Below are 72,089 nucleotides of genomic sequence, written 5' to 3'. Positions count from 1 at the left end.
TCATGATATCAGCCACTGGAATATCTGGACGAAAAACGATTGTTTACAGGTCGCCGTTATATGGTTGGGATATTGCTGAGTGCTGCGTTAAACAACAAACAAACAGTCAGATAATTTCACCATTTCGATAAAGAGAAATGCGAAACCAAACGGGGTATATGTAGATTAGTAGGTGAGAAAACAATACAATGAGATACAAGTATCACATAACAACAAACGTAACTTAACAGACTCGACGTATGACATCTTAAATAGATGACCAGATAGCGTAATAACAGGAGTAGCTTGAATAATTCAGTTTTGTTTGTTTGTTTGTTGTTTAACGCCGCACTCAGCAATAGTCCAGCAATATGACGGCGGTCTGTAAATAATCGAGTCTGGACCAGACAATCCAGTCGCATTTTACGGCAAGCATAGTCGCCTTTAACGGCAAGCGCGTAATTCAGTACGAGTGTGTTCCCCTCCAAATTATCACTTAATAGACTCGACGTATGACATCTTAGGTTCGTTTCAAGGAGTTATTAGCGGTCCTTAGCGGTCCTTAGCGGTCCTTAACGGTAATCTGATCGTGATTGCTGTAAATATCGGTGATGAGTTCCACACACGATTTCACCAAAAGTAAGTTAAACAGTATTGAATTAATGTTTTATTTCTGAAATTAATTAAATAGATTACAAATACCAATCCAGATAGATACACTCATGAACAAACAGTCTTTACGACCAGATAGCGTAATAACAGGAGTAGCTTGCGTAATTCAGTTTGTTTGTTTGTTTGTTGTTTAACGCCGCACTCAGCAATATTCCAGCAATATGACGGCGGTCTGTAAATAATCGAGTCTGGACCAGACAATCCAGTCGCATTTTACGGCAAGCGTAGTCGCCTTTTACGGCAAGCGCGTAATTCAGTACGAATGTGTTCCTCTCCAAATTATCACTTGTCCACGGAGATAGATTGAAATATATAATTTTGATAGAAAGAAACAACTCCATCACGACAACTCGTAAATATTTCGCTATCTTGAAAGTAAATGTCGCGTGGTTGATCGCAAACGGTGATTCGTCAAACTGTTCCATGCGTCAAAAAGATCCGATGATATACCAAACTGCAGATTATTTTAATTTCAAAAATAAATAGTACAAGTGTTGAGGAAAATAACAAGATTTAGAAAATTTTGTTTCAATAAAAAAAGTTTCAGATTCCATAACTTTCGATGATTGGATTAATTCAACATTCTGCGGAGTCGTAACACTGGGTGTATTCTTTCTGCATCACCGGGAGACTACCGGTGAAGATGTGCGTACAGATGTTTGTTTGTTTGTTGTTTAACGCCGCATTCAGCAAAACTCCAGCGATTCGACGGGGGTCTGTAAATAATCGAGTCTGGACCAGACAATCCATTGATTGACATCATGAGCATCGATCCATGCACATGGGATCGATGACATGCGTCCATCAAGTCAACGAGCCTGACCACCAGATCCTGTTAGTCGCCTCTTACGAGAAGCGTAGTCGTCTTTTCGTACAGATGTTTGCTATTGCCGGATTATTTTAGGAGACGCGATAATCTTAACAGCTTTATTTTAAAACGCCTATCGTTACATGAAATACAATTGATTTTATAAATCAACTCGTCTTGCCACCCTTTATGGCAAAATTCCCATCAACATTCACCTCTTGTCAATTTTAAGTTCCAGTGAAATAATTTCTTTCTCGCCGCGCACACGGTTTCAACGGATGTTAACATTTAGAAGCCTGTCTCTCAAAAACACAAATGTATCCACATTTAAATCCCTTTTTTAAATTTTACTTGAATCTTGCTATTGCCATTAGTGCCATGTTAATTTGAAAACCCTTTTTTTATGTCAAACCGCGAAATATTTGCGAGGTAGATATTGACGGTATAACAGTTAGTGCTGGTCGATCGCGATCACATAGAACGTGGCCATACGTCATAACGCGATCCAATTTATTGTCCATATTCTTTTCACATTGCTCACAGTTGTACCATTCTCTCAAACAGTTATGAATAAACAAGAGGATCAGCAAACAGGTCAATTTGACTGTTCTCTCAAAAAATTATGAATAAACAAAACGATTAGCAAACAAGTGCAACCTTTATTGACATGTTGAAGGTAAGGTGTGCCTGAATTGAGACTGAATTGTCATTGAGACTGACAGATATAGATAGCATTATTATATACTGAGCCGCAAAAGAAACGTCACCCCAGGTAACATTGCATGAAAAGTTGTCATTTAAATATCTGGGTAATTTTTGTCAAAGTTTCTAAACATTTAACATTACCATATACAGGCTCCAGCAACGGTATCAGACCGACAACACTACAGATGACCGAGCACGTAGTGGAAGACCAAGGGTCACCATGGGGACACACCAGCGATACATTAGTGCGGACACCGTGCGTCGACGATTGACGAGCAGACACCTCAACTGTCACAGGCCACACCGAGGACCCATTCTGTCACCACGTCATCGCCGGGACCGTCTTCAGTGGGCAACACAGCACCAGCATTGGCGCCACCAGCAGTGGAGAAGAGTCCTCTTCTCAGACGAGAGCCGTTACTGTATCTCAACAGCAAATAGCAGAGAGAGAGAGAGAGAGAGAGAGAGAGAGATTATGGCGACGCCGTGGGTAACGTTATTCGGATGCTTGTGTTGTTGAGAGAGACTCGTGGGGTGGTCCGAGCATCATGGTGTGGGGTGGAATTGGTCTTGCACATAGGGTCGGCCTTGTGGTCTTCCAGAACATCGGTCCAATGGTGTCACAGCAGCTCGGTACATTCATCAAGTCTTGAGACCACACGCCATACCTCATTTGACACGTTGCCGCAACCACTAGTTTCAGCATAATAACGCCCGTGCCCACACTACGTGAGCAACAAGAGACTTCCTCCAGCAGAATGGCACCAGAACCATGCAGTGACCTGCCCTCAGTCCCGATTTAAATCCCATTGAGCATCTGTGGGACGAGATTCAAAGATGGCTGAATGACCAAGACCAACCAAGACCGACAACTGCTGCTGAACTTGAGTGTGGGCTCAAGTGCCCATGGCCTTCATCAACCGCCTCATCCATTCCATGTATAGACGTTGTACGGCAGTCATCAATGCACATACTGATACTGACGAGATACTGACTTGTGATGCCATTTTCTCAGAGACTAGTGTTGTGTTTCCCTTTAAGAACATTTGAACCTTTAATTTCAACCTTGATGATTAGTTTTGCCAAGTTTCATCTTTTTTATATGTCTCAAAGTATGTTTACAGTGTTTGGACAAATAAGGTTTCTCATATATCTATCCACGATGACGTTTCTTTTGCGGTTCAGTATAAATTACCTCAGATCTTCTCTTGATATATACTAGTCTATATGTCAAACAATAAACAGGAATATCAAACTGATGAGACGAGTAGTGTAATCACTGTTACGGCCGTTCACTGTTGTCTTGGCTGCCCAGACATTGCCCAGTGCTCACAGCATTGAAACTTGAAACAATGAATCTGTCATCCTTTTTTCACGCAACCGACGTAAGACATTCGAAAGTATTTCCGTAATTTCCGTATTTCTCGCAACAAAATCGTGCAATAGGTTGCTTGTGAGAGGTTGTTTTCCAATATGAATACATGTATACTGAACAACAAAAGTTCCTGGGACACTGAATAAGATTTAATGCAAAGTTATGTTTTTTACCAAATCTGAAACAATTTCGGTTTGCAACAGATAAAAGACTCATGTAAGTGTTCAAATGGTTTAATTTGCCATACTGACTTCAGAAAATGCGTGATTTCATTAAAAAAAACATGAACACGCCAAAATGTCAATTTACAAATCAATAGTGTGTGTGTCCACCTCTGGTTGCGATGCATGCAACACATTTTCGTCTCATGGAATGGACCAGGCGTCGCACAAAGTCCTGTGGGACATCTTCCATATCTGCTGGAGCATGTTTCGAAGTTCCTGGAGTGTCTGTGGAACACGTGGTTGACGTCGAAGACGCCGATCCATCTCATCCCACATGTGCTTGATTGGTGAGGGATCAGGGGAGCGAGCCGGCCAGGGGATGACATTCACGTTGTTTTGTTGAAGAGAATCCTGAACAAATCGAGCAATATGAGGACGGGCGTTGTCATGTTGAAAGGTAATGCCTGGGCCTTGACGACGCAAAAACGGTAGAACAACAGGGCCGATGATCTCGCCGCGGTAGCTGGCTGGAACGATTTCGTAGGTGTGTTGTTCGAATCCAGTTGTCTTGTCGATTATTGGTTACGCGTGGCCTGCCACTCTGAGGATGGTCTCTGACTGCATTCATCTGTTGCCAACGTTGCCATAAACACCAAATGGTGTTTCAGTTGACTCGATCCTGCTTCAAGCATACCAATGGCTCGAAGACGCTCATTTTCGGACAGGCGTGGCATTTCTTAATGTTGAATAATTGCTTAATTTTGTTGTTTTTCTGAGTGGTTATTGTCAGCACGATGCTAAACAATGCATATGGTATCCCGTTAAGGCACGTGTATTTATATCCATTCTTGGGTAGTGAAATGCATGGGGCTTGCATAAAAGTCAACTTTTGCATGGAATGCATGCTTTTCTGTAGCAGTTGCGTTTTTGTGACTTGATTCCATACATGTACTACAATATTGAAAAGCAAACTTTACTTGTTTGAAAAATACACTAAAATATTGGTGTCACAGGAACTTTTGTTTGTTTACAGTGTTTGGACAAATAAGGTTTCTCATATATCTATCCACGATGACGTTTCTTTTGCGGTTCAGTATAAATTACCTCAGATCTTCTCTTGATATATGCTAGTCTATATGTCAAACAATAAACTGGAATATCAAACTGATGAGACGAGTAGTGTAATTACTGTTACGGCCGTTCACTGTTGTCTTGGCTGCCCAGACATTGCCCAGTGCTCACAGCATTGAAACTTGAAACTTTGAATCTGTCATCCTTTTTCACGCAACCGACGTCTGATGTACCAAAACATCTCAATAGTATTCTGACAATCATGACATCTGTCCCAAACCTTCTGAAAGAAGGGATTGGGTGGTCAGACTCGCTGACTTGGCTGATGTATGTCATCGATCCCAATTGCGTGGATCGATGCTCATGATGTCAATCACTGGATTGTCTCGTCCAGACTCGATTATTTACAGACCGCCGTCATATAGCTGAAATATTCCTGAGTGCGGCGTTAAACAACAAACCAACCAACCGACCAATTCTAAAAGAATTCAACCTTTTCGCAGCCATGGAAAACCAGTGGCAATGATAGCCATGATGTCACTAATGGTTTTCAGTTTATTCAATGAAACGTTTGTACCACTGGACATTCAATCAGGGCACGTGGGTTTATCTTTTTGTTCGCTTTAAAAAATAAATAATGATTAAAAACTGTTATTACATATATATCCTCGTGCTACGGGTTTTCGAGCCCCTAAGAAGTATTTCTCATTACGTGTTTTATAATAATCCCAATGCGCTAAAATTTAGTTTTACCTTTGAGAACATTTATTTCTGTTAACACTATGATGGTAAAATTACCATGTCTGATTAATTTGATTGTGATAAGGCCGAGTCGATCAGGCGCCATCTTGTTATCGTCACATGATTTCGAGCCTCTCCATTATACAGTCAAGTTAAACATAGATGCACAACTTGATCCGTCACGTGACATTAGAGACAGGACGTTTGCAAACACCTTCAGTGCATGCGAATGTTCTGATGCAGTTTTATAAACAGATCAAGTTCGGTTAAAATTTGCATTGGTGAAAAAGTAAGTTCTGAGGTATGTTTTCTTTACTTATTGAATTTCTTACCTCGTGTAGTTTAATTCGCGACATCAGATGAGCGGCAAGTGGCGAACTCTCTCATCTCTTTAGTAGGCTTTGTAGCGTCTACCTTGGGTGTGTGTGTGTGTGTGGGGGGGGGGGGGGGGGGGGGGGGGGCGGTACCGGCGACATGATGTGTTGTAGGTTAAGTTAAAAATGGCGATGCTGATTACAATTCTACTCGTATTTAATGATTTAATAAAACCAAGTTTCAGAAAGTGTTCCATATCAACATTAAATTAGATTATATTAAATATTGTAAATACAAGATTGACTCCGAGGACGCCGTTTTAGCCTGATTATATTCGATAAACGATTTTTTGTTCTCTTCAGTCGCCAAAATCAAAATCTGCCTGAACATTTGAATATTATTTGATTTTTTTTTCGTACTATAATGTTGGATCCCAAATTCTTTACGATACTGACTGCCGCGGCTGTAATCGACATGTCCCGACCCGCCTCTTTAAGAGACCGGGCTTGTTGTTGAGTATTTTCGGTATAAGGGATTCATGATAACATTAAGCTATGTTTTCCAGGAAGTGTCAACGATCCGTTGGTGAAATCACCCAACAAATCATGCTGTTAGCACTGACCTTCCACAAGGAAGCGCGGTTCTCAAACGATCTATTGATCTTTACAGTCATTTCAATACATGGCGCGTCATGCCGCAGGCATTCTAAGGTGACGTGTACTGGTCTGAAGTCCATTTTCTACATTTCTTTTTTCAATTTATTCTCATAACTTTTTAAGCTGTTACATACCTTTTCACAGTTTACAAATATAAAACTGAAAGATTAATTATTGTCTGAAATATAAGAATTCGTTTTAAGAGGGCGGTCGGGTAGCCTAATGGTTAAAGCGTTCGCTCGTCACGCGGAAGACCCGGGATCGATTCCCGACATGGGTACAAAGTGTGAAGCCAATTTCTGGTGTCCCCCGGAGTGATATTGCTGGAACATTGTTAAAAGCGGCGTAAAACCATCCTCACTCACTCACTCACTCGTTTTACGGCAATTTCAACATAGCATTGTTTAGAAATGAGGTAACGCACAGCTGTTAGAATCAGCAGTTATGATGCGTGTACGGTCAAACGCATGCGTGTACGGTCAAACGCGAGTTCTTATATTCTTAATATTCAGCTGTGGTGCATAATTTTCTAAATTATCTTAAAAGGAATATCTTTTATATATATTAGAATATTTCACATATTTGAAAGACATGGAAACAATATCAACGGGTAAGTTATCGCCTACTTCTAAATATAACTCAGATTGTCAGATTTAAAACTTGGGTCGGATAATCTTAAAAACATATGTAAAAAATATATTACTTTAACAAATGAGCTTCATTTGTTCACATCGATCAGCTCACGATAGCATCCTCATCGGTCCAGGGGTCAAACGTGTTTGTTGTTTTTTTTGCTTTGTCGGTACATTTTCACTTCAAGTCTGGCTCGAGAACCAGTCTGGCAGCAAAAACACATCAACTTAATTAAGTTAAAACATTCGTAGAAGAAAACAATGACTGCGAGTGTATAACACAACACCATGTAAACTAACACGCCTCCGTAGCATTACTTCCGTGGCATTTACATATAGCCGTATCGGTCTTAGCCAAAACGTCCTTATATCTTCAAAAGATACCTTCTTGCATGGCGCATTTAACTTGATATCGGTATAGGCTTGAGCCCAGTTTAGGCTCCGGCGATTACGGACTGGTTTCCGTACGTTCTGATCTTGTTATCAACATATCTAGTTTCGCTTCACGTCTGCGTAAATCATTTTACAAACATGACTATCGGTTTATCCAAAAGTCTCTCATGTTCTTGTGGTTTCGATTACGTGGGATTTCCTTATATAACTGATGGATGTGAACCGGTTACAGCGAAGGATGATAACGAGTATCTATCGTTTTTTGTTGCGACAACGCCAACTGAAAAGGCAACTTAGGAATGGCTATCCACATCTTCCAGGTCATCTAGAAAGGACATGGGCGAGACACGACACCAGTCTGGTGCCCGTTTCCATTTACCAATACGTTATGAGTAATGCCCTTCTGAGCAGAGGATGCTGTCATTATTGAAGAACTGGCGTCAATATTTCTGTGTGTATGGAGGCATAAACATAAAAAACGGGTCTGGCAATCCGATTTTTTCGTTTTCAACTTCATAGACGTAACAATGTATTAAAGTCAATTCTTATAAATAAATACATCAACAATAATAACTTCACATATTGTTTATATATTACCAAAAAATATTTACATACACAAAAACTGTGCGGAACAATACGAAATTAGTACCGTCGTTCAGCGCAATAATCCAGCTCAAGCCCCGCCCATTCCATTTATAGCCACCGGTGAAGGTCCCGGTTAGAATAGGTCTTCAGCAACCCATGCTTGTCGTAGAGGTGTCTAACGGGATCGGGTGTCAGGTTCGCTGACTTGGTTGGTGCATGTCATCGTATCTCAGTTGCGTGGATCGATGCTCATGATATCAATTACTGAATTGTCTGGTCCAGACTCGTTTATTTAGACCGCCGTCATATAGCTGGAATATTGTTGAGTGCGGCCTTAAACAACAAACAAACATTAATAGCCAAAAAGGCAACAGTATTCCGTTTTGGGGGTGATTTAATTCTTTTTGTTTATGAAAACACGAACGCAAAAGAAATTGCTTGGTTAGGAAATCAAATACCACAGAATCACATGCAGATTATTTATATAATAATGATAACAGGTTTGAGAGATATCTTTTCTTGTGTTACGGACCCGTCGGTATTATACAGTTTGGGCGAGGTTTCTTTTAGTTGTCCGAACATTAACCCAAGAATAACGAAAATAGAATCTCATACGTAATGATAATGGTCGTAAACATTACAATGTTAAATATAGTACTATACCCAAAGTGCTATGGTTTATATAGATTATATGGTATTTATTCATGCATAGTTCCGCAAATTACAGCAAAGGGAGGCTACTCTAATTCTGTGCCCCAGAACCCAATCATTCATCCACGTGGCTGTTTATTCGAGATATGCCTGGCAAAGCCGTCGTAATGTTTACAAGACTGCACAACCACGTGATAAGATAAAGCAAAGGTATTTCAACAGGGTTGGAATAATTAAATAATATCATATACTAGTATACATTAGACACTAACATATGTCATTGTGTGAAGCCTCGTGATTCAGAGTCGAAACTATTTGAACATTAATATATGCAGATTATGAGGGCCAGATTTGCTCCAGGCTGTACTGAATGATAAGTCCATGGATGTCTCGTATTCCAATCCTTATAATAGGAACGTCTAGATAAGCGGACGTCGGTCTTTTACAGGGACAACCTGTTTTTAGTGTTTCTACAATCTAGGAATAATGATTTACACTATTAAGTATTGCCTTAGAGACTCGTGCAAGTCTAGATCGAAGGGTGTCGTGAGCTTCTTGGAATGTTCGTTCAGAGACAGGACATTCTTTTCAGGACAACAAGTATGTTCGGTGAACAGGACATCTTTTTTTGTGAAACGTGTAAAAATATTCCTGTAAAAATCCGATCGGCAATAAAATTATGTGCAAGGTATCGGCCGATGGTTAACTAAAGCAGTGTTAACTTTTAACATGATCGTGAAATGTGGGTGTTGTTGACCTTTGTCAAACTTCCCAGCATCCCTTTACTGCCACGGTGAACGTGGTATGGGTTCGAACCCCGGAATCGCAGTGATTATGACCGTTGAAGTTTCACCAGCACCGTTATCAGCGTGGTTATTCTGACCTTCTTTCCAGGATAGGCTGATACCCGATATTAGACTGACATTAAGGCCAAGAAATAGAATTATCTAACTTAAATATATATATATGCAAAATAAAATAAATTAAAATCCAAATGGACCCTGGAACAATCCTTTTGTTATGGGGCATAGACTTGCCAAATCATTCTCAACTTGACTTAGTCTCCTTTTTTTATATATTCTCTCGGGTCTGGGAGAAAGACGAACCTGATATTTGCTTGACAAAAAACAGTACACACTTCCAAATTGCATTTGACCAACGAATTATATACGTTATAAAAACGTTACAAGACGAAAACAGTAGCCGAAATACTTAACATAAGTTTTAAAAATATGACTATAATACGTGTATCAAATACATCACCATCGAATAACCTAACGGCGTTGAATCACTCGCTCACTGGTGTTTAAAGTTGACCAATCTCACCTTTAACGTCCGCACCCTGGAACTGGTAGAGGTAATCTATATCTTTATTATTTCTATAACGGGACTATGTCTGCTATTCTAGTTTTTAACCGAGGACGATTTCAGAATTTGGTTGATTTATAAGCTCCGTTTAAACTCCTACGTTGCCTGGCGACCGGTGTGATAAGCTATTTCACGCTTTCCGCGCAGTTGGTCACCCACAGAATTTCAACTTGTAGAGTAACGAGGCGTTTCATCCTTTTGGGACAGTACACCGTTTCTTGCTGCTGCGCCTGATGAACAAAACACAAACAGTTTCATAGCGACAACTGGAAGGTCAGGGCAAGGTCACAGCGCCAGAATGGACTCGGGCAATGTCAAACTTCACCTCGGACATAACTTATAAGGTGTCACGTTGAATTTGGATGAGTGAGCTTCGTTTAACGCCACGTTGAACATAACTTGAGTCACATCACGAAATTGACGGATGAGGATTTACAGCACATGCGTAGACTTGCCACGTGTGGAAGACATTGTCTTTGTGTAAATAAGATAATCATTAAAATGTTGCCGAGAGCTCTATCCACCTGACCTGACCCGTCTCTCTCTCTCTCTCTCTCTCTCTCTCTCTCTCTCTCTCTCTCTCTCTCTCTGATCCTACTCCAACGCAATAAAAACAATTTGACAGATGTGGTGTACATTTCAATAAATACATGCACACCCTCTGAACCAGGATAAATTATTGACATCATAATTATAGTATATCATATTCAAGGACCCTGTTGAGAAAGAAAACATATTATCGTAAACCTACACTATTCACGGGAAAATATATATTATCAGTCAGTACACCTACAGGTTCAACAAAGGAAACCATAGCAACGAGACCGGCGTAAGGGTAAAACAGACCACCTTCGATCGTCAGAAGGTTGTTTTTTCGTGAACGAGTAACCATGCCTCCGTATAACTAGGTCTTATTTCCTATTTACGGTCCAATGGCTACGTCGTTGAAGCTACCATTTATAATGTCGAAATCGTGTTCGTGCATCTTATAAAACCCATTTGAACAATAATCCGGATCTCATTAATATGGCGAGCTGATGTCGCATCTCCCATGCGTACTTAAGAGTTGTTCACGGCTCCGTCAATGAGACTCTCGGCCATAAAAATGACATAAATATAGCGTTTCTAAACATCTTAACACGGACACTGGGGGACAAACCTGGTTATTGACTAACCCAACAAGAAACATTGTAGTGCAGTCGTAATTATAAGCCCTCTTCGTGCGTTGCGTCCATACTAACTGATATCTTACGTTCTTCGTGACCTTTAGCCATGGCGTCATAGGAGATGAAGATAGATACCCTAACCTTTTGACCTTATTGATTTGGATGAATATTTGTCCATGGTATTGAATGCCTGGCTTAAACTGTTCTGGAAGTTTGGTTACATTAGGCGATTATTGACTGTGAAGCACTTGGCGAAACACCAACTGGCGCCGCAGCGTGGGGAACGATTATTAAGGAAATTGTTTTCAATCCGATGATGGTTTTGTTTTACACGTCATGGATTGGATCCACGTATTTCCTGATGAGTGTAATTTTCACATAATGTTCATTGATTATTTGGATAATAAATTTATATTGTTGTATTTGCATGTTGCGAATTACAGATGTCTAAAATTATATAAGGTACAGCGATTAGGTGGTATACGTGCAAACATTTGCAGCGGGTCTGTTGAGTGAGTGAGCGAATGGGTGGGGGAGTTTATAAGTGAGTGAGTGTGATTCTACGCCGCTTTTAGCAGTATTCCAGCAATATTACGGCGAGGGACACCAGATATGGGTTCACACACTGTACCCATATGGGAATCGAACGCTGCCCCTCCGGGTCGTTTGAAGTTTTAAGCTGCCCTGTCCTGTTGAGCAATTGTACGTGTGTTTTGTCTGAATCTGAAAATGGGTTCAGAGTAAGTACAGTGTGTGTCCATCCCTGAGTATCGAGTGTATTTGCCATATACATTAAACTACGGTTATAACGAACACGCTTATAACGAACTTACAGATACAACGAAGTTACGTTTTTGGTCCCGAATATTTGCTGTAGTTATGCTGTATATATGCATTTAACGAACTACGGTTATAACGAACTAAAATTAGTAGTCCCTTTGAGTTCGTTAAAACCGTACTTTACTGTACCCTGAACCGTTCGACACCAAAGCTTTGTTTCTGAAGTGATATCACCATCTCTATCTCTCTTATCGCCATCTTGGTTCCAGATTTATTTTGTTCAGCTGCTTGCACTAGTCCGGACTGATGCCGATTTTATAGCGCTAGCCCACTTAGATACCATGCCGCAGTTTAACATGAACACCCCACTCAAACACAGTATACTGACTCCGAGCCGACCAGTCCTTAGTTTGACCCCCGCCCTTAATGCCGAGCGCTAGGCAAGGTAACAACAAGTACCATCTTTTAACGTCTTTTGGTATGACGCTGTCGAGGATCGACCGCTCTCTGTCATGCTGATCACAATGAGGCGGAGGCGCTGGGGTAGCCTAGCGCGACTACACGGGTTCGATTCCCCACGTGGGTACAATGTATGAATTTCAGCCCATTTATGGCGTCCCTAATGTGGTTCATAAAGTGTGGATAATGGAATATTGTTTTACTAAGGAATACTGGAAACAACATTGTCGCGTTGTCGCACTGTCGTGTTATCTCACTGTTTAGTTGTCGCACTGTTGCATTGTCGCACTGTCGTGTTATCTCACTGTTTAGCTGTCGCACTGTTGCGTTGTCGAACTGGCGTGTTGTGGCGCTGCCGCGTTGTTAGACTGTCATGTTGGACTATCGTGTTATAGCTCTGTTGCGTTGTCGCACTGTCGCACAATCTGGTATGTTATCGAACTGTCGCGATACTTACCAAACCCAAGCATAGATAATTATATAAATAAAGCGCGACATTGGGACAATTCGACAGTGTCCATTCTATGATATCATATGACAATGTCAACGCGACAATATCCATTCAAGTTTCCTTAGCTTACACTGAAGCAAGAAACCTACATTTCTAGCTTGTTGTCATCGTAACTGCAATACTGACAAACTTTGAAGTTAAACCAATAGGTGAAAGAGTGAGTGAGTATGGTTTTACGCCGCTTTTAGCAACATTCCAGCAATATCACGGCGGGGGACACCACAAATGGTCTTCACACATTGTACCCATGTCGGGAATCGAACCCGGGTCTTCGGTGTGACGAGCGAACGCTTTACCCGGCCGCCCCACTAGTGAAAGAAATGGGTTGAATGCCGCGTTGAACAGTGCATGCCAACATGGCGTGTCAGCTTAGTGTGTGGAGGAAACCGTAACTGAAGAAGGTCGTAGACGTTTGCTGCTTTTGTGAAACCCATGAAAAGCGTTATGGTGCAGACAGACCAATAATCACGACCAGGGCGAATCTGGAATTCGAACGCAAAATCTAGCGGCAACCAAAAGAAGTAACACAACTTTCAAAGAATGTATGGTTTGGTTGAAGTAAAAACAAGCTTTTTTCTTATTCAACAAATTTCACTAATATGACAAACGGAAAACAATTCGGAAAGCAATTCGGAAAGCAATTCGACAGTGAACTTCCAGACTGAAGTCTCGTTACCCAACTGAATAATCACACTATAGAAAAAGACAATGAAGAGGAAATGTACTCCAATCGCTCGTATTCCGTGAGCTTACATTCTAAACATTTTAACACACGTATACTGTGCAACGACGGAGGCTGTTTACACGCTCTCCCCTCCGTCACGGGACAACGCCGGCCTTACAAAGACATTAGACAGCGAATAACAAATAGTTTTGTCACGTAGTGGTGATGAACGGCTGGGGAACGTTTGCATATGTCGACGAGCGGGCCTTTGTCTTCGATTTGACAAATAGGCACGTTTTGAAAGGTCTACGCGTCCATATACTACCATTTCCCTCGATTTCACAGGACGCGACTGACACGGAGATCATTTTGTACGGGTTTCACAATCCAAGGACAGCCGTTCATGCTGAATGTATGGTTTATACAGATCATATGAACTCGTGGGGTTTTAGGTGCGGTCGACAGTGTTAAATGCCTGATGAAATTTGTTTGGCTTCTGAACCGGCCCTGCAAATGTGATTATCATTTGTTTAGTCATGGACTCTAAACAACTCATTTTGAACTTGCATACATGATCACGTGATGTTTGAATATGAATCGTAAATTCTTGCTTAAACGTTTGCAACGGCTGCGATGCTAATGCAAATATTAAACTTAAATTTAGATGATAAATATTTAGTGTGAACGATATTCGTATTTAGCATTTTTTTCAAAAAGTATGACCATGATCTTTCATTTTTAGCTTCTTTAAATTGTGGAAAGTATTAAATTCACTTATGATATTATTCAGTTTAGATTTTATCACATTAACGACACGAGTGTTATTAAACAGCCTAATCGATATTCTCAAGAAGCGTGTTTCAAATGTAAACAATTCCTTTCGTTTGCTTAACAGGCAAATGTAATTCTACACAGACGTGGAGTGAATACTACCGCGACTCCGATGCATCAATTACATAAAGAAACTTTCCATTTGGTTACTCCCCGTAGATAATCTCGCGAGAATGCGCGATGTAACACGAGATCTACAAGTCTCAGTTCCGCTAACCTATGTTCCCCCTTAATTGTTTAATACCGCGTGTCTCTGGGGATGGGGGGGGTGGGGGGCATCTATTATTTTCCCGGTAAACAGTCCGTCAGGCCTGCCTCGGTTCTGGCGAAGAAGCGCAAACGCCATTACCGGATGCGAACGAGACGCGGTGGCAACATGGCCGGCCATCACAAATGGCGGAAGTTTTTGCACGCGTCTGACCATAGTTCTTGAAGATGTTTCTCGGGTCTCAGAGGAGGGTTAAGGAAATGAGCTCCCCAGAATGGTCTTTGATAAAGATTTATCACATGAGAAACTCAAAGTTCGAAGCACCTCGGAACAGCAGTGTTCAGAAATCCTGCTGCACCGTTCAGAGAGATGTCGGTCGTTATGATGTTGGGTAGACGCTCGTTGGAGCTAGGTTCTCTTATCTTGTTTATTAATAATGTAACTATGGACTAATCGTGTGCAAATGGGGGGTACTTGTGCCGTGGCCTTGTCTAAAGTGATATTTAGTCCACGAAAAGAAGCGTTGATTGAAATATACTAGTACGTTATCGCGTTAAAGCCAAATTGGAAGGGATCCTGAAATAGGTGCGCGTCCCAGTTGAGTAATTAGATCTCGAGATCATTGACCAAGCATCATCCATCACACTTAAACCCCTGAACGCTATTTGTGAAAACCACAGTGGTATGTCAGACCTATACATTCTTTAGATCCTGGAACTGTATATTGTGTTTGTCGGCTTTTTCTTTAATCCCAACACATGAAATATCTTCTCTGCAATTGATTTGTCTCTCAAGACTTGGGTTCGCTGAAATACAGAAACGATCCTATTTAATTTCAATGTGTGTTCTTGTTTCAGGAATGCCCATTGTTCACAGTAATTATTATACGCTCAGTGAGTGAGTGAATTACAGCTCTCTAGAATTATATCAAACACAGCGATTAGGTTGGTGTACGTACAAACATTAGCAGCGGGTGTGTTGAGTGAGTGAGAGAGTGAGTATGGTTTTACACCGCTTTTAGCATTATTCCAGCATTATTACGGCGGGGGACACCAGAAATGGGCTTCACATAACGTACTCATCGGGGAATCGAACCCGGGTCTTCCCCGTGTCGACGAACACTTTAACAACTAGGCTACCCCACCGCCTACCCTCTTAGTAGAGTTATATGTCCCCCTGTGGTATCGCGGAGAAGGGATGCCTTACTTCACGCCATTCAGTAAAAGTTAACAGATATTCAAGGCGGCCACTCCGGCTGTCCATGCTGGTCCATGCTGTCGGTGCGCGATGGTACACAGTCGTCGTGGTCAGACATAGTGGCTACCCAATCCTCATCTAATAAGACCATAAGAACATAGATACTAATGACGTGTCATGCCAGAGGGGGACAATGTATGAAGCACATTTTTGGTGTCCCCTGCCAAGATATTTCTGGAATATTGCTAAAATCGGCGTAGAACCATACTCACTCACTTATGCCAGAACTCCGCATAAAGGTATCATGATGATTATGGTTATCGTAATAATCACCATAATGGTTTTAGTCAGTAATAGATCGATAATAATGTATGAAGCATATTTTTGGTGTCCCCAGCCAAGATATTGCTGGAATATTCCTAAAATCGGCGTAGAACCATACTCACTCACTTATGCCAGAACTCGATGATGAACATTGCAACTGTTATTATCATTATCATCAGCTACAAAACATGACACGGAGGGTCAATGGGATACTTGTACAGTCTGGATCAGACACATCATATATAAGGGTCGTTGACCCTCCAACAAGCCAGGGAATGGTACCACGGTTCGACGATCAGCTGGTCCATCAGACAAAAGCCAGTTAACTTCAAGCAGGAACAGCGATTAAACACGTGGGGGTCGGACACAAAAAACATCTAGTTGTGTGAACTTTTATCCTTGAAAGTACATTACATCCTCCATACGTACATTATTTTGATAATAACCTAAATGATGAAATAGAGATCTTGTCCAAAATGTTTTCTTGTTGTCTTTTTGGTTCCATCTGCCAACACCTTGGGCAAATTTAAGCGTTCGCGCATCAAGACAATAGACATTAAGCAAATCCGGGTTAATGTTTGATATTGATGACCTACGCAGTACTGATGCAAACCCGATTCGGATTTCCAAGGAAGCAGCACAAATCACCTTGTGCAGTGTAGACTTATGCTTTGTCCCTGGAAATATGTTTTGAGTGAGTGAGTGAGTGGGTGAGTTGGGTTAAACGCCGCTTTTAACAGTATCCCAGTTATATCACGGGCGTGTCAGCTTAATATGGGAGGAAAGCCCGAAGTGATGCAGGTCTCAGAATATTTACCACTTCGGTGAAACCCACGAGCACGGGTATGGTGCTGACAAACCTAGAAACATGATCGGGGCGAACCGGGATTCGAACCCACAATCATAGGTTTCTGGCGTGCCCAAGGGACGCAACTCTGCACAGCGAATCGCGGCGCAATAGACGACTGGACCACCCGTGCCCACATATGTTTTGAGATATACAAGCAATGTTTATATATATATATATATATAGACTGATATAGATATCACTTATGATTTGGTACATGCCACAGATCATGCGATGTGATTATAAACATCATAATAATCATCGTCATTATTATGATGATGATTATGATGGTGATGCTTATTGTTGTTGATGTTGTTGTTGTTGTTGTTATTGTTGTTATTATGATGATGATGATGATGATGTTTATTATGTTTATGTTTATGCTTTTTATTATTGTTGTTGTTGTTTGCTATGTATATCAGTACTAACTTCCGTATGTCTAATCGGTTACTACAGACGAGTTTGTGTGTGTTGATGTATTATGACTCCAGGGATGTTTACGCCCATAGATCTCCGGGTCAGGATTGTCCTCCACTCTGCCGGAGAGCGACACCAGCACACGACACAGCCTGAACGCAGCGTTTGTCAGGCTGCCAAGAGGCAATTAATGACAAAAAGACGGAAGTAATCTACCACCGCGATACCATGCGTCACTCCTCATAGGTTTGTCAGTTTAATTATCAAAATGTTGCTGCACTGTGAATCATTGCTTTCCAGCATATCGTAAATCTAGATGTTGAACACGGCTTGATAGATAGCATCGCGGGCATGAAGACATTGATGGGACGAGAACGACGCTGATGGGTTGGGGTGGACAATGAAATGTTGATGTATTGAGGTGGGGTGAGGGAGATGCTGATGGGTTGAGGTGGGGTGAGGGAGATGCTGATGGGTTGAGGTGGGGTGAGGGAGACACTGAAGGGTTGAGGTGGGATGAGGGAGATGCTGATGGGTTGAGGTGAGGTGAGGGAGAAACTGATGGGTTGGGGTGGGGTGAGGGAGATGCTGATGGGTTGAGGGGGGTGAGGGAGATGCTGATAGGTTGAGATGGGGTGAGGGAGATGCTGATGGGTTGAGGTGGGGTGAGGGAGATGCTGATGGGTTGAGGTGGGGTGAGGGAGATGCTGATGGGTTGAGTTGGGGTGAGGGAGATGCTGATGGGTTGAGGTGGGGTGAGGGAGACACTGATGGGTTGAGGTGGAGTGAGGGAGATGCTGATGGGTTGAGGTGGGGTGAAGGAGACACTGATGGGTTGAGGTGGGGTGAGGGACACACTGATGGGTTGAGGTGGGGTGAGGGAGATGCTGATAGGTTGAGGTGGGGTGAGGGAGACACTGATGGGTTGAGGTGGGGTGAGGGAGATGCTGATGGGTTGAGGTGGGGTGAGGGAGACACTGATGGGTTGAGGTGGGGTGAGGGAGATGCTGATGGGTTGAGGTGAGGTGAGGGAGAAACTGATGGGTTGGGGTGGGGTGAGGGAAATGCTGATGGGTTGAGGTGGGGTGAGGGAGATGCTGATGGGTTGGGGTGAGGTGAGGGAGACACTGATGGGTTGAGGTGGGGTGAGGGAGATGCTGATGGGTTGAGGTGAGGTGAGGGAGACACTGATGGGTTGAGGTGGAGTGAGGGAGATGCTGATGGGTTGAGGTGGGGTGAGGGAGACACTGATGGGTTGGGGTGAGGTGAGGGAGACACTGATGGGTTGAGGTGGGTGAGGGAGATGCTGATGGGTTGAGGTGAGGTGAGGGAGACACTGATGGGTTGAGGTGGAGTGAGGGAGATGCTGATGGGTTGAGGTGGGGTGAGGGAGACACTGATGGGTTGAGGTGAGGTGAGGGAGACACTGATGGGTTGGGGTGGGTGAGGGAGATGCTGATGGGTTGAGGTGAGGTGAGGGAGACACTGATGGGTTGAGGTGGGGTGAGGGAGATGCTGATGGGTTGAGGTGGGGTGAGGGGGATGCTGATGGGTTGAGGTGCAGTGAGGGAGACACTGATGGGTTGAGGTGGGGTGAGGGAGATGCTGATGGGTTGAGGTGGGGTGAGGGGGATGCTGATGGGTTGAGGTGCAGTGAGGGAGACACTGATGGGTTGAGGTGGGGTGAGGGAGACACTGATGGGTTGAGGTGGAGTGAGGGAGATGCTGATGGGTTGAGGTGGGGTGAGGGAGACACTGATGGGTTGAGGTGAGGTGAGGGAGACACTGATGGGTTGGGGTGGGTGAGGGAGATGCTGATGGGTTGAGGTGAGGTGAGGGAGACACTGATGGGTTGAGGTGGGGTGAGGGAGATGCTGATGGGTTGAGGTGGGGTGAGGGGGATGCTGATGGGTTGAGGTGCAGTGAGGGAGACACTGATGGGTTGAGGTGGGGTGAGGGAGACACTGATGGGTTGAGGTGGGGTGAAGGGGATGCTGATGGGTTGAGGTGGAGTGAGGGAGACACTGATGGGTTGAGGTGAGGACTTGACTATTTGGTAATCAAACAAGACAGTTTCGAGGTCCACACTGACACTTCATCTTGAAAAAAATCGAGAGGCAGTTGCTTTCTTCGGTTATATCTACATTTTCACACTTCCAACACTTTCTTCTTTTTCATGAAAGCTTAGAACAAAATGGAAATATTTTGCCCAAACCGGAAAATACAAAGTGCTGATTAGCCAGGGATGATGATGCTCTTACGCCGATGATGACGATGTCCAGGACTACTGCAGCCGCATTCACAAGCTGAGGACGTGAACTGGAGGTGCGCGGTATAGACAGCTGATGCTTTTTTCTATATGACAGCGGGTTTCACGGAATACAAGCAAGTCAGTGGATGTCAAGTGTCATGAGTATCATTAACAACGTCAACACATACAGAGATAGACAGAGACGGACAGACACGAACAAACAAAAACACACACATACATCCACGCACGCATACTCAGACACACGCAAACGCACATGCACACAATCCCACACACTACCACCACGGATAGGTGGGCGTCTTGGGAGTGACTACAGCCCACTCGTTGATGTGACCGATATGCTATTCCAGTTTATGAACAGTATCGGATATAGAGAGTCGATTATTCAACTTTGCTAAAAAGAAATCCTTTAGATGAGTCACGTTTTCCGACAACATGAACGAATCCAGAAACGATTTTTCAAATTCTAAAAGATCGGTTTAAGTTCGAGGACGACAAATGCTTAATGAAGATTGAAAATATTTAACTGTCAAACCTTAACAGATCTTAATCATTCTATATCCTGTATGTCAATATATCAACTTCAGAATAGATACATCCGCGGCCCTCATCCCTTCATCTACCCATACTGATACATATATCTACCCGCATCACGACCTGTCAATTTCCATGATATTACCCCAACATCCCTTTCCAAATACCAACTGTGGTATCGGTTCTCCGGATCGATCGCGATCGTGCCGTTACCACGGATATTGTATAGGGCATCATGCTCGGCGTACCAATACGCTCATAGCATATGTAAACGATTACAGAGTTTTTTTGTCGGAGGCTATTTTTTTATATCTTACAGGCCACGAGGAGCGAGAACGGCATAATTGTCATTCTCGCGAGAAATGTGTTGGAATAAACCAAATAGGAAATCCTAGTATTAAAAATATGCCCATTCCAACTAGAGCGATCGCTCCTTGGCTGTGTTGAATAATTCAGTTCTATTGCGTGTATCGATGTGTGAGGACAGATTTATACTTCACCCTCTATATCCCGAACAAGCATGTGTATCAATCGAGATATAGCTCACCTTCAACCAACACAGTGAGTGAGTGAGTTTGGGGATTAAACCGTTTTGCATGTTGTGGTTTCACGGCGGGGAACACCGAGAGCTTTACACACTGTGACCACGTGGACAAACCCACTCGGGCCTTCGACGTGACGAGCAAACGCTTAAGGCATTTAAAACGCATACAGAATTTACGGTTGCATGAAGAATATTGATTGGCATGATATACAACTCAAAACAAATAATCACATTTCCATTCCGTTTTCTTCATATTGCCATATTTACTACTTAAACACCCTCAAAATATGTTACTCAAAAGAACAATTGTTTTCAAATTACTACAGCTAATCTGTCATGCCATGAAAGATTTACTACACTAACTTGAAAGGATCGAGTGTTCCTTAATTTCTTTTGAGTAACATATTTGGTGGGTTTTGTTTGTCTCGTGATTGGAAACGTGATATATTTAATCCACTGGCAATATCCCGAACACGACTGGTTTCGAACTGACGCTCAATTCGCCCCTTTAATAGTATCACGACGTGGAATTCGAGTGATTAGTGCTTGTGGGTTTAACACAGATTTGAACAGTATTTGACTTGTAATCTGTATGTGAGGGAGGCCATCAGTAACGCAGGTCGTTGAGAGTTATCGTTGTGGTGATAAAACAACAGACATGACAGCGATGGCCAAAGGAGAGAGAGAGACACACAGAGAGAGAGAGAGAGAGAGAGAGAGAGAGAGAGAGAGAGAGAGAGAGAGAGCGAGAGAGAGAGAGAGAGAGAACGAGGGAGAGAGCAAGAGAGAGGGAGCGAGAGAAAGGGAGGGAGAGAAAGAGAGAGACAGAGAGAGAGATTCAGTGAGTGAGTGAGTGAGTGAGTGAGTGAGTGAGTGAGTATGGATGTACGCCGCTTTCAGCAATACTCCAACAATGTCGTGGTGGGAACGTCAGTATTGGGCTTCACACATTGTAAAATTGGGGGATTCAAACTTGAACCTTCGGGTGAAGAGCGAACGCTTTAACCACTAAGCTACCCCACCGCCCCTCGATATCCAAAGAAGTATTATAAGGTTGAGCGTGAGACTCGAACAGGGTCGACCAATGGACCCGGTATGACTAAGAGATGCAATTCTGCATATGGCGAAATCCCGTCAATCCCAAAGTTTCATAATTGATCTATTGATCAACAGATAAAAAATCTGTACATGTGAGTATATTACATTACATCACTCGCGTATCTATAGTTAATAACATAACGCGCGTCAAAAGATGTGAATACGGTAATATTTTTGTCCTTTACACTGCTCAATAGAGTCACGCGTCTTCCCACCACACAAAGCAGTCGTAAAGATATTAATCCAGCTATAATTATACTTTTAATGACGCTTTAATTTCATCATAAACAGTTTGTACATTGCTTAACTATTAACAATAACCCCAAAACAATAAAAGAAAACAGCGTTCAACTGCAACAGCGAATTTAGTACGCCTTGGGTTTGAAAACTTCAAAGCTTTACGAGGCGTTAAAACAACATGCAGCTAAATGTCGTTCCCTAATCACAATACCCGTGCGACTAGAGCTTGCATTCAACTGCCTCTAGCGAATATCGCATTCCATGCAAAGCACAACAGAATAAAGGTTAGGACTTTTATCACAAACGTTAACTGCTCATAAAACAACAATAGTTCTTGACGGATATGCTGATCCTCATATCGAATATCGCGAGCGCTTTGTTGTCTACATAAATATACCAACGCTCAATAGTTTGATTATATCTGAAGCTGCCCCGGGAATAAGGGCGAAGCGGGGTCAAAAGGTCATCAAATCGAGTGTAACTTCCTTTTTAGCAACACTAGACTCGATCTGGGAGGAACCACGCGCTACGTGTATAATCGACGTCTTCCGGTTGACGAGGAAAATTGTTTATTTTTAATTGTATGATTTTAATGTGTTTCCTCATCACAAACACGTGATTCTCCTTTCGTTCTGCGATACTGGATCTGTTTTCGTGCTTCTAATTTCGTTCGGTGATACTGAGTCCATTCTTGTTACAATATTTCATTTCAATTTTTTTTTGTAAAGAAAATATCGTTTGGTAGGATTTTGCGGTATAATATCAATTTATAAAGGGTAACAAAAACGTCTATTTCGATGTAAGTGAAAATAATGTTCTAGCTACCGCCGCGTTAAAACAGCTTGTTTCTGGTAACTTTTTTAGAAAAATGAACATGATAGGTTGTTTGAATTGTATTTTTTATTTTGATTTCCCAAACACGCCAATCTAAAATCGCAATTGTACTGAGCGACAACAATGCTATGAAGAATTCAAAGTGGAGAGTATGTTTTTGAAGCCTTTGATAGAAAATGTCAATATATATGTCTGAAACAATGCTGATGCTGTGTTATTTTTTAAACTATTCGAGATATATCAAAGCGAATAACTGGTCATAAAGGCATGTTACATCAAAGAGTGCAATTTCAGAATGAAAAACAACAAATTACTCAACGGCTGAGAATATGGAACCGAATTTAACATGCATTTCGTGTTAATTCTAGGGTAAGGCAGGATTCAAGAGTGGATCGGTGAGAAACGGGAGCTGTTTTATGTGAAAGGCTGAAAGAGGTGGCGACAAATGTACAGGAATATCGGGGGGGGGGGGGGGGGGGGATGTAGTAGCTTAGTGGTTAAAGGGTTCGCTCGTCAAGCCGACAAGCAGGTTTGATTCTGTTCATCACATTGGTACATCGTGAGAAACCTTTCTTCATATCACTGAAAGCTTCGTCACACCATACTTATATGATAACCAACAACAATAACAATAACAACAGTTGATAATATAATACTTTGAATATACATGTATATTTAGGTCTTCCCGACGCCGTATAAACTAGCGCTTCTACAACTCTGATAGTGTGTGGTGAACCTGATGTTTGAGTGAGTGAGTGATGTTTTACGCCCTTTTTAGCAATATTCCAGCAATATCACGGCGGGGAACACCAGAAATGGGCCCAGCAATATCACGGCGGGCTTCACCAGAAATGGGCTTCACACATAGTACCCATGTCGGGAATCGAACCCGGGTCTTCGGCGTGACGAGCGAACGCTGTAACCACTAGGCTACCCGACCGTCCCTGATGTTTGAAACAACACTACCACGTTCTACAAGTCTGTATCCCGTCTGTGTCTATCACTTTTATACTTTTACTAACTTAACGAAGACTGATTGCACGAAGTCAGGCCCCAGTGATTGTCTGCCCAATGTCTAAGGTCTGACTGTCCTACGTGTTCTGTCGTTACTGTAAGGCTGGGTCTTATTTAAGTGTACCCGGGTCACGGAATTATAACTTCATCTGTAAAACGTTTAACCATGAATGTGATCTCCCAACCTACTGGAGGGTAGGCGGACAAGTCTTGTTGGAGGATATTACACTGCAGGGCAAAAGAAAGTATACACCGATGTTTGATGGTAGCTAAAATGAAACCAACAAGAAATGGTTATTCGATGGCGATGTCTATGTGATACAGGTATCACAGCTGTGTTTTAGACCTCAACGTGGCAGTGTTTCGGCGACTGTTTTCAGCTTTGTAAAGTTTTGATAACGTTTGTAAAAAAAATGTCAATTTTTATAAGTGTATACTTTCTTCTGCCCGGCACTGTATAAGGGACGTCACCGTGCTTGTTACAATACGTTTTCAAGGACTTTTGGGTTACCATACCTGTTGATTTTAATCATAACTGTTATACAGTAATGTGTACAAATAACTGCCAACTGTTATGAAAATAATTTTAATTAAGTCTTTGATAGGCATTTAGAAGTTGGGAGAACGTTTATGAAAAACATTTATTTTTGTGTAACGTCTCACAGCTACTTCACGATGTCTTCACGATTTTATGTATTTCAAACTTTAAACAAACCATCAAGAAGAGTATACATTGTAAAACAAATATCCCCATGACGACGACATTGCGGTTTGTATTTCCGCCGAAAGGTAATTCGTCGTTAAATTCGTACGTAAACTAGCAATGCGGACATTAGTCCTGGCCTTGATCCCCACTCATTGCGGATTGACTACCTGCCCCAGGAAACTACGTCTGACAAGTTCGACAGGTGCCTTCCTGGTCCTGTGAGAAACAACGGTGATTAGCACAATAAAGTGTTGGGGATACAGCATAATTGGTCTCCAGCCATAGCTGACTGCTCATTATTTGGTCCTGGTTGTGAACAGACATATGTACACGAAAGTAATCTATACTCATGTATGTATGCGTTGATAACTAAATTTGTTGTTATTTACCATTGGATCCTTCTAGAAATTCGACGAGACGACACATGTACCCTCTTTTTATGACCCAGCTCCTCACAGCGGTAGAAAAAGTCAAAAATTTCAGTATGCTGATATGGATATGCACTTTTATGTTTAAATCAAGTCGTGTTCTATAATACCTCCGAGGGGCGGTCGGGTAGCCTAGTGGTTATAGCATTGTCTCGTCACGCCGAAGACCCGGGTTTGATTCCCGACATGGGTACAATGTGTGAAGCCCATTTCTGGTGTCCCCCGCCGTGATATTGCTGGAATATTGCTAAAAGCGGCGTAAAACCATACTCACTCACTCACTATAATACTTCCGGGTTGGGTGGCGTCTAAGGCGCACCATTCGCTTTGCAGAGTTGCGCCCCTTGTCCGTATCAGAATTCTATGATCGTGGGATCCAATACCAGATTAGCCCTGATTATGTTTCTTGGTTTGTCAGCACAGATCGTAAATTTCACCAGCGTAGTAAACGACCCATACGAAATCCAGCTTCCCCCAACATCAAACTGACACGCCGTTATATAGCTGAACTACTGTTCAAAGCGGCGTTAAACCAAACCCGCTCATTCATGAATACCCACATCTAAAGCTAATAAGTGGTGACAGCAAAAATCTTTTCAGCAGAGTATTTCTTTTATATCAGGACCGACTGCAGCCACGCAAGCATCTTTGCTCCCATTGGCTGAACTGAATGATCATAGACAAGCATGCATCTCAGATATTCCACTTAGTATTTCCGTTCTGTTGTAATAAAATACCATGGGTACAGTCACTGCTATATATTCGTTTAAAATCAGAGTCGAAAGACGTGGCGCTAAACAGTCGCCCAATCAAAGTACGCTAAAGTGCGAGAGTAATTCCGAGGGAAGTTACTGATACGACAATTGGAGATAGCGATGTGACGTGTAGCCTAGGTCAAGTGTATTTCATTACAGACTGAAGAATGAATGGCAGGGCCCTTCGAAATATGATTTGTTTTGTTTCGGTGCCTATATTGCTGTAATACTCGTTATGGAAAGTTAATGATACATTTTTTATGTTTGATTTCTGAAAAATAAATGATGACGTAACCCAATTATGGAAAGATACTCCCGGGTAAAAATACACAGGAAAATTGGATTCGACCCACAAATTACAAACGTTATCAAAACGTTACTGGGCTGAAAACAGTCGCCGAAACACTGCGAAGGTCCAAACCACAACTATGAAACCAATATTTAAAAACAAAACATCGATAAACTATTTCTTGTATGTTTCATGTTTAGCCACTATCAAACATTGGCGTATACTTTCTTTTGTCCGTCAGTTTAGTTAGTTTTATTCTTTTCAATTTTTAAACCACATTTCAGTTTGTCGTATGACACGGCAAGGAGTGTCTCTGTTGACAGGTGCTTTGCTTCACTCAGGCACAAGGGAGCTGGGTTCGGAAAGTCTAGGATGTCTATCTGTCTATCACTTAGAGTCAGCTGATATTACACATGTTGATGGTATGCTCATTTCGTAAAGGAAGAGGCATGGGGAAACAGACTACCACTACAATGACAATTTTCAAAGCTAGTAGTTTACAGAAATATCAAAATAATGTTATGTGAGTTATCGGATATGTTTATGAGACATAATACAAAAACGTAATTTGTTCAATAGAAAATGAAAAAACCGACCAAAAACAATTGTGCCTCCGGTCTTAAAATCAAATTTAATTGTTTCCATGTCCTGAAAAACATATTTGAAGGCCTTTTCACAGAAATAAATTGTGTTTTTTGAAGCAGTGATTTAGTTCCCTGAAACATTAGAAAATACAGTAAACTACGGTTATAACGAACTCAAAGGGACTACTAAGTTTAGTTCATTATAACCGTAGTTCGTTATAAGCATATATACAGCATAACTACAGCAAATAGTCGGGACCAAAAAATTAAGTTCGTTATAACCGTCAGTTCGTTATAAGCGTGTTCGTTATAAACGTAGTTTACTGTAATATAATACATACGTCACAACCCTGAGTGCGATGTCAAAGACAACCACCGAGCAAACAATGTCACGTCTTAAACAGCACTTTCGTCACAGCGAGCTTGCTCAGCTGTCTGCACTCATGCAGTGCATGCGATAAACTCGCAATACATTTAGGCGTGTAACATTTTAAAGGTCACATGTCTTTTAACTAAAAGCAGGTTTTCAAATGACCTTAAATTTTTTGGCGTTGTCTGTACGACGATTATTTGAAAGCGAACTGACATTTGAGTGAGGGAGTTTATTTCAAGCACTACGCGTGTTCGGGTCTATATATTCGCTGCCTGTAATTATGTAGCCGCGGTTTCGTACAACATCCCTCGTGTCATGACTGAACTGCACTTATCATAATGCCGCGATATTTCATTCGAACCGACACCCAAATGATGTTATTATCAATAGATGAGGTTCAGAACGCGAGGACGAGAACCGAATAGTGGAAGGTGCATATTTTAAACGATCGGATGACAATAGTTTCAAGTTAAATTCATGCCTTAACCAATTTTTTATTGCTATTTTTATGCGTTTATGGTTTTTTTCCATAAACCGAAAAAACATTAGGCCACGCCCACTACGGCGACTGTTTCCTGATCAGCTGATAATAGAATGGGTGGGGCTTTTGTTGTATTCTTACTTTGTCACTGATTTCATACTGTTGTCAATATTTTGTTTTTCTATGTGAATGATAACATAAGCAGTCTCTGAAGGTACGTTTTTAACTCCATAAACGCAAACAATATTGAAGTCAGTTCTTAAATAATCCTTTAATATACTTGTAGAAACTTTCCTTCCAAGCCTTGCTGAAACTACCACACGTCCGTTTTCAATATACCTATAATTGCAAAACTGGAACACACTCTCGGCTCGGTCACATATCACCCCCCTGGGGATTCCTGGTTAGTCTCCAACAACCTATTTGTCGCACGATGTCACGTAATGGGTCGGTGGTCAGGCTGAGTGGCCTAGTTGATAGCGTCTTCTTTCCATCTTATCTTGGTTTGTCTGGCCCAGACTCGAGTACTAACAGGCCGTCGCCATACAGCAAGACTCTGAATACAGAGTTAGACAACAAAGAAACTGACCCCATGCCGAGATAGACACTGTTGTTCAAAGACATAAATCTCTATTGATTATAGACACAACCACTATAGTAAATAGGTGAGGTGAAATGGGGTTTAACGTCGCGTCCAAGATTATTGCACTTATATATGGTGTGTGTGTGTGTGTGTGTGTGTGTGTGTGTGTGTGTGTGTGTGTGTGTGTGTGTGTGTGTGTGTGTGTGTGTGTGTGTGTGTGTGTGTGTGTGTGTATGTTTGTGTGTGTGTGTGTGTGTGCCCCTCTCAGGCACAGTATACCGAGCCGACCAGTCCTTGTTTTAGTCCCTTAATGCCGAGCGCCAGACAGGGTAACAGCAAGATGTCTTCATATCGTGACTGTCACCACACTCAGAAATGACCTGCCAGTGGCGGTAACGTTTCTACTCAGACAGCGCGTAATGGTCTCCGTGAGACTGGTCTCCGGACGGGTGGCATGCATGCGCATCCCACTGCACCGACACCACAGGATAGCAAGTTTGGATTGGGCTGAAGATCACGTCAATTGGACAGACAAAGGACTGGGCTCCAGCACGTTTAACTGATGAATTGACTTCACAGACCGTGGTGACCAAGTGTGGAGAAGACAAGGGGAAAGATTTCAGGATTCCATCGTAGCCGAACATGGCCGCTGTGGATGATTTGGGATAGGATCAGATGAGCTGGGAGAACCGATCCCCATGTGCTACATCGGGGCATGGTGCCAGGTGTGCGCGACAGGGCTGACATTCGATGTGTACGCGAGACGCATACTTGTGCAATCGGACCTGACTTCATCCTCATGTACGACAACGTACGACCTCATCGTGTCAGGATAGTTGATGCCCATTTGGAGCAGGAGACAATTGACCATTGTCCACATGAAGTGTCCTCAACCCTTACGAACACATTTGAAACGAGCTGCAGATCGCCCTCTCAAGACACCCTGTCCTTCCAGCAACTCTACAGGACCTCGCGATGCTCTTACTGAAGAGTGTAACAATCGTCCATTGGCAACCATCCTGACACTTATTGGGAACATGAGACGACGGTGCCAGGCTGTCATCGCATCACTTGGATCACATAGATATTTTTTGGGACAATGAATTACGTTTTGGATTTGGTGAGATACTCTCATTTTGACGGGAGATCTGACTGATTATTGGTCACATGTTGCTTGTTGGCATTGTGTGGCACACGACAACAAGCTTTTGTTCATTAAATATGTTTTCATGCAATATTGCCTTTGGCTATTTCAACAGATGCACACAATTTGACGAATTAAGGGGCGGTAGGGTAGCCTAGTGGTGACGCGTTCGCTCGTCACGCCGAAGACCAGGGTTTGATTCCCCACACCGGTAAGCCAATTTCTAGTGTCGCCCGTGATATTGCTGAAATATTGCTAAAAGCGGCGTAATGACATACTCAATCACTATTACCTTTTGATCCACCTATGATCCTTAGCAAACCTTGAGTTGTATATTTGATCTTGTTGAGTTTTGCAGTGTTCTGGTGACTGTCTTCAGCCTTGTAGCGTTTAGACAAGGTTTATAATTTTTTTTACCAAATCCAATTTTCAAGTGTGTACTTTCTTTTCATATGACCTCGTAGGCCTGTGTACGCTTTAGATGGTATATGTCCTCCATATTAAAGTAATGGAGGTGGCGAATGAAGGTTGTTTCTATGTTAAGCTTGTGTAATGCGTTTGCATATGTTGACAAAGTATTTCTTTTCTTTGTGAGCATAAACGAACATTTCTCATCTTTGAATTCACAATGGGAAATAACTGAATAAAGAAATATTGATTGACACAATGACGAACATGTATAGAAAATGGTGTGCTGTAGATGAATGAAGGCGCTTGTCGGTTGTTTTCTTATCCAGATATATACTCTGCAAAAAAAGAAACGCAAAAATAGTAATATAGTAAAGTGCTGCCGACAAACATACAAAATTCATACCAAAAATGAATTTGTTATTTATGCATGGAGCGTGATTGACTTGTGTGGAAAGAATGAAGTGCAGTAGAAAATGAAAAAAGGTGAAAATATGGAAAAATCAGGCGCCGAAACACACCAACATGACATGCACGTGCAACATTACTTGTTGGGCAGTGGAAACGTTTGGTTTTCATTTGCATGCCATCACAATCTGACAACAAGTGAAGAACGAAAACATGCCACGAATGACGGAAGCCAAACGCAACAATGCCATCGGCATACTGCAAACAGGAGAATCATATTTAGCCGCAGTCAGGTTTTTTCAACGTCGCACCAAGCAACATTACAAGTCTGTGAACCGGGACAACGCGTGACCTTCCCAGATCCGGTCGACCACGTATCACGACTAGAGCACAGGACAGATACAAACGGCTTCGTCACTGTCGCGAAAGAACCACCACGGCCACCTCTACAACTACGGCAATACCAGGATTGCGTAGGGTATCAGCTCAGACAGCGAGGAGCCATTTACACGCTGAAGGTATTCGCGCTGGACAACCAGTTCGAGGTGTCATTTTAACGGACCTGCGACGTCAATGGTGTCAAGGCCACGGCTTTTTTTTGGCCAAAACTGCGAACGAGACAAGTTTGGCTTTTTGATGAGTCGCGTTTTTTTGCTTCGCCATGTGGATAGTAGAGGGTCGTGTTAACAGGCGTCGCGGGGAACATTATACACGAAACTGCATTCAGGAAGTGGACACATTTGGTGGTGGTAATGTGCTACTACACTAGTAGAACAGACCTGGTGCAAGTTCTTGGGAATTTAACAGCACAACGTTACATGGATGCGATTTTGCGGCCACATGTCCTTCCCATTATGCAACAGGGAAACGTCATTTTCCAACAAGACAACGCGCGACCTCACACGGCAAGACTGACAAAAGGCTTTTTCAGGAATCACAAAATACAGGTCCTGCCATGGTCCTTCGGGTCTCCGGATTTAAACCCAATTCGGGATCTAATTTCTTCCATTGGACGGCGATGCCAATACGTTTTGTGCTCTAATTGTGGCCATAGAAGATATTGAGAACAGATGACCCCCCCTTGAAAATCTACTGTTCCATGTGTGCCATATAGAACCTGGGTCAATGACAATGATGTGTGTTAATTTTGAATAATCGATTACCATTTGTTGATTATTTACATGGTATATAAAATATGCATCTAAAACACCTTTGCTCTTCTTTTTAAGCAGAGTATAGTTTCTGGATTCGTTTGGGCAGATTACGGTGTAACATAAACTCCCCACAATGGCGTTCGATGCCAATCAGAGCGTCCTCTGTGATCCAGCATTAACAATGTATTTTAAGCTATACGTGAGGTTTTAACGAATTGAAACGAGTTAAGTTTATATGCTTGTCTTCGTGGTAGAAACCGTATTGATGTTCGACTGTATGCAACATGGTGTCATTTGTTTAACGTTTAAAGTTTTAGTTCTGTCGTAAAGCATAATCCACATCATCAAGTTTTTTGTATGACTTCCTCCTCCCTATTCCTTTTTGGGGATCAGGGAAGATGTGCACATGTGTCATGCCACCAGCTCGCTTGCGTCAGCCAAAGGTTATCATCAGAAAGGTTTTTACCAAGTTATCGTCCTTGTCTATTGATACGTGAAAAGTTGTCTATTGTGTTGGAGAATGTTGACGAGGTCTTGCGTAGGTATAACCACGGACCTATATAACAATATATACAAGTCCGTGGTATAACCCATTAGCTATCTCCAGTTGTCTGACCTAGACGCCACTGACCCTGGTCAGTTGGCTGAAGGCCAGAGCTCGAAATGGCAGAGGCTTGTTTGTTTGTTTGTTGTTTAACGCCGCACCCAGCAATATTCCAGCTATATGACGGCGGTCTGTAAATAATAGAGTCTGGACCAGACAATCCAGTGATTGATATCATGAGCATCGATCCGGGCAATTGGGATACGATGACATGCATCAACCAAGTTAGCCTGACCACCCGATCCCGTTAGTCGCCTCAACGACAAGCATAGTCGCCTTTTGGGATATATACGAGTATGATAGCGTCGATGGCGTTAAAGGTGAGTGAGTGAGTTTGGTTAAACGCCGCTTTTAACAGTATTCCAGTTATATCGCGGCGTGTCAGCTTAATGTGGGAGGAGAGCCCGAAGTGATGCAGGTCTCAGACGTTTACCACTTCGGTGTCACGGCGTTAAAGCTTAAATGTGTCAACTGTTTTGAAGGATGGTCAGTTCTACATGATCCATTCAAAAAATCACTCTGGTGAATAAACTAACGGGATAGTGCGACCATCGTCGACAAGGTCGTTCCAACATTAAAACACTCGCTTCTTCTGTCTTGGTGCGTCCGTTGGGTACGCCAGGAACCTGGGACAATGGGTTCAAATCCGGGTTCGTACTAATTATGTTTCTAGGTATGTCAGTACAATACCCCTGCTCGTGGGTTTCACCAAAGTTGTAAACGTCTGAGACCGGCATTACATCAAGCTTTCCTCCCTTATTAAGCCGATACGCCGTGATATCATTGTTCAAAGCGGCTTTACACCCTACTCACTCACTCTGTTGTCTTGGGTTGTCCATGCTTGTAGGTCATGTTTCACTGTCTCGTTCTGGTTTATTCACGTGACAGCAATCAGTGAAGATAACAACACACACAGACGTTATATCTACCAGGCTGTTTATTACAAACAATTTCATCTCAACATAAGCTTTCAGACATATGTACAACCAGTTATGTTGCGCACTTTTTTCGAGCACAGAGGCACATCCGCCATATTGGTTTTACGCGATTCAACAGATCCCTTATGGGGACCGTTCATTGTAGCAGGTTTGTCACACAGCGAGACAGACTCATATTTCAATCCAAAGAAAAATCAGCCACCCCTTGGTTCACGTTTAAAACTTTAAAACTCTAATCCATTAAAATCGTGAGCAAAGTCACGACCTTACAGAGCATGAATTTCTGCCAAAAAGCCTTACCTTGTCGTTATCTAAAAACTGTCAAAGGTCTGATAAATGTTGCCACTAACGATCTCAATCGATTTGTTAGACCCCAAGACTTCAAAGCATAATTCATTTGGTTAGAAATATGAGCATGTCAAACGCAACCGATCCCATTTAAGCTGCTGCAAAAATACGAAGATATAGATTGTGTTATACCACAGCCGACGATTTCTGCGGGACTGTTAAAACAGCGTAGCTACAACACGGCGGGTTGTTATCATTGCCGTCGTCGTTTCATTCATCCCAAAACTGACATTTGCAAAGTGAACGCCATTTGACTTCCGCTAGAAGTGACGTCATATCCGGAAGGGATTCACAACCATTATGGAAACGCTTGTGAATAATCTTGCATGAATTTCGGTCGCAAAAATGCCGATGAGAGCTAATTGTCAGTTCAAAAGCAAGCTAGCTATGGGGTCGTTGCGCGTAACAACTGTTTATTTCTGAAGAACTTTGGTTCCATGTGCTGAGTCTATGGCACGAAATCAACATGGAAACGATCGGATGTAAAACACATCAATGTATATTGATTGCATAACAAAAGCGTAATACTATACGTCATCGCATTAACAAAAAACAACATATTCCTTCATATATTTTGTTCAAACCATCAGAAATGTGTCCGTGAATAGATTAAAAATACAAACTTAAAATGATATACTTAACGAAAACGTTTAAAATAACACGTAAAATTCATAAAATATTCTTAAAACTGGCACGATGATCGGACATAATTTTATTATTATTATCACGGGTCGACACCGCGATTTGTAGCTAAGAAGTCCACAGCTTATTCAGTCATTTTGTTTATTATTAAAATGGTTCGTGAAACATATTTCATTAATTTTAGAAAAAAATATAAATCCATCCTATTTTCCGTGTCTAACTCTTATTCTTCTTTACGGACACATCTCTGGTCTCAATTGGAAGATGTCTTTCAAAGGTAATCGATTTCAACACTGAAATTGACACCACTGACTGCATAGTGCGTGGAATAGATGAGAGTGCATAGTTGTGATATGGGTTGGCGTCCGGACAAAACACCACCGGACGCAAATAACTTAATGAACACGCATAGATGACAGTAATGGCGAGACTTTGACATATGCGATTGTCATTCATTTGTGAAATGTACACATGTAGATATCATGTATGTATGAAACCGACAAAGCAATAAATAAGGTCACACAGCATGTTTAACATTCTGTACACGATGTCCACGAATGACTGAGAAAATGTTGTATCAATACATCATGATGGGTGATAAATGGCTTGGTGATTATGTCTATTTCAGTCACGTGACATAAAAGAGGCTGGTCCACTGCTAACTGGAATGAGCTACGGTACATGGATAGTTAACCTGTCAGTGATTATATACACACACGACCACTAGATCCGTGCAGAATATGACGGACGTTCGTGTTCATTTTTGAAGGAACAATTTTGGAATTTTTCAAGTCGACGTATCCAAAACCTGCCTGGTACCCTCATTGAAGCAACACACACTCCGTCTTTGAACACAAACTCAACACCCAACGAGGATTTATCTCATGGTCCCGTATTTCTCCAAAACGAGAGAATGATAAATGAGTCCAGCTTTGCCATCCCTTCAAAAGCAATTTAACCAAAATATACATCCCGTTCACGTCACTTTAGCGTGTGTTGACATCTGTTCACCGAATTGTCTCGGTCGGTTTATTGCAGAATATTCCGACCAATCCTTATGTACAAATCCTCGCGTTCCAATTCCACTGGACCATGGCGTCCCTAAGCACCACCGATTTACCACAATGACGAGTCTAGCCCTTTTGGTTCTTAAACCGACAGTATTCACATGGCACTAGTTTCTGAAGCTCTCTTGACCGCCTTGCTACGGCATCTGTGAGGAACGTTGCGGCGCCGATTTTCATGCCAAGGGATTTCACCAGCGTGTCTGACGTCAGTAGGAGCAATGTGTTACCATCAATCCCATGCCGACGGAATGTCTGAAAACAAAATAATACGGTTTATAAATATATTTCATAGTTTAAACTTGATTGTTCGCATCAATAATTATACATTTAGTTTGTTTGTTAAGCAATATTCCAGCTATATGACGGCGGTCTGTAAATAATCGAGTATTGACCAGGCAATCCATTGATTGACATCATGAGCATCGATCCAAGCAGTTGGGATACGATTACATGCATCAACCAAGTCTGCGAGCCTGACCACCCAATCCTGTTAGTCGCCTTTTGCGGCAAGCGTGGGTTGCTGAAGACCTTTTCCACCCCGGATCTTCACGGGTCATAAATTTAGTAACCTGGTCATGTGTAAGGACAGTATCCGTTGGGTGGGGGGAGCGGGGAGGGGGCAAGTGCTCAAAGGGATCACTCATTACACCAATGATCAGGTTCGATTCCTGGTGAACACAGGGATATTATTGATGAAACGAACTTGGACGTCAAACCCTTCTCACTCACAGCATAATACTCTGTATCGATTTGTAACTTTTATACATTCTCACAACATATGCCCTTTCGTATAATATTCGACATGCACTGACGAACGTTAGTTTGAATATTGATTATGCTTGTGTTCAAATGAATCAGTATGGATACTATATTAACGGAAGGTAACGTAGATCCATCGACACAACTACTACCGACTTATAGACATCAGCACCTATTAACCCGACCCGCTTGTCTCTCCACGAAATAATATCCCCTTGTCAACCGTTTACCACGCATGCTAAAACAAGTCATAATAAATCAATCATTACATAAGAACAAACTATGTTGTTACATCGTTTCCGTCACGCTTGTGATGAAAATAACTTATTTTTCCCGTGATAGTACGTTCCTGGTTACGAGATAATAGCACTAGTAATTGGCCTGCAATCTTCTTTAGCCAGAACGTATCGTGTAAACAAAACCAGTTGTAGTTATTCACGGGTGGTCGCGTCGGGATCGCGGAGCTATTGATATCAGTTAAATTCTGCCTTGCTGTAATCACAGCCTTAACTGTCGTTGGAGCATGTTGCGTCACATTTGTCATTACGTCGTTAATGGGCATTTCCTAAAACCCCGGGTTGTCAAGACCTATACAAACAAAACCTTGGCGTAATACCTACGACCCCGTGAATGAGTCGACGCGTCGATAACGCTTGTCTATCTAAGCACTGTCCGTTGTTCTTCTACGTGGAGTATTACATAACCCGTCGGAACAATGGGAGCAAGAGTCTAATGTAATGTGCATAGATAGAGCAAGTGCTTACGGCATGTCTGGGTTAAAACGAGATTAATATTTCACTGGTCAATTTCCGAATTTAAAGTATTGCGTACCAACACGACCTTTCGTACATGTCGATATCGACTCATTTCATAAACCTAGCATTAGTATATATATTAATAATAACATATTGTGTATACAGTGCACGCTCGTCGTATCCGATATTTCAGATAACTATCGTTTCTGCTATATGCAATACCATATTGTCACATATACCAGTCCTGGTATGCAAAATACCACTCTGATTATTTTTCAACTAACGTTATGTCGCTTATCGTTGGATATCAATTACACTACTCAGAAGAAGTTAAGGAACACTCGATTATTTTATAATACTGTAGTTAATCTATCATGCCATGACAGATTCACAATAGTAAAAGACACGTGAAGGTGCGTGAAAGAATGGGTCTTCAGCAACCAATGCTTGTTGTGAGAGGTGACAATGCTTGTCGTAAGAGGCGACTAACGGGGTCGGGTGGTCAGGCTCGCTGACTTGGTTGATGCATGTCATCGAAACCCCGTTTGCGTGGATCGATGCTCGTGATGTTAATCACTGGATTGTCAGGTCCATACTCGATTATTTACAGACCGACGTCATACAGCTGGAATATTGCTGAGTGCAGCGTTAAACAACAAACAAAGCAATAGTAATATGAAATAATCTATGATCCTTAACTTCCTTTTACAAGTATATTTTGTAAGCATAACATGAAGTGATTCCTGTGTGCACTTCCACCCATTGTCCTTCACGTTCGACATACGTACATACATCCGTACACAATAACACCAAGTGTGGTACAAATAATACCACAGATGAAGTTCATTTCATGCATAGGCTACTATTATATCCAGTGACTGCCTCCATTACATCACCCATTTCCATACAATGCATTATCATTATGCCCATTGTGCGCCCTTTACCGCCATGCCCTGTATACGACTGCACCATTCTCTCACTTCTATTTGCATTAGAAGCTGGCGTTACCATCAAAGTCGAAAATGAAACCAACCGCATTTTGAAATATTTTTGTTCCTACGATGGGAAATATATTCCCAGGGACTCCTCCACAAAAGAAAAAAACGCAAATACCGCAAACCTCGCAATGCTATCGCTACGCGGTTCATAACATTCGCACAATATCAGCTTATGGATAAAATGCTAAAAATGAATGATTAGCCAACCGAGGAGTGATGGTGTATTCTCTTCAGTAGTGTATGTTTGCCGTGCCTGGAGACCGTCCGTCTGGTTAGTGATCCGTTCAAATACTTCCATGTATTACCGTCGCCCTAGTTGTATCGAAGTGAGGGGAGTGGGACACCTAGCGACCGCCATTCAAAGCTGAGTAAATGAATTATTCGCAATCTGTTTCGAACATTGTTGGCTTCTTTTGAGAAAACTTACAAGCTTCAGAAGATGTTAAATGATAGCTTAATCGTAAGATGAGGTATTTAAATATGTCTACGTAGATTTTCGCTTTTTCCCCCAACTCTCATTATCAGCCCTCGTGCACTATGGGAAATATTCTTGTTATGTGGAGTTTTTTGCGTAGTTGCGTCAATAATCATTGAAAATTCAACTCAACAGCATGTTTTGGCTCCGGGCGACCACAAAGGTAATTCAAGCGTCAGGTAAAACCCAATGGACGCCCTCGCCCTGTCAGGCGATTGAAGCCATGCTTGGAGTATCACAAATACATAATGATTACTAGAACATTATATTCTCCTTACATCAACGTATAAAGAGCATCCTTCCAGTCCCTTCATGAAACAACATACATCCTCCACGGACCAGTGCCGGATGTCGTTTAAATGCTGCAATGCGCATGTACAAGCCATAGCGCCACTCCTTTCAAAGTTAGCCCACACCGGTCTGTCTTTAGCACTGAAGTCTTTATGAGAGTGACGATCTCTTGGTAATCCGTTAGCATGAGGATGATGAACTGATCGCGAGTTGGAAGACAGTTTTGCTTGTTTGCTACGATGTTCATTGCCATTATCGTCCATTTTTCTCTTTTTCGTGGAAAGGTCAAGTATAGGGGACTCCGTTTGACGTTTCTCGCCCGTTTCCGCCGAGAACATCCCTCCGTTTAGGTTAGGAAAAAACTGAGTAAGTCTTTGCATTTCTATTGTTGGTGGTGGAATCACATATGGAAAGCAGGACGACCACATCTGGAGCGGCGGGGCGATTGGTGCCACCATTGGGGAACTCCGGGACTGTGTCGCACTCGGACCTGCTGGGTGAGCCGCTCTTCCGGTTGAAGCAGGAAGCGGAAGTGCGGACGGTGGTTTATTTCCGGTACTTGGAGGACGACTCGAAGGATGATGGTGGTGCGCTGCCGGGGGCGTTTGGAGCCTGTAAATTAAAACACATTATTAATAATACAGAACGTACAAAACGTTTATATATATATAGCATGTTTTAACAAAATCACTAAAACAGTTGAATATGAAAGTGATGTTAGCATTATAAATTTTGATCCCAGGAGAAGGGACAAAGAAAAATATTTTGTAAAATATATAAACTGAGAAAATAACTGAACGTACGTTCTATGATCTGGTTTGTCTTTCCTGACTTCAGGCATCGCTCTATGTGCATGTGGAACCTTTGGTAAAGATGACGAATTTCCTTCGGCTACAGTACGTTTATTCGGAGCCACTGGTTTCTTAACACTCTCCCTATTGTTCCTGTGTTCACTGGGCTCCGATCTAACGGGCTTGGGCTTCTGTTGTTCCGCCAACTTGGCCACGAAGCTGTTGTGTTCCCGGAGAAGTTGTTGGTGCCGCATCTCCGCCATTGATGCCATCCGTTCTTTCGCCATCTGATCCAGACGTTCCATGTTCTTGATGTAGTTATACTCGAGCTGTGCTCGATGCTCCGGTAAGGAGAAGATGCTTAGTTCTGGGATGAATGGATTCATATTTTGCGTGATGAGGGATTCGAGGTTCTTTTCAAACTGCCTGTGGCTCTTGGACAGCTGTTCGTGGGCCTCCCTGCTGGCACGTTCTAAGATCTCTGGTGGTGGGAAACCAAACGGAAGTCGACCCATGGGAAGTCGCATCGCTTCACGGGCTTTTTCGCTAATTCTCGCGTCTTCTGTAAAACCAAAATGATAAAAATAAAAACCAAAATTAAACAATATTTATGTGGTCTATTTCCATACCCAGTCAGTCTATTATAATGTAAGCATAATAATCACAATGTCGATGAAATACGCGACTAAGTGAATGTCAGCAGTATTCCAGGTGCGGCCACTGGAGAATTGATGGAGTCAGGAAGACAGTTCCCCGTAAAGATCGGGTTAGAATGGTCTTCAGCATCCCAAGCTTGTCGTAAGAGCCGACCAACGGGATCGGGTGGTCAGGCTCGCTGACTTGGTTGATGCATGTCATCGTATCCTAATTGAGTAGATCGATGGCAATCACTGGATTGTGAGGTCCAGACTCGATTATTTACAGAACGACGTCATATAGCTGGAATAATGCTGAGTTCGGCGTTAAACAACTAAAAACATCCACGTTGCTTGGCGACACACAGATACGTCACATGGTCTGACCACCTAATCACCATTTCGGTACGCTCTGTAAAGCAGAACTGGAACACTATTTAGACAAATCTATCAGCCTATCAAAGACATACGAAGACCACATTCGACCACAACAAAAAACACTCATATCGCAAATCGCGATGACGTTCGTGACAAACCATTGCCTATCGAGGATCCATATTGAAAGGTCTGAGAATATTTATCGACGATCCATTTTAAAACGATTGGGGGCGGTAGGGTAGCCAAGAGGCTACAGCGTCCGCTCGTCACGCCGAAGGTCTGGGTTCGATTTCCCACATTGGTACAAAGTGTGTCCCTGGCCGTGATATTGCAGGAATATTGCTAAAGGCGGCGTAAACAATACTCACTCACTCACTAAAACGGTTGAGCTTAGAAGAAGACGAGGTTATTTTTGTAATTGTATCGCCGCTAACATATATGTGTGAGATGAAGCCAGTACGAGCTGGCGGCAGCTACCTCTTGACGGTTTCTGAACCGATGGTTCTTCTCGCTCTGGCTTCCTAGGCTTGGTCTCGTCACGTCTTTGTGGAAGGGGAAAAGGAGTCTTAACATCCTTCACTTCAGGCTGTCGCGTTTCTTGGCGCTTTTCTTCAGGTCTGTCTGGTGTCGTTTGCTTTTGGGTCTCTTTCTCTTTCGAAGTCCTCAGAAGATCAATAATGTTGCTCAGGCGAGATTTACCTCCGCCGCTGAAATTAACAATGGCAGATTGTGATGTACCTCAGAAATACATTACCTCTGGTTAATTCAATACAATAACTTGTGGATTGCCCCACCTATGTAAATACACGATACTGGCAGTAACTAATTACGACATTTCATAAGATTCTTCAATCGCGAGACAAAGATCGTAAGAATTCAATAGAAATTGATCGTATTTTCTCAAAACACGTCCTTCTGGATCTTGGTCTGAAAATTTCTTTACAATACAATGAATGTAAAACATACGTTTACTCAATTATATTGCATTGTGCGAAAACCAAACACAATGTACACCCCGAGAGAGATGCACGCATCTAACACAACGCGCCTTTATATAGAACGAGTCGGTTTAGGAAATCTACAACACTGGTAATAAATCTCTAAAGGCATTTAGTCTGAAAGTCTTCCTCCAGCATGTTTTCCCAAGTCATTTATCATTGTTTCTTCCGACGCCGATCACGTTCGATTTCCAAGTGATCGGGAACCTTCTTTGATGTTATTATGTATCAATCAGTTCCGTTTTAAACACCATACCGGTTGCTGAGTAGAAATTGACTGAAATTGAAAGATATTCCCAAGACAATTCGAGGAGGGAAAAAGTTCTTTGATGAACGTTGACAACGATGTTGGAAGATTGATGGACTTGGGTAATACCTATTTGGAATGCTGTTTAAATAATGGCTTCCCTTGAACAGTTGAGAATTAACGTGTAACACGCCAGTAGTTTGTGACAAGAGCGACGAAGCAGACAGCCTGCGTTTGATTACTTATGAAGCAATTTCCTATTTTGACTAACACCATACGTTTCAATATACAGAATCCATATTGTGATACCGTGTCGTGTTTAAACCTTTGGATATATTGTGATGTGAGTGTTGGGGGGTCACGGGTTACCATTTGTGGTGTGCTCCCCAAAGATACAAACCTAAATTACTACTCGCCGTGATATATAGTGGATACAATGTTAAAAGCGGAGTTAAACTCAACAAACGTATGATTTGTTCGTTGTTTAACGCCACACTCAGCAATATTCCAGCTATGTGAGGGCGGTCTGTAAATGATCGAGTGTGGACCAGACAATCCAGAGATTGAAATCATGAGCATCGTTCAACATAATGACAAGGTGGATATGGTATTTTTACCATGGTATTGCCCTGACGTTAATTTCGTATCAAAAAGTCAGTTGAAACATGCGGACGTAAGAGGAAATTCGCATTTACACGAACTATACATTTTAAGTTTAGAATTTGCCTTTGTTAATTCGAATTCTTTTCAACAGAATTGCGACAAATTCCAGATGTCCCGAAAAACAACAAAAACAAGTCGGGAGTTATTTCAAGCTGCCACAAAGCTAATCCTGAGAAATGTCCCCTCGATGTGTTAAATTACATTAGGAACACAGTGCAAAGAGTGACAAGAAAGCCTCCCTGCCCCCAGCCCCCTCCCCGTTGTCCCCTAACGCTCAATGACCCGAAAGCCCGCGGCATTGGCGAACAACGATTCATCAACTGTCGACATGACTACAATTACATCCACCGCCCGTGAAGACTGAAACAACCGAAACGCCATCTTGGTATTTGAAGGTTGACGCTTTTTGCATAAGTCCTAGCAATAATTTTTTTTATGAGTTTTTTTTTCTCATCTAAGTTTCCTCACCTGTTTGTCCAATCAAAGATTACGTTTTGTTATGGTTGATGTACGTAAGAGTTTAAATCAGTAACATATTATTGTGTATTTTTCAGTTTTGTCTAAATTATTAGTTTAAGGGTAGTTAGGATTAACAGTACTGAAAGATACATACCTGTTTGATCTTTCAGCATTCTTCTTGACAGAGACGTCAGGCAGGGTTGGTGTGGAAAGCTTGCGAGGGACAGGTGTTTGTTCCCTATCTGAGGAGTTTTTAATGCTACTGTCAATGCTGGGTGCACTGCTGACGCTACCCCGACTGGCTTCGTCCTCAGTTAGTTCTTTCATCTTGTCCGAATCTACCACAGGAACACTGTCAGAAGGCTCATCTTCTGGTTTGACCTCTACGGGAGAAACCCCCCTTGGCTCTTCAAGGTTTTTGGAGTCTTCGATCTCGGTGGCACTGACGGGAGAAGAATCGACGGGAGAAGAATCGACGGCCTCAAGTTCTGTTGGCTCAGATGACTCAACTGGTTCGACAATTTCTTCTTCTTTCACGGAACACTCTTCCTCCATGGGTATGTCCTTGGTTTCACGCTTCTCCATCTCTTCCTCCTTGGGCTCGACATCCTCCTCCCCTTCCTCCTCCTCCTCCATTGCCTTCTCTGCCTCAGCTTCGATGCCATTTTCCAAAGAAGGAATACTCTCCTCATCTTTAGATTCAACAACATTATCTTCATCATTTGGCATTTCCTCTTCCTCTTCTACAACAGACTCATTGCCTCCCTCTTCCTCTTGGACATCCTCAACAACCTCCATTTGTTGAGGTGTGTACACATCTTCATCAATTGTTTTACTAATTTCAACGGGAGTTTCGATATTTTCGGTCATATTTTCGGTCACATTATCAGTTGGTTCTTCAGCCACTGCTTCATCTTGTTTCACTTCTTCTTCTTCCTCTTCTTCCTCTTTTTTCTCGTCTTCATCAGAGTCAGAATCAGAACCGGAGGAAGAGGAGCCAGACGATGAAGATGAGGTATCACTACTACTCGACTCCTTCTCACCAGCCTCGTTGTTATTCTCCTCTACCTTTCCTTCTTCCTCCTCTTCCTCAGACCCACTATCTTCGTCTCCGTTCTCGCCGGATTCCCGACTCTCCTCGTCAGCTTCCTCGCTCCCATCATCTTCGCTCCCTCGACTTCCGCCCTCATCCTTGTCCGACCCCGAGGCTGACCCGGAACAACCTTTGCTTGCCCTTTCTCTCAAGTCCCGTTCACGTTTGTCTTTCACCAGTTTGGGCTCGTTTGTCTGAAACAGAAACCAGCTCAATAAATCTACAGCCACGAAGCAACTTTATTGAGCATTCACAATCAGCCCATTAAAATCGACGAAATAAAATCTGACATCGACGCTTCGGCTGCCCAGTCAAGCCGAACACATCAGATCGGTTTTTACTAAAGTCGGCGTTAATTCGTGTGCACGCATGTTTATTTAGGGGGGATTATATGAATTTGTGAGTCTCATAAAGTTCACCTCAGCCGATAGGGTACGCGCATCCCTGTAACGACAACTCCCGTCCTAGGGCCCCACACTGGCAGTGTTCATTATCAACAAAGGCGTGTCGTATTGCACGACATCGTCTACATTTACTTGTGTAACCTGCTCCTAATTATACAAATAAAGGACGTACGGGTTTCAAAACGTATACATTCGTGCTACGACGAATGCCAAACGGGTTAGTCACATTTAGTAAACTGCGCAGTGTATTGCGAGAAATACATGAATGATTGGACGCAAGTCAACTGACAACAATAGAATGACATTTTCTGTGTCCCACCCCTCCCCCTGTGTTAACCACCCCCATCCCCGTCCCCCGTAGAGTCTTTCCTCCCAGCAAAGTTACGCTAACTTCATTTGACAATATTCCAGATTTTGCTTTCAACTCAGAAAGTGGACATTAATTTCAAATGGACGTTTTCGGCCTCGACTACAAGACAATTACTGCCACAAGACTGTAATTACGAAACGTCTCTTGACTAATTACAATTTGATGATCCGTGAATAATTCATAGTCCCTCTGAATCAGGTGGAGAAGTCGGGGAAGTCGGGGAAGTCGGGAAAGGGAGGTCTCTGTCACGAATGGACATTGCGTGAAGCAAGTGCATGTGAGGAAGAATGCATGGAGTCATGTGGACGTCAGGGCTACGATTGTGCATTTTAGTACTTCATGAATAATTCTGGTCATGTTTGTTTGTGGATCATGTGGGTTTTTCGAATTATTACAGATAAAGTTGTTCTCGTATTAAGTTTATGGGCTTTGTCAAGTCTGTGTGATCTAATTGATGATCTACGGGTACTCGAGAAATCTGAATACTTTCAGGGTGTATCCTTCAGAGTGGGTGTTTCTGTCAGAGAGGGTGTATCTGTCATAGGTGTTTCTGTCAGAGACAATGTATCTGTCAGAGAGGGTGTATCTGCCAGAGAGAGTGTATCTTAAGAGTACTGAGCGCTATGACCGCGCTTGTGTAAACATCGGGTTGTACATTTCAAACGAAATGATTGACAAACATTTACATATGTTTTACATGTACGTTTATATCAGTAGTCTTAGACTAACTGTTATACGAAACAAAACATATTTGTAAGTATATATAGTTATAATGACAAAATAATGTACATTGATAAAATAAATGAATTGGTGAAAATGTAGAAATTGATAAGATTATTATAAGTGTTTTTGTACCACCTTAGTGTAGTCGGCAACCTAAAAGAATTGGCTACATGTGGACATCAGTATTTCCATAAATGTATAACACCATGGCTGAGGCAAAAGTACGTCGCTGACTTGGATAAATGTTTTGTTTGTTTGTTGTTTGACGCAACACCTGGCAATAGACAAGCTATTTGACGGCGGTCTGTAAATTATCGAGTCCGGAACAGACAATCCAGTGACTGATATCATGAGCATCGATCCACGCAATTGGGATACGATGACATACATCAACCAAGTCAGCGAGTCTGATCACCCGATCCCGTTAGTCGCCTCCTACAAGCATAGTCGCCTTTTACGACAAGCATGGGTTGCTAAAGACAGGTATTATAAGCCGGATCTTCACGGATCCCGGGGTAAATGTACAATGACTGGGGTAGGTTCCTCAACGACTGAGGTTAATGTAGATCGCGGACTTATACCAGCGTCACGTGACAGGAAGGCGAGAGGCGACATTAATGCGCTATCTTACAACCGAGGCATCACACGCTATTGCCTACTTTAACTTCGACATTATAAATTATTCACACAAATACTGTTTCAGTCGAGCTTTGATAGTATTACCATGACAATATACATGCTTGAAGTCACACTTATCTCATTTCCTAAAATGTCAACACGTGATTACTCTCGGTACAGTGCAACAAACTGGAAAAAGAGTACCATATACGCCGAAACGGCAATACATTGCTCTATTAAACTTAAAAGATATACTTTAAGTTTAACCTCTGACAAGTAGAATAGGTCTGTCGAAATATCGTCATCTTAAATTCACATTAATTGTTCGGCTTGGAAGCATAAATGTTGCCTGATAACTTAAACTGTCAAGCACGTGACATTTCCCACGTATAATGATTTATGATTCCGCCATGCATATATGACGTGGGTTGAATCGCCGCATCTTGGGCGTCCTTCGGTAAACTAGATAATGCCCCTCTTTATCAGGCTTCCGAGGTCGGGGAGCGATCATTATCAGCTATCGCCCTCGTTGCAAACACAACCGCCATCTCAGATAACCGTTACGGTCAAGCGTTCTTTCACAATCCAGACACAAAGGTCAAGCGTCCAGTCGGAGAACTAAGACCGGTGGTCATCATAAATATTCAGCCAACACGTGACGAGAGTCCAAAATGCCCTCAAGGGGACCGGTCAGTGGATGTAATGACCTGTGGGAGGGGTAACAGAATCATCAGTACGACCAATATTTTTGATAGGATTATTAGTGCGGAAAAACCAAATGATAACGCCTCGATTTCGTTAAATGAAACCGGCAACTTCCGATCTAACGTTCAGATTAACGCGGCGCTCGAGACATGCTGGTTAATGCGCACAAACCGATTTGACAAGGACTCAAAGTTCGCCAGTCTCATGACTAAACAGTTGTTTATATCATTATTGCGTACCACAACGGTATTAACATATGCGTCTCTTATGCAATCAGCTTCATGATTAAGGGTTTCGCATTGCAGATGACGGTTCTGTTGTACAGTGTCAGAGGGACAAAATAAGTGTTTCTGGGAAATTGATCTCGACAAATAAATAAATTGCCCATTATTATCCATATGCATGACATTATGAATTATTCATTAAATATTCAAATTATACCGAGTGTATAATATTGGACTTCACTATCTGTCCTTGCCAAGGGGTATTGGGTGATATTCCCCATCTATATTAAATAATATTGTGATGGATAGCAAGATGAATTACAACACATATTGCAAATGTATATATAAGAGATGAAATTCTATGTTGCGAAATACAATGACAAATTTCCAGACAATTAACTGAAAAACGATTACCATTCGTTGTTGTACAATCACATATTCTTAACAAATAATTATTTTTTTGGTGTGAATACTTTGGGGATACGTTTTTGTAGTGAAGACATCACACAATTTCAGAAAAGGATCCCTTAAAATATCCATGATCCCTAACTTCTTTTGTTCAGTATACACCCCTCCTAAAGCGTCATTAATAAAAACGCTATTGCCTGTTCCGAAACCATGACTTGATAACCAACAGGAATAATATCACTACAGTAATAGGGGGAAATGATTACACGAAACAATTAATACCCGTGAGTCAACATACTTCAATAAACTAAGAAATAATAGCATTTCAGGACATAAAAAAACAAGTGATATAAATTCAAACCACATCTCGCTCACGTGATTACTTGCAATGCGCCGTGTACTGAATACGTAATGTTGCGGCGAGGTCTGAAAGCGTCCAGAATGTCCTCGCTACTTAGATACTCATAAGCTATGTAATCGAAAATAAGATTCTTAACTATAACACCAGTTAACGACATGGCATTTTTGTACTTCACTGGTTCGGTAGATGAACCCGCGTCTAAAGAACAGAACTGGAGAAAAAAGATGGTGTCGCATTTAATCTCTCTTTTCGCTTCAGAACATATACGGTTTTATAGGACCGTTAATTACTGTTCGACGCGCGGCAAGACTATAGAACCAGTACTAACCATGGAGAAAATTGCTAATATTTGCGTCAGATTTTTTGCCGATGGCGTCTACAGCAGTTCACACTCCCGTGCAACTGGGGACGGAATGGTCTCGAAAACTTTATCGAATATAGGAGTCGCTGAGAAACGGAACACTCTCCGATACAAAAGAGAATCGATAGTTTGGAATGTAGAAGGCAAGTGATTGGGTCTTGGTCACATGATTGTCTCAGTGGGATCGATAACAATTTAAGGTTTGTCGCAAGCGAGTTATCGAAGACCAGCCGGTCTGTAGACATTATATACGCGGCTGCCTTCGATCACGGAGAGCCATGAGACCAGATGAGTGCACGAGATCTGGCGCCGAGCCAACTCAGCATGCATGGGTTGGACACGGGCATCACGCGAACATGTTCGGCGCCGTCAAGCTCGCCTACAAGATTTGATAGACCCCCCTCCCGCTCTCCCCCTGTCGATAAACCAGTCCCGTGAACGTGCGGGTTGGTCTCGAACAATTCTTGTCAATATTAAAACACGCGCGGTTGTCATGGCAATAGGGGTAAATGGCAGTCCAACACGTGATCCGTTCGCGTAACGCTATTCCCGAAAATGAACCCCCAGAGATTGGGAGGTTTAGATAAGTGTAGTTGTTTCGCCTCTGCAAGTCGGCGTTAAGTCGCGGCCAAAAGATTTGATCCTTGCCTAGAAGGGAAGGTATGGTGACACGGGCCGGCTACAAACCAAACGTTTTTAGAGGCGCCATTTTGGATTGATGTCTGCGCAAACGATCGTCTGCAAACTTTCTAGTCGGCTACCGTGAACAGAGAATGTTAAAGTTGTTTTGGCTTTTTTAAAACAAACCCTGCTTCCTTGAGTTATGTTATATTTTTGTCACGATGTGAGCTACGAGCAAGGACGTAAGTCTGTAAAGACGTGATCCACATGGTGAAACTGTCAAAAGAGTCAACAATATAACAGCTCACTTCCATGTTCGTTGAGCTTACACCCAAAATAATTATAGTTTGTTTAAATAGAACTCGCTGGTCAGCCATTGTATATTTATAATTCGTTAATGAACTCTTGATTAAAATGCTACTTGAAATAAAACTATTAAACATTAAACTACATGCAATTAAAAGATTTCGCCGTGAGAAGGTTAAGACAAAGTATTAAACAGTACACTACAAGATTAATACATGTTTGCAATTAATCGATATCGCCTTGAGATGGATTGAAAAGTACAAGCAATAGACATCAGTTTGCGTTCTCTGGTCTGTTGACACCCACAGCATGTACATTTCAATCCATCTCACAACCAAATCGATTAATAATAAACATACGTACATTAAATATATGCTGATGATAATTGATCAGACTCGCTCACTTCCAAATTCACGACCAACGCTACTGTTTATTGCACATAATCCAAACGGACAGCAAGCGGCTATTCCAAATAAAAAGCCACTGACGTCACTACACGAATTCAAATTACGATGCGGTTTTGCTGACGTAATGAGTCTGTAATGAAATGTTACCGATCTCGCAGGGTATTATACTTATCGTTGAAACATTCTTCTCGCATAAATACCGACGAAGTACTGTATGGCATTACAAGTGATAGCTGCTACAACCAATTGGCTCACACCAGCGTACGAGGCCTATTGTTGGGTTTTTTAGGATCGTATTACATATTCTAAAATGGTTTGTTTTATTGGTCTTCGAAATGGTGAACATTGCACGCATGGCCTACAAAACAAACCAGTTATTGTTGTACAACGTATGACCTACTAGACAACAGATGATTGTTGTACAGTATACGACAAAACCAGACATTACCGCTACACAATGTATCGTCGTCATCGCCCGTGTCTATTAAGAGGGAACGCTATGACACGAACTCGTTCCCCGACGAATCGTTGACAGCCGTCTATTCACAACGCTAAGGTTTAACAAATATTTCGCAACTTGATCATAAAGCTTTGTATGGTTTCAAAAGAATTTACGTTAAGGAACCAAGTCAATGCGTTGTAATGTGTTGCGATCCCGTATATCAAACCAATCTTAGCCATTTTAAACGAAATAAGGATAATGACTCTGTATGGCCGGGGAAAATAACGCTTGTGAACACTGTTTGTTGACGGCTTGTTTACTTCAGAATATGAGTGAGCATATTCCTCTCCGAAACGAGCCCCGATTTTCAAAATTTCAAAAGTTTTTTTTTTAAAGTGTGTTCTTTACACATTACACGTTAATTTACATATTACGTACACCCTGCCTAACAAGTTTATAGAAGATGAGTTTCTCTGCAGCTATGATGCGGATGGAGATAAGGTAAACAACGCCCCATCATCACCACGTTTTGCAGATTGCTGGGAATGGATAAGACAGCTCGTTTATCGCCCACGTGCCGGAAATAGCGTCGAGGGACTATTTTAATTAGAAAACACAACTGAAGCTGTGAAAGATTAGGAGAGTCCCAAAACTGTCACTCTACACGTTGCATGTACAAACACCATATACTTTTCATCCTATGAAGCATTACTATATTTAAAGGAGTACGGTTTCAGTTAAATCTGGCATTAGGGTATATTAATCACATTAAAACACATTCCACAGAAATGATTCGTCGTAGTTGAATATTATTTTGCTGCATCAGTTTCATACCAATTAGTGTTTATAGATATCAAAACCATAAGTGTTTATAGATATCAAAAATCATAACTGACATTAAACGGATATCGGTTGATTAAGACAGCATCTTTAATCGACAGCAGTCCTTTATTCTGCGGCACTCTTTCTTGTGTGATGTTCCCGGATTAAACATATTGTTGCTGAAGCATAAATCATCCTGTGTTTAACATCTAGTTGCATAGCGTTGTACGCACACAGTTTAAAAATCCCAAGCCTTTCAAACAACGGTCGCATTTCATAGAGACTATTCAGCGGAATACGAGACACGTGTCCCTTTAAAAATTAGATTTCAAGACGTAATCGATTAAAAATGATGTTTGAAAAGTGTCTGGCACTGCGTCCAGGCATCGAGTCCAGTATGCGTGGTACTGCCGCCATCTCACTTCCAACAAACAAGCGCACTATTTACGCTGAGAGACGCGTAGATATTTAGCACACGTGTAAAATGTCAATACTTCCTAAAGCGGACGCGGCGTCTGACAATTCATTATCAACAACATATACTCCGTGGGTATCGGGTTGAAAGGTTAACAGGCACAATTAATTGTGGTGGTTAGATAAGAAAAGTCGTGACGTAATAACCCCTATTTGCACCGTGTGCAAATGTTCAGCACATTAAACACAAGAAGAGGCGAGGTGTGGAAAATTACTGACCCTTGATAATAGCATAAGACTGGTCGTATCGCCTGCAAATACATCTTTAATTACATCGGTGCCGTGGTGAAGAGAGAACGGCCTCTATCAAGCCGATTTTCCATGAAAAGAACAGCATTTACCGCGAATGTTCGGCGAGTATTCGTGTCTACGGCTCCGTAAATCGATGAATGAGCCAAGAGAACGAAATAAAATCAAGCTGTATTTTAAAAAAAATTACATTCATTTTCCGCTGTAGGCCAAATTCAATAAAATGTACTTCCCCCGGCCTTTTTATTCCTTTTTAGGCGAGCACGATCCACGGTAGTAACACGATAATGTTCTATTTGCGTGAACCGTCTTGAGTGACGCACATTGCGCCCGGCATATGTACATTTCCTGCCGTGCTCAAACCATCACCGCTGTAATGTACAACAACACACTGAAATTAACCACGTTTGCTACTTACATTGAACATACCGGCCATTGCGGAGGTTGGTGTCGTATATGAAATTTACAAGTCCTCAACAACACCGTCTCCAGCACGTCGACAATAAATAATGCATATCATTAGTTATTGATCATGTTGTAGATTTCAAAAAGCCGACGTGGCGCAAGTTGTATATGTCAGAGCAATTCACACCCGCTCAGTCCGTGTAGATTGCACCGCCACGGTAAATGAAGGATAAATATAGGTGGATGCGCACTGCGGGTCACGGTAAGTAATCTAAAACGAGTCGGTGCTGTTTAACAATGCCTCGAGCATGGCTTGGCAATTTATTTGCCTGTCTAAAATTTATGATATCCATTTTGACTCCAGGTTATGCATCTACAGCGCATAAAACACAGTTCACGGAGCCACAGCTGATTGGTGAAATGTACGTCACACATGTGTATAAATATTGATTTTTACATTGGCAAATGTGATACGTGAGTATACACATGGCCCACAAAGCTGTTCCAAACCGAATAAACGCATTGTGCTCTCATTGTTTGTGTTAGTAACGCTAATGATATATTTATACGTTCATGTGCCATATATTATTCATAAAGCGTGATAGTTGTAACATGCCAGGATGATAAATTCAGATGTCCATATCCGTCACGAGCGCTTGTAACCGTTGTACATTGCAAGAGAACGTGCGCCGCGGCAACATATGGTCCTCAAAACATGACAGGAATTTTATGGATTTATCCCGTTTTGTGCAAATCGATTACGTACATTGCCTTTGGAAACAATTTATGTAGAGTCTGGCCCATAAAGCGTAAAGTATTCACTCGTTTTAATGTGTCTCAATAATCGACACCGCTCGACTGCAAACAGTACGTTCGCTTAGCGGTGGGACATCTCGCGTTTGACACGTGTTAGAACCCAAGTCGTGACAAGGGCATTTTTGTCGGCTAGAAATGTCACGGCTCTTTTTGTTTGGAGCCAGGTTGTCGATGATCCCAAAATGGAGGAAATTCGACAACATTACCATCCCCTTTATGCTAAACACGTTGAGCTGAAACCCTTATGCAAATTGCCCACGTGATTACTTTCACGAACAATTGTCCAGGCTGCGAGCAAGGCGTTGAAATAAATATTACGTATCCGTCCGTGCGTATCAACAGACCTGCATTTCAAAGGGACATATACACCTTATGCTTATAAATGCAGAGCGTACGTTACAATCGCGGTTACCATGGCAACATCTCGAGAAGCAATAAACCCGTGCTTGTTTTCTATCCACGTGTTTGTTCTAGCAGTCGAGAGGTTTCTTCTACGATTAATGGACTCCTTTCCGAATCGCGGGGTAATAAACCGTTCAGAGAGAACGAAACGAAATCATTCACGCTTCAATACCCATTTCGTGAATGGTCCATTAATCTTACAGACAGAATTTACGTGGAAACAGCAAGCGCATCTCACGAAAAACGTTGGAACTGCTGTTTAGCATTTCCCTTGACATTAAACATTTGAAATGTGGCTTGAAATTATACGATGTTTAGAGTGTAACCGTCACCTGTATACGTAGTGGGGGTATTTATGACGCGTTTCGGCAAACATTAGGTCGATAGTATGAGCACCGACGTGACCCGTCACGTCGGGGTACGATGCCACATTATCAGTAACGTTACACGTTTTCTATTCCGAACCGTAACATTCACGGGCGTATTTACGACACGAGTGTGAAACCATTAACCAACATATGTCGCTGTTAATGTGCACACGAAAACCTAACATTCGTTTGTAAGAAATGATTATGTAAAATGATAGCTTATTTGCGTCGTATGTTGGTATTACGAATACACGCGCAGTCCTCGCACCGTCTGACACTCATCTGTCGAGGAGATGTGTCGTCGTATCAAGTTACACCGATATCTGAATTCCGTGCAGGGGCGCATGTATATCTAAAAGATTATAAATATAGACAATAGAATGTGGCTGGCGTTAGCGTGCGTTGGGGGCCATGGCAATCTCGGTCGTAAGCGTTACTTCTAACGGCTGCCATGTGTCGGGTTCCTGTGCCGAACTTGCGGATTAATAGCTGCTTTGTGAGCAAAACTCTCAGTAAATAAACGTCACGTTGGCTAGGGGAAAGGCGGGAAGCTTTCGACACTGCCACTAATTACGTCACGTGTGCGCGGCCTGATCTGCCAAGATGGCGTCCCGCGGTGAAGGTAGCGATAAAATTGCAGACGGGCTTTTCTGAAACGAATGTGGATTTCCGTCAAGGGACAAAGCGATCGGGTTCGCCATCGGGAGAAAAAATATTCTATTACTTCTAATCGATAGATCTGATTGGATAATGGCGTGTCGGTATTTACGTCACGAACGGACTGTCGTCTGCTATATTTCAACATTTGTTCAAATGCCCGCAGGAGTTTCCCAAACACGTTTGGGACTTGGGATATCAGTGAGGCAAGGTTACACAAGACCCGGGCAAGCCTTCTGCGTGATCTTTCACGCGTTTCGATCACGAAGCTCTCCCCATATAGCCAGGGCCCAGATAATGGCGAGCTTTTGTACGTGCATGCAAAAAAAAATCAACTAAAGTCCTGCAATTAAAGCTATCAAGCACCGCTACCCAGTCGCATCTGATAACACACCGTGATAAGGGTGTGCGGCAAAGTCAGTATTGACTGACGACGCCGTAAATTAAAGTAAATGTGGAAAAATGATATATTTATCAGCAGTATATTTGACAACGGTGTTGGTTGTTGCTTGCGCGGTGGGAAAAATTACCTTGAACAATAGCGTCACGCTATCGATGTCGTCACCATGCTATCGATTAACTGTGCACCTTCCAATCATCAATAAACACGTGCTTAATGTGAATAAATGATTAATTCAGATCAGTGTATGGGGAATCGATACGAAAAGAGGAATGTTAAGCTTGATGAAATCCCTGTTGAGATAAAATTGAAAATTCAGTACATTGACATATATACTTATTTACTAATGTCACTTACAATATATAGCACACGTTTACATTTTTTGAGAAGTTCAAAGACGCGTTCATGCTACGGAACAACATTAGTTCGATAGTAAAAACAGTCGCGCTTCAGGCTGTAACATTTCCGTAACGAAGGACGGTAGAGGATAATGGCGATTTGGGAAGTGGCGAGAGGGGTGTTGTCTTTCTGCTTTCAATTTGTCGCTTTACGTCATCAAATAACAAAAAACATTCAAAGAGATGTGCTACGGAACTTGAACCGTTGTATAAATGGGTGTTTCAGCTCTAGTATTCAACGTGTTCCGTAGCGGCTAAAAGCTTCATTAATGTGTAAAGCGTGATTGAATGTCGGTTAGTTGACCTACACGTATCATAGGCAGACATATTGCCTCGTCTGCTCGACCGCCCCAAGATGGCGGCCATTTGTAATGATAACACAGCGAGTCGTATGGCGGTAGAGAAGTAATACGTACCGTTGAGGAGAGCAGACGACAGCTGTCGCATCGACAAGCAGCGGGATGGACAGTCAATATTCCTTTAGTAATTAGGAGTTTTAAGCTTCGTCCAAAATGTCGGATAGATCTTTTCCAATCTTTCGCCGTCTCCCGTCCACTGACAAACTGAAACTCGTTGGGAGTTAACCAGGCTCCATCGAACTCAATACACGACCCCTTGCTCCCTTGGCAAAGTCTTGACAAAAACATACTTGCGGTATTTGATCCACACTCGACCTCCAACATAATGTCATTCTCCTGAATGACTGGTTTGATATCCTCCTCAGATCCTTCTAGTTCGATGTTAACACTGCCGACACGGTAGCTGAAAGGCCCCGTCTTATCCAGCCCGATAACTCCAGTCACGGCGTCGTCACTTTTCAAACTTGTCGTCTGGTCGTTCGAGTTGTTTTCACAAAGTTTTGAATCAAACGGTATACTCTCCCTCAGTTTGGGAAAGCGTCCTTTCTTAACTTTCCTGGGTCGCCCGCGATTACCCTTCCGTCGCCTCATCGTGGAGAGCAATGCAACAAAAACGAATGGCTAGCTGATCAATCTGTTTCGCCCGAGAAGCTATTTCGAGAGGAGAGCGCGATAAACTATAATGGACCCGTCACAGAAGCTTCCAGCTCGCCCAGTTATCTTCACCGATCTGGTGAGAGTTTAGGAACAGCTCACCTCTCACTGGAAATCCTTCAGTAAAGACCGTGAGCTATTTACGACACCGAGAAAGACTTTTCTGGGGCGGTCCACGCTGAAGTAATAACCTTCTCCTTGATGTGATATCGGGCCGTGTGCGCTCACCGCGGCAAGGCATGTGGGTATTGATTGTGGCGCTTGCCCGACTGAGGGGCTTTGAATGACAGGAGCCAATACCAGCTAGGCTCGATCTGACGAGAGTACAGTCCCAACTTCCAAAGAGCGCGAGTCGACGCCGTGTCGGCCGATTTAGTGACACTGTGTATGTAATCAATATGCGTGAGTCAGTTACGATTGGCAAAGTCTGTCACGTGCAACGCTGTCGCCCCGGCCTTTGCACGCACGAAGCACGGAAGTTCGCCCTCCCCTCCAGCGAATAGAAATAAAACCCGTTGGCCGCTACGTGCTATTAGAGAAGTTGAACAAAGAGGTAACTTGATACTGGCTTATAAATGCATAAGTCACGCACATTGAACAATGTCTAGTACAACTACGACGCCGTATTTATACGCGAGGGTCGGCGAATGAAGGAAAATAGTCCGTGGTCACGTTAACCATTCGTGCCTGATATGACTATTTGAAAGTTTTTAACTCCGGGTCCCTTGTCGAAATAGCAAATGAAATTCCACGTCGTTAATATGTAAATATTCTAACCACGTTCCATTGTTTTAACAAACTTTTACGACTCCGTGAGTGGGTTGTCAATTTCAGTAAAGGTCAGGTATTGCAATATACATTTGTCAAAGCCGAGCCGTGTTATCCGCCTATCAAACACTACACACACACGTGGTATTGATAAAGAACGTGACACGTCTGAACACCGCGCCGCTCGCTGAACCGTAGCGCGACTCGGTCGTTTATTACGTAATTCATATCCTCAACATTGCGTCAATAGCTTTCATCTGGCTTGCGGTGATAAAGACGTGTTTTTACAACAGAGTGTAAGCGGGTACCGCTATTGTTTCAGTTTAAAGCGAGATCCAGCCAACTGCTTGGCGGATTAACAGAAATTCGACGGCGCCGTAAATGGGGGAACTCGGCGTGGGGGGAGAGATTATGTCACCCGCGTGGGTTGTTTTGTAGAGACAACATTCATGATAATACATAACGGACATCAGTGTGTGGCTTTAGACCCCATGGTGAGGCTGGATGGAGCGGGAGGGGAACGATCTGCATATGTTTCAGCGTCTCACGGTAAACGAGCTCACATTCGCTAGGCGACTGCGGGATCGACCGAAGAGCTGGGTTATCCTAAATCATCTCACAGTCGGCTGAGTTTATTCCTAGGTCGGTGGAGCAACGCGGTTCGGGGAGGGACGTGCGTAGAGTATCAAAGTACATTTCTCTACATCTCACACTCGGCACTCGCGCAGGCTGTTTTGAATCAAAACTCGCGGCCTTTCGTGAGCGCGTCGGGAAACGATTTTATTTCTGTCTCAAGACGGGGGAATTGATTATCCGGCCTTTGTTTCAGTTTGATGGTGACGAGCGTACAACGTCGCCTTTCTCCGTATCCCCAAACTAAAGTGCCGTCCCTTGTCCTACTACTTTCTCATGGATAATAGCTTTGCTTAAGCTGCTATTATTTTCCAGCCCGAATCAATAGCATTTGTGGCGGGTCCCCAATCATACAAAGGACCTTCAACTGAGAACAGTATTACTGGTACACACGCACGGAGCACGAAACGGAGCCGGTATCTTAGCAAAGATATAAAACCAGCCTCAAGTGATTTCCTCAACTCACATTGTACGCTATTCAGGTCGCGTATCGTATATACAAGTGCCACAAAGTAACATCGAATAGTTTGCTGCACGAATGCCCAATTGAATATCTAGCTATTCTGTGACGTCATACGAGGTTAAGTAGCTACGGAACTGTTACGGATGGTAAGTTTAAATCTTGAGGTTTCATGATAATAGAGCATAGTATGACTCATGCCTCGACTTGATGAAAAAAAAATCGCCGAATCGTGGCGTAAACTGCGAGAGTAATTAACTGAACCGATGGCTAACGCGAAGGGCCGATCTCGCGGACTGTTACCGAAACGTGAGGCTGTCGATACGAGAGAAATGGCATTTTTGCAATGAGATCCGCGTTGTTTCATGGCGGATATCCTCGACAAAGTTTAATTAAACCCGACGCAATCGAGATTACACCGGCATCGCAACCTCTACTCAAATTACGCAATCCACTTTTATTGCTCCTTCTTGCGCTTAGCCTCACAGTATTGTCTCATCAAATTCTATACTTCGCTCACGGAGAACTATCATTTTGATTTATAATATATGCGTTACTAGGTAACACTTCTAAACTTCTTAGGGCTTTTCTTTAAAATAGTGTTTATCGAATGTGTACCATTGGCATTTAACGTCATCTGTAAGTGACACTATAGACTGCAATCGTTTGGTTTACGTAAATATAAATTGCTTTTCTAAATACCAACAATTCCGGGTTTATACTTCGATACTAAATAAATTGTTGATCACATTTTTATCGAACAACATTGCTGAATTTTGCTCGAAAATATCAAGAAACATAGTTAAATTCCCAGCTGTTACCTATCTTATTCAATCCTTTATTACTCGATAACTACCATCGATGGTACATGAGCTATGTAATAACATGAATAACAAACGTAAATTATTTTTTTACATAATAGATGTACAATGTTACGACGTAGAATAACGATCACTAGAATGATCCAAGACTCGATTATTTACAGGCTGCCGTCATATTGCTGGAATGTTTCTGGGCGCGGCGTTAAACAACAAACAGATGAAGAATAAAAACTTTTTGATTGGTTACTTATTCATATCAAATATCGCATTATCTTTAAAAGAACTCGACGGATATGTGTTTAAGTATAAATCATCAATATTAAGTAAATTTTATAAAAAAAGTTACTTTATAAAGATTTAAAAAGATTAATGTAAATTGAAACGGGACATTTATAGCGGGAGTTCCTACATTGTAAATCTTGACCAAACCCAAATGTGTGAGAGCCTAAATAGTTATTGCCGATGTACAGGAATAAAACGCTCCTCTGACATCAGCGATTTCCCGTGCGTCAATACCGTCATCATCCCAAACGGAAACACGCGCTTCTATTGTAATACACACCACAGTCGCGTCTTCACATCCTGGGGATGTTTCAGATAGGGAGCAAATGCTCAAAATCTTTACATAATACACCAGCCGCGAAAAACTTCAGAAACGTAGTTGCAAAATAATGATAATTCATTCAAGCATTTGCTAAATGTCATCTGTCATTTTGTAAGGTGTGGTTAATGCCATCCAAACGGACGCTAATGCATTGAAATATACACATGTCACTCAACGGCGCGAGCTCATCGATTACATCACATAAATCATGGCAGGAAATGTAACACATGTGTAATTATCGTCAAGGGCGAGACAGTATATAGTCGTGCTTATCACTGTGAAGGATATTTATGAATCAGACCTAATAATGCGTTGTATTTTTTAATTTCGCACAATGCCGGATTACAAATGTCTTCATATACATATAGATGTATATATCAGTCAAAATTGGATGAAATATAAAGACACGAAGAAACTAACAAAACGAACGAATAAATTTTATTGAATTGAACGACGAATGTATGTATAAAAGACACGCAGACGAAAAACGAATGAATTTATATGACATATAAATGTATGTATGAACCTTGGATATACATTGTTAGAAAGAAAATGAAATTCGAGTAGCAGTCCAGATGTTATATTTAAGCATGAATAGATATCGCCGCGGTGTTTACCTCGGGCGAAGTAGGTCAGTATATATGCGTTATAGGTAATGTATGTAGTTATGCGAAATACGTATGCTACTCATGTAAGGAAATTCGACATCCGAGTGCAGAACCATAGAGACAGGAATAATTTGGAATAAGAACTGTTTTTCATGATCATGGATACCCGAATAGATTCAAAGTCAGTCACGTTGACAAACATACATACGTTATGCGGAAAAACATTTGAAAACATTCATTTGTTATTATTTTCATCTTTACTAGTCAAGCGTGTCCACTAGCCTATGTCAAAGCCTAGTGGAAACAAGACTTTGATAAAAGAAGCTAGTGGACGCTCTTGCCTCGGGAATATGTATTATTATAGAATATGTTCAGTCCTGAAATACACACTTCGAATTTTTGTATATATATTATGTTATTGTAGTGGTTGTATGACATACAGAAAACTAACTAGTTTATCATTTCTAAGGGATTTGCAATAAATTTGCGAAATTCAAACTTTTTGGGGGTAGAATACGTCTTCAGCAACCCATGCTTGCCGTAAAAAGGCGACTACGCTCGTCGTAAGAGGCGACTACGCTCGTCGTAAGAGGCGACTACGCTCGTCGTAAGAGGCGACTAACGGGATCGGGTGGTCCACCGCTCTGACTTGGTTGATGCATGTCATCGATCCCAATTGCATGGATCGATGCTCATATCAATCACTGGATTGTCTGGCCCAGACTCGATTTTTTATAGATCATATATCTGGAATATTGCTGAGTGCGGCGTTAAACAAACAAACATCAAACCTTTTTACAACATGAAACGTCAAGACCAGAGAATGACAAGTCTCGGTTATCAGGCGAAGCTGATACACATCGTGTATTTTTTACACGTTAAATAAAACTTGATAAAGAACTAGTAAATACGTGAAGTATTTCGCCCGTTTAGTAAAGTAATAACGCTTTACATATTCAGAGAAAAATGCCCAATCCTTTGATGAGGTCTGCGGCAAGGCGGTCTCATAAGACCTGTTTATTGCCTTTGAGATTTCAAACGCCGTTAAGGGCGTTCTATTTTATGTTGATTTGTTATGGTGATCGCACAAGAATAAAGAGTCAATAGTACCCAACTTTACCTACATACCGTTTATGTAAGTATTTATAGTGACATGAGAAAGTAGGTCAAAGGGTTACTGAAACGAAGACTATAAAGTATCTAGTCTTAATATCTCGTATCTAATGTAAGTTCGTTGAAGAGATGTACATAGATTGCTGTATTGGCACGTTTTATGTCGCCTCGGGATCCCCGGGGATAGGGGTGGAATAAAAGCGTTAAGTGAAAAGAAAAAACCTGTTCACTGCTATTAAATTAAGTAGAGCATGAAGCAAGGCTATACTATATACAAGACATCGTCACGGATGTTTACAAAAGGTGTCAACGAAATGTGAGAAAGTTTTGTTGTCAGGATTTAACCAACAGTGGTATCTATAAATTGGTAAATTTTCAGTATTTCATAATATTTACACTGAAGCGGTAATCCATTGGGTCTGGTCTCAAACATCTATAATATAGTACAGGAATTAGTATGCACTAGGGATCAGTCCTCCTTTGAATGTATGGAATATCTTAATGATGTGTATATTTATAACGAACCAAACCCGCACCCTAAAACATGCCCAAAGGACTACATTATTACCCCTGTCAATGGATCTGTGCATTCGATTTTCATTCTCTGCTCAGCATGGAGTATAAAATCAAGGATTATGTCATAACGTTTGATCATCGCAAGTAACAGTTGATATTGACAGTTTGTGACAGTCGCCCATCATTATATTTTACAAATTCGATAATAACTCACATATCGAAGTACTTCCCCCTCGTTTACTAACGTATTTGTAAAGGTTAGAGAGCCATGAACATAAACAAGTTAATCTTATTAGTAAGCGAAAATGTAAACTGACGACCAAAAGAAACTTTACCACTTTAAAAATGAATTTGTAAAACTTTAGAAACACAAGTTCTAAGTAAATAATTGCAAAACATGTCGCCCAAACATAACAATGCCTTATGCAGAAAGTGATACACGTTCGAGGCACGTTTTTCATATTTTTTATAGAAAATTCGAAAAAGTGAAAAACACGTGCCGCTTGGGCAGCCGAAAATACACGTTCCGTAAGGGTATATAAATGATACGGACGGCATGTCTGACACTAACACTGATAGAAAAACAACACACACAACAGAAATGCCACGACTGACTTCCGAACAACGCGCGCGGGCCCTGGGTATGATACAGATAGGAGTCACCCATGCCCACTTTGCTAGCACTTTAGGTTGCTCCTGTGTTGCTGTAACTAACCTGATGCAACGTTACCAAGGGTAACTACGCCCAATGAAGACCGGAATTTGCGTACTTTGCATCTCCGGAATCAATTCCTGACAGTGGCGTCTTCAGCGACGAATGTTCCAGGACATATGTTTGTCGAAAGACAGACAGTGGCGACTTAGGGCTCAAGGAATTAGGGTTCACAGACCTTACAAAGGCATTGTGTATTCTTACAGAGGACAGTTATTGACAGCGCAACATCGTCGTCAGAGATTGATAATGGCTCTGGACTGTACGCAGCGAAGTGACTGGCCGATAAACTGATGAAAGCCGATTCTGTCAGTTGTTTTCTGCTTGTTTTTACTACCCTACCTAACGTCGGGCAAATGTCATGCCAATACCGGATGCTGTATGATTGTCATTTTAAATGTTGATTTCTTCGAGATTTTGATCTTTGCATTTCATTTTACTTCATGTATCTATCTTTTGTGGTTTTTAACTAGAGTGATTCAAAACTACGGAAAAAGTTCTTTTGACCGTTAGTTTATTTAAATATAATAAAACATTGGCCTTTGTATTAGGTGAGCTGTTTGGTGACTTCACTCTAATTTTTGCATTTGGCCGCCATGCAACAAGAATATACGCGACAAAACCTTTTCCATAATCTTAAAAATAATAGCGACAAAACAATTTTCATAATCCATAACAACGCTGTACTTAAAGCAGAGTCCGGTGTACGATTCTGACCATATCACAACCATATGTTTATAAATCACTAAAGTAGGTATAATACCAGATGTTTGTGAAATGATGAGCGTATTCTGTCCAACCAGTGACATCCTTCACAAACACATGCAAAGGCTAGTCAAGTGTTCATCTGAACAAACACGGGACAAAATTGCAAAGGAAATCAGTTTGGTCACTGATGCGTCTAATTTGGAAATGTCCTCAATATGTCTACCATGAAATATTTTGTAAATATATATATTATCCAAAGTTAGTATAAGTAATAAAGTTTAAGAATTCTTCACGTGACAGTAAAGAAAATATATTAATTTAGCATTGTTTCGTTTTGTTTGAAAACCACTTTATCAGTTTGGTGTGGGTTTTTGTTTAATGTCGTGAGCGACCGTCACAATGTAAATCTAAATGAGAGGGTTTATGCAGGAAAATGTCCCTTCTTGTTATCCCTGTCGATTTTCGGGTAATTTGGCCGATAAATATGCGTGTACATCCGGGTCACCGATGATACCGCCCATTTCACACAATAGTTATTTATCACCATCATTTTAAGTCTTTCTTGCACCCAATAAGGAATGAGCACGTGATTTAACGCTGAAAGCACAATTGTTTTTTTTGCTTGGTTTTCCCACTCCTTTAAATGAAACAGCACGATGCATCACTAAAACGAAATTCCCAAGGAATGAAATACATTACATGCAATAATTGCATGCATATCCGTATCTACATGTGAAATCGGATTATATTACCAAGGGCAAGTTCCTTATCAATGAATATGTTTGTAAGTAGTGGGAAGTTTGAATATATTTAGAGAGATTCCCCGGGACTGTTTGTGAGTGGGGGCGACGTCCCGTAATATAACCTAGATTAAATATTTCTGTTCAGATGTTTTGTCCGGAATGTTACTTGTTTTTCGTCGAAATAAAGCATAGACAACTTTCGCCGCAGACAGTATCACGGACAAATTGAAGATATAGTTCAACATTTAGACTACTTCGTTACATTTCCCAGCCCATTGACATAACCTTCGACCTGATTTCCGAGTTTTACGGACACATTCTGACACAGTGTGACCGGCAATCCCCAAATTGTTGTATCTGACTGTTGAGTTAGTGAGGGAATGTTATTCTTACTATACCACAGCGAAAGTACATACTAGACCTTGAGCCGGCACACCACTGGTAGATAAACATGTTGTCTATTGCAAATTGTGACAACCCGATTCTCATTTACTCGCACGGGTTTTGATAGTGTGGACTGGGCGTGGCATAGCGTGTGGGACGGGCGCTCCAGATATCATTCGATAATGTCCAACTACTTTATGTACTTATCGTATATGTTCCATTGCTTAAAAAAACGGGCAGTCGGATAGCCTAGTGGTTAAAGTATTCGCACGTTACGCCCAAGCCCCAGGTTCGAGTCTCCATATGGGTACGACGTGATGCCCCCCCCCCCACCCCCCCCCCCCCCCCCTCCCCCGTGTGCTGACACAAAGCGGCGTAAAACCATACTCATTCACTCAATATTTAAAGATACAATAAAAAAACACCGGGAGTTTTATCCTACATTCCTTAAGTCGAAGTATTATAAGATGGGTTTCTCAAGAGGCGTCGTGTTAGTCACGCTTACGTACATCCGTGTTGTGTTTTAACCGGTACGTGATGTTATTCACATAGCTCAGTGCTATCGCCGGTAGATGCATTCCGGCTTCGCAACCAACAACGAAAGGAAACGTGTCCAGTGCATGTCCCGCGTTATCATCTGCAGTTGTGATATTGAAACAGTGTGTGGCGCTGCAATTAGAAGATGTGAAATAATGCAAAAGTAGGCCTGATCGACAGCAGCTGTTGCGATATTGCCACGTACACTGCGGTGTGAAACTGCTTGGTATAAAATTCTATTGATTGTCGTTCTTCGTGACTTAGGTTACCGTACGTAAATCAATTTTATTGATTTCGTTGTTAATATCATTGTAAATTTCATGGGCGTATTGCAGCTATGATGATACGCACATGGGTATATTAAACTCGTGTTTCTAGTATATACTACTCAACGTTTGTTAGAGATATTCTGTGAGTCCGGATAGGGACTGATTGTGGCTGATCGCTGGGAGGAGTTGTCATTCAAATCGTATTCAATAGGACCATGGAACTGACTCATCTTTTTGCATCATAACAAATAATAAGTTATTTCTATAACATTCCCTAAAGTTGTTGTTTTACATTTTGTAACAGTATGACCTATATCAGTTTTCCTATCAAACGTTGAGTAGTATAGTTCATACAGTATTATGGTAACTACGTGAATCATTTTCACAAGTTACATTTGGAATTGTACATTGAGATGTAAACAGCATATTTAAGAGTAATTACGCGACGCTTTGCATTTCAGTGACGATGGGTAGGCGCGCAAGGTCGGTCAAGTTATTCAAGGAGTGACACGCCTTACCTTTAAGAAATCCGACAATGCTGATAATTTGGTCAAAAATATACTTGCCCGTACTTTAGATTTTTTTTCTATTTGAACATTTTAGTAGAATTTCTGAGTCGTAATTCGTCAACGCAGAACCATCCGGGCGAAAGATGTGGTTGACGTCACATCATGCTAACATTTGTTGTTTCTTGTTGATGTTTTGACAGCGGCGACATTTATGGGATGTTAAAATCCGTTGTTTCTTTCACATCTGTTTTGTAGCAGGTGGAGTTAAGGGATGTACAATTTCGTTTTAATCTGATCAGAGAGGCGAACGTTAACTACGTTCAACCGTACATTGAGCGCAACGCAAGGATACGCCACATGGATCGGATCGATAATGTTTTTTACGTGTTGTTTGATACGGAATTTTCTTTGTTTTGTGTCACTACTTGGTAACATATTGTTGGATCAAATTTTTTTGAAATATATATAATCTTGTGATGCACAGCGCGACATCTGTTGGTCACTGGCGTCACGAATCCGAAAACGTTAAAAGTGAGTGAGTGAGTTGAGATTGAGGGGGGGGGGGGGGGGGGGGGGGGGCAGGAGGCACCCAGCAATATTCCAGCTATAAGACCGCGGTCGGTAGATAATCGAGTATGGTCTTGGTCGACATCATAAGGTAAAAATGTAAATGAGCGTAGAAACAGAATGAATGTGAATGTGAATGTGTATGTCCACGCCGGACAGTTCTTCACGGTTAATATTTACTAAAAAGGCTGCACGCACAAAAGGGAAACTGTTTTGGCGCGCGCACGCACTCACACACACACACACACACACACACACACACACACACACACACACACACACACACACACACACACACACACCACAAGGTTTACATTGCAGTCCTCTGGTAGTCAACTTCTATTTCCTAAACAAAAATTCATTTACAAACATCATCATTAGAATAAATCTCAGTTTATTTGCATTCGAAACCCATCTGCAGTATTTCTTCACGTGGCACACAAAATTGCAAAACTTGTCCAATCTAAATAATTTGATTCTAACGTTACAGCCCAAACCATAATACACAAAACGTGTGTATATCAAACTAAAACCACCATCTATGGCATTGAATGCCTCAAAGGTGAATTGAGTTGTGTTGTAGACACACACCAGACATTATCGAAACGAGCCAGCATAGATCGGGCATCAACAGAAATGTTTCGATATCGTGTTTACCAATATCTCAGTTCTGAAAATCACTCCATCCCGTGCATCCTGTATTAAAGATAATATACCATCAATATAACAGGCTTCAACCCATTCGTCCCAACAGCATGTCCAGAGAAAATCATTGGATTCGCCTGTTGTATACATCAATGTTATATGGATGTAATGACTTTGTCAGTCTATCTAACCAGCTGACTGCCAACGTCAATTTATTGAGTAGGTTTCCGGCATCCCAAAGACATCGACGCAGCCATGGTCACAAGAAAGGGCGAAGGTCAAACGAGGCCATTGATTTGGGATATTCGTTGCTTCTCCTCAGGAACCATTAGGGCTGCACAAAGTAAGAACTATGCTCTGTGTCGTTGATATTGTCTTCATATTGCTTTGAAACGTTTGGCCGAACCGGAAAGACTCCACTAAACAACAAGACCGCAAGTTCATGAATTGAAATTTGCAAACAAGGTAACTGATGTTTTAAACTTAATTAATAAGTAACATTCTCAGACAAAAATCAGTTTCCCAAAATTTCCCACAATATTTCAAATTTCAAGACCTAACAGTTTCTTTCTCTTGTGAACACCGTCTCATCCAAGTTGGTCAATTATAGGAACGTGTTGCTGAATGTAGGCTTGACAGCTCATGATGTAAATAAGTGTGGCTGCCAGGACTCATCATTCTGCTACCAATATCTTTGTCAAATAATCACAGGTGACTTCACTACTGCCTCTTTTCGAGGCAAGGGAGTTAACTGACTGTAATAGTCCAGTTCACCCTTGCCGAAATAGGCTGGAACTTCTGGGTTCGATCGTTGCGCCACCAGCGGCGTTTACGAGTTACGTCCCTTCTATGTCCCTCCTATTGACCAATCAGATTCCACTTCTCATATCACTTGCATTTGCTTCAAAACAAATGTGTCCAGTGAAGACTTCTGATCGATAATCAAGATCTATATTGTAATAAAACGAGTCTTAATTCGCGAAGTGCATCAAATTACGTGAACATCTTTTCATCGAAAAGCATGAAACGATTTGGTTGGTTGGTTTGTTGTTTAACGCCGCAATCAGCAATATTTCAGCTATATGACGGCGGTCTGTAAATAATCGAGTCTGGACCATACAATCCAATGATTGATATCATGAGGATCGATCCACGCAATTGGGATCGATGGCATGCTTCAACCAAGTCAACGAACCTGACCACCCGATCCCGTTAGTCACTTTTTACGACAAGCATAGTCACCTTTTACGGCAAGCATGGATTGCTGAAGACTAAGCGTGGTGACCATAGATATGGTTTATCAAGGTTTCGGACAATTAATAAAAAAAAAAGCAAATGTCATCTGAAGTTTCATGAGAAAACAAACTTTGAACTGCTAGACTTCCTCCTAGATAACATACGTGTGACATTTGAAGATAAGACATTCAGGCAAAAAGGGTTGGCACCAACTTCGTTCCCCTCCTTGATAATCTGTTCTTCATGCGTACGAGTCAGCAGATTGGTAAAATCAAAGAAAAGGAATTTTATCTTAAGCTTCAGGTATATCGACGATCTGACATGTTCAATACTTGTCAAACAGCTGAATCTGGAGGGTGAACCCACCCATTTGGAAAACCAAATGTAGTATGTTGTTGGCAGTAAAATCATATGAGAGGGGATTTTGATATTTTGCCGCCCCCCCCCCCCCCCCCCCCCCTCCCCACCACACACACACTTTTACAAATGCCCTTGCCACCTGAAACAGAAAAAAAGGAGACCAGCGAGATCGCCTCATCCGTTTCATTATCAGATCTATGCACAAAGAGTCAGAGTGACAAAGTACATGTCCTTTCTACGAAGATTTCAAAGAGCGTCATACGACTCTGTAAATTTGATTGATCAGGGTTACAACATTGAAGACATTAGTCAAACTTCTAAACGGTTTTTTGGTAGACATGTGGAGGAAATTTCCACATTTGACACATTCGTGACAAAAAAAACGGCGTCTGATGCAGTTCCCTATTTTGACTTGTACCATATGTTCCCGTTTTGTTTTCAGGTAAACAATTATTGTTTTGTTTGTTGTTAAACGTCTCATTCAGCAGTATTACGTCTGTATGGCGGCGGTTTGTATATAATCGTCTTGATCTACGCATTTGGGATACGATGACATTCATCAAATAAGTCAGCGAGCCTGACCTCCCGATTCCTTTTGTCGCCTCTTACAACAAGCATAGTATTTTTCGGACAGTTGAACAATTGACTTGCCTTTGCATGTGTTTGTGATGGGTAACATCGGGGGGGGGGGGGGGGGGGGGAGGAAGGGTACGCGCACCTTTTCGCGAACAGATTTTATAATCACTATGTGATAGTGATTCATAAACATATGCTTATGATGAAGTCGGAATCGTATGATCGACTCATTTAGCAGAGATTTCTAATGGTGGTGGAAAAGGTTTTGTCGAACGATGAACACATACTGAATATTATATGTGTCTGTGGTTGGTTGGTGGGTTGGTTTGTTGTTTAATGCCGCACACAGCAATTTGGCGGTCTGTAAATGATCGAGTCTGGACCAGACAATCCAGTGACTGACATCATGAGCATCTATTCACGCAATTGAGATCGGTTACATGCATCAACCAAGTCAGCGAGCCTGACCACCCGATCCCGTTAGTCGCCTTTTACGACAAGCATAGTCGCCTTAAATAATTACGGCAAGCATGGGTTGCTGAAGAGGTATTCTACCCAAGAATCTTCACGGGTCATGGGTCTGTGGTCATATATCTCTATTGATCGCTGCAAATTACAAATAATAATAATCATAAGGAAGAAAATTTAAGGATGTCAAGTTCTTTATTATGAGGAACACAACGTTTCGGAGTACATGCTTACTCCTTCATCAGGTGAATGCTTGTACTCCGAAACTTTGTGTTCCTCATAATAAAGAAGTTGACATCAATAAATTCTCCTCCTTATGTGTATCACTTCTAAATGCCTTTCAAAGACTTAATGATCATATGGACGATATGGCTTTATAATTTGATCAGTTTCGATGTAACCGGGTAGGTTGGTGCGGAATTGATGTTGACCGTTTAAAAGGGAAGTCACCCTTCAATTTTTCCTTCCCTTTTTCAAAACGTTTCTCATCTGTGACCAGAATTCCGACATAACCTGTCAAGAAAAAACATTTCCAGAAAGAATTTGAATTTCCAGATTTTGAATTTTTAGAAATTTGATTTAAAAAAAGTAAATCCTCCATCTTCACACCAATAATATATCAGCCTTGACTTATATGGTTCTGCAACATCTCGATGATATCAACAGGAACACGAAGCCGTCGACGGCGTGTTTATTGACAAGACTCGGGTAAGTGTGACTGAGACGCTGCAAAGGTGTGCAGGTGCAATGTTGGCGGTGCAACCAAGGATGCTAAACTTGTTGAGCAGAGCATGCGACAGACCATTTGATATTTATATTAGGGCGGGGCGGTGGGGTTGTTGTTGCGGGGGCTGAGAGTTTGTATCGAGATATATTTTCTCAGCTAAAGCTACAAAAACAGATGTTTGTTTTTATTTAAATCTTTGAGGCTGAATTGTTTTAAAAGTAAACATATTTCAACGATGTCATATTTGTGGAAGGCAATTTCTTCTTTTTCAACAGTCTGAAGCATTATAATTTATTTCTTGAATTTTCGGAGACAATTTATCTTTTTCGATAAATTCCCATATATTGTAGATTATATTATGTATAATTTTTAAATTCATTCAGTGGGCAATGTTACCATTGACCAATCGACACCTGTCATCCAAGCCACATGATTGGCCAATCAGAGAGTGAGACGTGATGTTCTCAGAATCAACCATTTTGTCCGACAATATCAAACCTGTCGCCCTTTATCAAATCGAAATATATTACGACATGACACGCTGAAATATGTGACTATAGTATATCTGATTATTGGACAATGTAAATAAACAAAACTTTGGTTATTATGTGTATTATGACGTAACACGTTGGAATATGCTCATATTGTATTTATTTGATTATTGGTTTATATGGGGCAGTCGGATAGCCTATTGGTTAAAGCGTTCGCTCGTCACGCCGAAGACCCGGGTTCGATTCCCGACATGGGTGTGATCCATTGCTGGAATATTGCTAAAAGCGGCGTAAAACCATACGCACTCACTCACTCACTATTGGATTATATGTGGAAATGAATACTTTTTATTATTCTTGGAAAATAATTAACTTTTTTTTAATAAGTCCACTTTTTTCTTTATCAAATGGTGCGGGTATATTCACATATATTGTTAATGTTTTTAAATCATATTTGTTTATGTAGATCAATGTTCAGTTTGAACATTGGATACGTGGAATAGAAAATACGTCAATATTTGTTTAAAATGTACTTGGTTCTCAGCGTTTGACATGGTTACTCACGACGGTCATTGTACGGGAAAAGAACAGCCGAGGAAATGTAACATGACTTATTCTAATAATAGTTATGATTCTGGGACTTGACACTGCTTTTCAGTAATTCTCAGAAATTTCTAGAAACAAACTGTCATAGCTAACTGTGCTTAACACAACACAAATTGTCAATAAATAAAAGCGATCAAACAGTTTCCATAATCATATGAACTCTCTGCCAAAAGCAGTGTTCATTGTACGAATTCGACTGTATCATGAGCATGTGTTTATGAATCACCATCAAATAGTGATCTCCTCAATCGCCACGTACTTAAGTATTGGTTGCTGAAGACCATTTCCCACCCGTGAAGATCCGTATCAGAATAAGTCTTCAGTAACCAATGCTTGCCTTAAAAGGCGACTATGCTTGACGCAATAGGCGACTAACGGCATCGTGTGGTCAGGCTCCTTGACTTGGTTGATGCATGTCATCGTATTCCAACTTCGTGGATCGATGCTCATGATATCAATCACTGGATTGTCTGTCCAGACTCGAATAATGTCAGACCGCCGTCATATAGCTGGAATATTGCTGATTGCGGCGTTAAAAAACAAACAAACAAACAAACAAACATATGACACATAGTAACCACCCGAACACCATGTCAGCGTGACTCACGTCCCATGGGGGAATCAGGGCGTTGTTTTGCCCTGGAATACCGCGGGGAGTCCCATGGGGCTTTACTCAAACTATTCAGTTTACCCAAAGTGTTAAAGATTGCACTTGTTCCCCAGAAACTGTGACTAGCCCCTGCTATGCATCTGTCCCCTAATCAACGTTTTATGCGGCCAGGGTATTAGCGAGACAATCTCCTGACCGTAAAAGATTTTTTTATTAATACCTTATCTCATAACCATGTAATATTTTATGGTTTTGTTGTAAAGACAGACCCGTCAGACATAAATCTGGCCGAAATTGGCCACAGTCAGCAATAACCACGTGATCTCATTACCCGAGTTGTCCACGTGATGAATAAACTCTCTAATTAATTGCACAGCTGACAGGGAGACTACATGATGTCTGTCTGCTCTCTATGTCTACAACGAACTGTACACCAGTTTGAAGGCCGTTATTTCAATAATAACGAATTCAACGAAACATTCAACATCATGGACGTAACAGTGTTTCTGCAAAAAATAACACGATATTAATCTTGATTTATTATTTAATTTAATAAATGGGGGCACGGGTGGCCCAGTCGTCTAAGGCGCCGCGATTCGCTGTGCAGAGTTGCGTCCCTTTGGCATGCCAGAAACCTATGATTGTGGGTTCGAATCCCGGTTCGCCGCAATTATGTTTCTAGGTTTGTCAGCACCATACCCGTGCTCGTGGGTTTCACCGAAGTGGTAAACGTCTTAGACCTGCATCACTTCGGGCTTTCCTCCCACATTAAGCTGACACGCCGTGATATAATTGGAGTACTGTTAAAAGCGGCGTTAAACCCAACTCACTCACTCACTCACTAATTTAATAAATAGTCTCCGCACATTCGACCCATGTGTAGTCAGGTGTTATTGTCCCCAACATATTGTCGGTTTGACAAAGACTGTTTACTGAGGCGACTAACGGTATCGGGTGA

The 72,089-nt window shown here is 41.8% G+C and overlaps 2 protein-coding genes across 2 annotated transcripts; both read right to left on the bottom strand.

Moving 5' to 3' along the window:
• Positions 1-17,805: 17,805 nt before the first annotated feature.
• On the bottom strand, positions 17,806-20,673 carry LOC139467755 (protein FAM186A-like). The gene is made up of 2 exons (XM_071249262.1): positions 20,640-20,673; positions 17,806-19,568 (listed from the first exon to the last, which is right to left on the bottom strand). Exons 1-2 carry the CDS (start codon positions 20,671-20,673, stop codon positions 17,806-17,808), a joined length of 1,797 nt encoding a protein of 598 aa, XP_071105363.1.
• A 12,227-nt stretch (positions 20,674-32,900) lies between these two features.
• LOC139468423 (uncharacterized) lies at positions 32,901-55,939 on the bottom strand. The gene is made up of 6 exons (XM_071250380.1): positions 54,864-55,939; positions 42,568-43,700; positions 40,524-40,753; positions 39,046-39,595; positions 38,230-38,854; positions 32,901-35,216 (listed from the first exon to the last, which is right to left on the bottom strand). The coding sequence occupies exons 1-6, from the start codon at positions 55,395-55,397 to the stop codon at positions 35,031-35,033; spliced, it is 3,258 nt and encodes a 1,085-aa protein (XP_071106481.1). The 5' UTR covers positions 55,398-55,939; the 3' UTR covers positions 32,901-35,030.
• Positions 55,940-72,089: the final 16,150 nt, after the last annotated feature.

This window comes from Haliotis cracherodii, unplaced genomic scaffold (assembly GCF_022045235.1).
Source record: "Haliotis cracherodii isolate W230 unplaced genomic scaffold, xgHalCrac1.p SCAF_2, whole genome shotgun sequence".
NCBI lineage: Eukaryota > Metazoa > Mollusca > Gastropoda > Lepetellida > Haliotidae > Haliotis > Haliotis cracherodii.
This window is presented reverse-complemented; position numbering and strand designations above follow the sequence as displayed.

Bases quoted from the DNA above. Each gene is read 5' to 3' on its own strand.
- LOC139467755 (XM_071249262.1), bottom strand. From the start codon at position 20,673: ATGACAATTATGCCGTTCTCGCTCCTCGTGGCCT. The intron at 19,569-20,639 runs GTAAGATATAAA...ATTACCAAATAG, and splicing joins GTTCTCGCTCCTCGTGGCCT to TCAAGTCCTCACCTCAACCC.
- LOC139468423 (XM_071250380.1), bottom strand. From the start codon at position 55,397: ATGAGGCGACGGAAGGGTAATCGCGGGCGACCCAGGAAAGTTAAGAAA. The intron at 40,754-42,567 runs GTATGTATCTTT...TGTTAATTTCAG, and splicing joins AATGCTGAAAGATCAAACAG to CGGCGGAGGTAAATCTCGCC. The intron at 39,596-40,523 runs GTAGCTGCCGCC...TTGGTTTTACAG, and splicing joins GGTTCAGAAACCGTCAAGAG to AAGACGCGAGAATTAGCGAA.